The 72,089-nt window shown below is 35.2% G+C and overlaps 2 protein-coding genes across 2 annotated transcripts; both read right to left on the reverse strand.

The window, feature by feature from the left end:
• Nucleotides 1–34,380: 34,380 nt before the first annotated feature.
• LOC131630856 (protein FAR1-RELATED SEQUENCE 9-like) lies at nt 34,381–35,151 on the reverse strand. Its single transcript, XM_058901601.1, has one exon. The coding sequence runs from the start codon at nt 35,149–35,151 to the stop codon at nt 34,381–34,383; it is 771 nt and encodes a 256-aa protein (XP_058757584.1).
• Nucleotides 35,152–35,247: 96 nt separating this feature from the next.
• Nucleotides 35,248–36,381, reverse strand: LOC131630857 (protein FAR1-RELATED SEQUENCE 5-like). The gene has a single exon (XM_058901602.1). It carries the CDS (start codon nt 36,379–36,381, stop codon nt 35,248–35,250), a length of 1,134 nt encoding a protein of 377 aa, XP_058757585.1.
• Nucleotides 36,382–72,089: the final 35,708 nt, after the last annotated feature.

Consider the following 72,089-nt stretch of genomic DNA (forward strand, 5'->3'; position numbering starts at 1 on the left):
ACTCAGTTATCACAACCAGATTTTGATCTGAGGTGGTTCTGTAAAAGAACAAGCTTTGGAAGTATTCCCTGATGTCATATTGGATGTTACGACATCTTATACCAGATTAATAAACCAGTGCAGAAAATAAAGAACAACATACAAACAGTAACGAACACACAGAATTGTTCACCCAGTTCGGTCTAACCAACCTACTCTGGGGGCATACCAAGCCAGGGATGAAGTCCACTATTAGTAGTATCAATTCAGAGCTAAACTCCCAGTTTACAACTCCTCACTTAATCACTACCCGATGACCCTTCTACCTAGGTTCTCCCTAGATATGGAATATCTCCATTCCACTCCCAATCATAGCAATGATGTCTAGCAGTCAACAACTCAGCCACTGCATCGACGGCCATATTACCAATATTCAAAATACACAAATAAACATAACTTAGAGTTGCTTCAAAGCTTCCTCCAAGAACACAACTCCACTCATTGCTTCACAACTTCTGAGTGAATAAAACAAACCTCTTACCTACAGGCTTCGAGGCACAAATCAGTGACCTTCCCACAAACCGGGTGGTTCACTTACACGGCTAACCCTAAAAACTACATCTTGTCAATACTCGGCTAGCTTACAAAACTAGGTTACAAAGTTTCCTATTTATAACCTATTCCCAACTGGACTTGGGCTTACAATCACAACATTATTTGCTGTTACAAATCACAGAAAACTTTCTGCTAAAAACAAGGTCTTCAATCATAAGTTTCCTAATTTATCTTCATAATTAGAAACTGCATAATTCTCGAATATTCTAATCTTGATTCTCTTGACCTTTAAACCTGCGCCACATAGGATGGCATAATATTCCATAGAATATTATGCATCTTTTGAGTACTTACTGAATCTTTATATTCCAGCTCAGCAGGCGCGTGACAGCTAAATATAATAGTGACTGCTGTCAAATACTGATGTCACAGAGCATGTCGTGACATTCCATAGAACATCTTGATGTTGTACCTGTTCTGCATAAATCACAGCAAACAATATTCTTCACTTCAATTCTCTGCTTCTCACATATCAGGGTGCCAAAAAGATAGCCCATGATTTGTTCTATTACTGATGTACAATCAGCACAATCTTTAGTTTCCCAAAATAAAGACTGAGATAAATAAGGAAACATAATAGAAATAGAATAGAAAATGTAGCAGCTACTGCTGTCAAACACTGATGTCATGACGTCGAGCATGACATCCAACTCACAGCATGTATTAGCTTACACAACCAGAACCTGCATAACCTTTAACACTACACACCACATGTCATGACCTTAGTCAAGACAACAGAATACACATGAATGTTTTACCACAAAATGCAGCCAATCAAAACATCTACAAACTGCATGCGAGTTGGTGCGAGGTCAGCATTATATTGATATTGCTTGTAGAAAGCAGCCATGTCTTCCCATGTGCGAATGTTACCACTCTCCAGCTGGTAGTACCATTCCAGTTGAGTCCCAGACAAACTCTCTTGAAAGAAATGAATCCATAGTCTTTTGTCTTCAGTATGAGGTTGGATCTTCCTCACATACGATCTCAGATGCATCTTGGGGCAAGAGACTCCATCATACTTAGCAAAAGTTGGCGTCGTGAATTTTGGAGGGATAATGACTCCAGGGATGAGCCCTAGTTCCTCAAAATCCAGCCCAGGTACCTTCTGAATTTCCATATTTCTCAACCGTTCCCCTAGCAGTCTGTACTTCTCATTAGGATAGTCTTCGTCATGATAATAGTTCTCTTCATCATCATCTTGATTAGCAGAACCTATGTTACTTCCAGCATTGGTCTTGACACTAGCATCATCATCTTCTTCTTCCTCATCTTTGGGAATTTCAGCTTCTTCCGCCTTTTTGGGAGGGCCTTTGAATCTTCTTCCTAGGTTGAGAACCCCTTTAGGTTTCTTAGCTTTCTTCTTCTTCTTCTTGGACAAATTCAGAATCAAAGCTTGGAACTCAGCATTCTGAGCCTGGAGATTTTTGACAGATTGTTCAAGATCCATTTTCTCACTGAAATAAACAGCCAAAAGATGAGGTATTTGCTTTATAAAACCTGTGATGTAATGTTTATGAATGGTATGATTATGCGTATGCAATGTTTTCAAGGAATTAAAGGATTTTTAACACATATTAAAATAAAAGCAAAATATTAATTCTCTTGTAAAAATTTAATGTTATGAAACTAATAGTTACATCAAAAGGTGCTGAAAATATATAAAATAAAATATAACATGAAAATAATAGAAATTAGTCTTCGAGTCGGCGCTTTCTCTTTAAACTTCTGATCTCCTCTTTGTGAGCTTTAATCATCTCGTTTCTTTCTTGGATGAGTCTATCAATCTCTTGTTCCCATGATTGTATTTGATCTGGAGAGAAGAAATCCTCAATCTTCCATTTACGGGAGAAATAGTCAAGCATACTATCACGCTCTTTAGCATCAGCTGCCATTACTGCTTTTTCTGCTTCAACCTCAAGTAAGCGTCTTTCGAGATCAGCTTTTTCTTGTCTTAAGCAAGCAACAGTGGAAGCCAGGTCTTCGTCTGGAGCGGGTACATAAGGCTCCACTTCTACAGGAATGACTGGAGGAGTAATCCTTGGAACTATAGGAGTATCAGATGGATATGGTATGCCATACTCGACCACTCGATCATAAATCCATCTGAAATAAAGATCTGAAGGGGTGTAGTTCCATAATCCCAATTCTCTTGCCCCTACTTTCTTCACCTTGGACCAAGCTCTGATGAACAACTTCTTCTTTCCGGTTGTGTCTGAATCATAATCAAAGTTTTCCGCATTGAGGTATATGGAGCGGGGCTTGTTTTTTAGAGCGAAACCAAATTGATGCCAAACTAAGATGGGATTATAAGTTATTCCTCCTCGAGTACCAAGAAGAGGTATATTTGGAAAATCTCCACAACTATCAAACAAATGGGCTCCTTCAAACTCTTTTGGATTCCAAATAACATCGTCGTAAGAAAGCCTTATGATTCTTTGATCCCAAGTCCAACCTTCTTCATTCTTTATCGTGGAACGGGATAAGTGCGAAATAAACCACTTATGCAATAAAGGTGTGCATCCAAGAATACAACCTTTTCTTTTAGATGATCGATGATGGATGGAATGCAACAAGTCCCCCAATAAGGTAGGAACCGGATTATTGCTGATGAAGATTTTAATGGCAATCACATCCACAATTTTGTCATAACGAGGGAATAAGACTTGCACATAGATCAGGAAAGCGAGGACTTTTTCAAGAGCATCCATACTTGCGGCATTAATCAAGATTTCAGCTTGACTATACAAGAAGTCAATAGGAAAACCAGTATATTCTCCTTTATTCACCCAAACCTTTTTAATTTCTGATCGAGGAAAATGCAATGCAGCAGCAACATATTCCAACTTAGGAATAAATTAGCCATGATATGTATGAATGATGCATGGATGCATGAGGCACAAAAACAGATAAGTCCACACAAATCACACAATTTCCTTAGGCTTGGCTTGCATGGAGTTTGACCAGGTGAGATATCATTCCCAAAGGAACTTCTATGGATAAAGAGATTTCAGCAACGGGTTCTACCGAGTTACCCAGAATTGTCAGCCCCTCTAAAGCACCCTCGAACATGGTACATGCATACCACACAATGATACTTTAAGAGAAAACCTATCTGAGTTGTAGTATCGGGTCGCGACCATAACTTGACATGCATCAAGAATAGCCCTCCCACTACGTTCCTAAAAGTCAGGATGGATTAAAGGTGACTAAAGGTCCTTGAGCTCCGACGCACCCAAAGATACATGCGTAAACCTCTCTCATGCAAAAGAGGTACACAATAACCGGTGGTGGTCTAACTCAAGCGCGAACTTCATTTTGACCAATCCCAAGCATGCACAAGGGGGGTCTCATGACTATGCCGCTCCTATCTTAAGTGTACTTGAATCCGGGTGTAGGATTCGTCCTTCATTTAATTCCCAAAACAGCCCTGAAAAATAAAGCAAGCAAAACAAATAATAGAAAACATTTAAGTGAATCCTAAGCTTTTAAGGTAACCCCTCTTTTATTCGAAAAAATCCCCAGCAGAGTCGCCAGTTCTGTAATACGGTGAACTGACTTTATTTGAAATGTACGGTAAGCAAGAGTCGCCACCGACTTTTATTTTATCCAAATTATAGAAAGGCTAAAAGAACATAAAAAACCCTTTTTAAAAGAAACCTGAGTTTGGGGGGTAATTTATACAAAGGGAAGGTGTAAGGAACCCTCTGTATCCATGGTTTTCCATGGGCTCTTAATTGCTTTTCTCTTTGTAACCAAAAGTTTAGAAATGTGTAGAAGAAGAAATAAGGACTTTAGCTCGTAAATGAGCGTAGCCTTTTTGAAGTTTTTTGAGAAAAGGGTAGAAAAAGAATTTAAACCAGAGCAAGCAATTAAGGGAAAATTACCTTGACATTGTAAAAGAGTTCTTTTAGCCTTTCAGGGCTATCCATACCATAATAAGGTAGGAAGTCCTTTTATTTGGAGGTTGTAGGGTCGTCATAGTTATCGTTCGCCATAAGACTGCCTCTGCCATGAAGAGGGCAGGTAGTCTAAGGGAAGGATAAGAATAGTCATTATTAGGCAACCAAGAGGACACCTCAGCAATAATCGAAAGGGACTATCACATCATCATAGGCAACCTCGAGGGACGAGATCATATAACCGAACCGAAGGCAGCATCATTGAGACTTATGATCTTTAGTGATGAACTTGGGGGCAACATTTGTTGAGGCGTCCTCGTATCCGAGGGACTTGACTATTCTGCACTGAAAAGGCAACAAGACAACAGGCAACACGAGGGGTTACCATAAAAGGTGTGTGGGTGCACAATCACGTGATTCAATTCAAATAATTATCTTGTAAATTAGTTATTCTAAATTCAGTTCAGAGTTGCACTCCCTAGAATTACTAACCACGCAGTTATAATAGCAGTTTAAGTGCCTTCAAGGCCAAACAATACAACCAGGAGCAGTTACAAAATAAGCCACGGGGAAGGGGAAAAAGCAATAAAATAAACCCCAACAGAGCAATAGGTTTAACACAAGTAATAATTAAAGAAGAAATTAAAAAGGAACGAGTTTTAGGGTTACCGAAGGTTCGAACTTTAATGGTTGGTTAACCCTGAAAATTGGCAAAGGAAGAATAAACAAAAGGGTGAGTGCATTACCAATTCATTGGCGATTGAAGCTAACCCTATTTTAATCAAAAGAGGCAAAATAAAATGATATCAAATAAATAATAAAATTGGAAACTTAGCTTTTTGATCTGATATGGCGCGTAGTCGGAAGAACCCTGATGGTAACCCTGAAAAATTGCACAAAAAAAGGAAATTTTTTAGTGTAGGAATGATCTGATGACAAACCTCGTAAACCCTGATTCGGGCACAAGTTAACTATGGATAATAAAATAAATAAAAACCAAATTAATTAATTATTGGTTATCAACTTAATTAATTAAATCGGCAAAAATAAAATTTCGATTAAATTACTTAACCCTAATATGTATTTTAATCAATAATAAATAAAAAAAATATTGGTAATCAATTAAACAATTAAACAATTAAATTAATTTAAACATTTAATAAAAGTTATTATCAATAATTAATATTAAATAAGTTATTTTTATTTTTAATGTTTTTTATGAAAAAAAAAAATTTAGAACAATTTTTGTTAAAAAGGGATATTTAAAATAATTTAAAAAAACAATATATAAACAATATAAATAAATAAAGAAAATAGATTATATAATTAAAAGTAAAAAAAATTTTGGAAAATCTTAGCTGTGATCCAATGTGGCATGGCGCTGAGTTCCACCATACACTTGCATCCTGACGTGCGTTTGATGAGATTGGAGGAGGATCCAATGGCTGATGAAGGAAAGATGCACGATACGCCTAAGGATGAGTCGCACCGGATCCATTGGTCCTTCAAGAAAACACACGCGCCAAATTTCTTTTGAAACTGGCCAATGGGATGATGACAACGCATCATCTTCTTCAACAAATTTTTGCAGCATTCCTTTTACAGCGCTTTTTCATGGAAGGCTGTAAAAGACCTTGACCTATTACACCTGCAAAAACGTAGAACCTCCAAAACAACACAAAAATTTGGCGCGACCTCATCAGGAGGATCGTCCAACATCCCTGATCATGAATATGGCATCGATTTGTTCTAATTTTGGCTTAAACAGAAAGCCCTAATTCAAAGCTCAAAACCCTATTAATGGAGAATCCTCAAATCTGCATCTAAAACTCAATTGAAATATCCAGAAAGCTTCGTGACATCAACACAAACACAAATATGTAATCAATTCACATGTAGAATGCGTGTATGCATGAAATCAAGATCAATAAAAACCAGACCATTCCTGAACATATACTTGCGTTTATGTGCAGTCTGATTTGAAGATAATGATCGAGTCACCTCCAAGAAAGGCCTAGGGATCGATTGGAATACTTACAACGCCTTGAATCTGCCTCAAACTCTAAAACACTTTTGCAATTTTGCTTGATTTTTTGAACTCGGGTTAGGGTTCTTTTCTGCAGAATTTTTGTAACCCTTGCATGTGGACTTGTTGTGTACTTATAGGAGAAGGATTAGGGTTAACAAAATTAGAATGAATCTTGATGAATCAAAGTTTAAGAATCTTGGAAAATTTGATTTGTGAAAGCTTCTAAAATTGGCCAATCTTGATCCAATCTCCTCTCAATCTTTCCAAAACCAATTGTCACGAAATTTGCACTTAATATTGGATATTTGGATGATTATATTTGATTGGAATCAAAGCAAATAAGATCTCTTATTAATTTTACTATTTTATATAATTAATTTATGATTTAAAATGATTAAAAACCATAAAATAATTAATAAAACAATAAAAATAAAAAGGCTCTTGTTTTGGGGAGTGCATGGGCTTAGAATAATGATAGGATAAAAAGAATGTAAGCCCATTTGGAAATATTTGGATTTTTGGGCTTTTTCTCTTCATGCATGCCCTTGAAAATAGGTGAACTTGTGCACCTTTCCATTTCCTCATATTTCAACATTTTTTCAAATTCTTGGACTTTTTAGAAACCTTGAGGAGTCCTCTAACCAATTTCTTTGGTCCCATGTCAAAATAATTTTCCATGCTCCTTGTATGCTCTTTTGAAAAAGATGACTTTTGGTTGACTTTCAAAAGGACCTATAATGTTTTGAGTCATATCTCTCAAATGAAGCATTTTTGGACTTGGTTTGTGAGAGAAAAAATTGTATAGAATTCAATTTCCTTCAAATTGAGCTTTGGATGGAAAATTTCTGATGTTCCATGTAAGAGTTATGGCTGGTCAAAGTTTAGTTGACTTTCTCCTATGAAAACCCTAATTTAGAAACTCTTGAATTTGTTGATTTCTGATCTTTCCTTGATGAACCATGATCAATCCTTGATCAAATGGTGAATGATACTTCAAATTAAGGTTGTTGACCAAAAATCAGGAATTTTGACTGTACTTTGACCACAGTTGACTTTTAGGTCAAACTAGTCGACTGTTGACTTTCTGAGCAATTGAGTGGTCAATCCTTGGAATTGAAACCTGAATCTTGTCATGGAGATATTTTGAAACATCATAATCCATATGAAATGCATTGGAGCCTTTGATTCATTGATTTTCTTCAGAGGAAATCAAAACCCTAATTCCTTGAGCCATTGTTTAGGAGAGAATGTCTTTGAGTCTTGAACTTTGGTATGAGCTTAAAAGAGAAATGGGATGGGCAAATTTTGGGGTATGACAGGAGAGATGAAGTAATGTATTACATAAGAATACCTGAAGAGGTTCCTAAATTGGGTATATCAATGAGCGATGTAAAGAAGATTAGGCTTTAAACAAAGCTCGGGAAGAAATGTCTTAGAGAAGACTAACTAAAAAGCTCCCTAAAAGGGCAAGAGATGTCTTAGGAAGGATTGGATAAATGTTTTAAGGGAGATTACCTAGAAAGGTTGAGATACGTCTTAAACAAGACTCACCTAGAAAAGCTCATAGAAAGGATATGTTATGTCTTAAACAAGACTAACCTAGAAAGGTCCCTAGAAAGGGTAGGAATTGTATTAGAGAAGACTACCTAGAAAGGATATGAAACGTCTTAGAAAAGACTACCTAGAAAGGTTCCTAGAAAGGATACGAAATGTCTTAGAGAAGACTACCTAGAAAGGTTCCTAGAAAGGATATGAAACGTCTTAGAAAAGACTACCTAGAAAGGTTCCTAGAAAGGATGAGAAGTTCTTTGATTGTTTCTGAATTATCTTTGAAGAAAGACCCGGAATGGAGCATCAAAATTGTATTTGTCTTGAATGAGTGTTAAGATTGAATCGTTGATACGATCGTATTTGCACCCTACTTGGATGATGATATTCATTTGATCGTAGAATGACCTGAAAAGGCACATTAATTTTATGCAATGTCATGATGTATGTGTTATGTAATGAGATTCTCAAAATAAATGAGAATCGTGTATGTTATGTATGTATGATGAACAATGTATGCATGAGCTAGTTGGATGATGTATGAGCACCACTATGTGGTTGAAGCGCATTAGTAATTCCGTATAGCCATCTCTGATTAGGGAAAATAAATCCCTATTTGCTGCCGGGGATGATATTAATTAGCGTGAAGGTTTGAAGGAGATCACTGCCGAGGGACTAACACGATGAATAAATGTAGCTATCAATAGCGAGGGCTCGCGGTTTGTTGTGTAGAAGATAATCAACTTTCTATAGTGCTAGCAAGCTTTTGCAGTTTGTAAATAACCCACTTACTATAGTTCTAGTAAGTCTTCGCAGTTTGTGTAACCCACTTACTATAGTTCTAGTAAGTCTTCGCAGTTGGTGTAACCCACTTACTATAGTTCTAGTAAGTCTTCGTATTTATCTTGGATGAGAGAGGGATCACTTGTTATGGTTCTAACAAGTTTACCCGCGTAAAGGAGTCACTTGCTATGGTTCTAGCAAGCTTACCTGCATAGAAGGAATTACCTGCAATGGTTCTACAAGCGTACCTGCATAAAAGGAATCGTTTGCTATAGTTCTAGCAAACTTACTTGCATAAAAGGAATTACCTGCCATGGTTCTGACAAGCTTACCTGCACCAAAGGGATCACTTGTCATGGCTCTGACAAGCTTACCTGCACCCAAGGAATTACCTGCCATGGTTCTGACAAGCGTACCTGTATAAAAGGAATCATTTGCTATGGTTCTAGCAAACTTACCTGCATAAAAGGAATTACCTGCCATGTTTCTGACAAGCTTACCTGCACCAAAGGGATCACTTGTCATGGTTCTGACAAGCTTACCTGCACCCAAGGAATTACCTGCCATGGTTCTTACAAGCTTACCTGCATCAAAGGGATCACTTGTCATGGTTCTAACAAGCTTACCTGCACCCAAGGAATTACCTGTCATGGTTTTGACAAGCGTACCTGCACCAAAGGGTTCACTTGTCATGGTTCTGACAAGCTTACCTGCACCCAAGGAATTACCTGCCATGGTTCTGACAAGCTTATCTGTATAAAAGGAATTACCTGCCATGGTTCTGACAAGGGTACCTACATAAAAGGGATTACCTGCTATAGTTCTAGCTAGCTTACCTGCATAAAAGATTTACTTGCTATAGTGCTAGCAAGATCACCTGTGTAAGAGATTGTTTTGTAAATGCATATGAACTATGTATATGCATGTGATCCTATTGTTTGCACAATGCGAATGTATGAACCGTTTGTTTGTGTAATGTAAATGCGTATGTATGCTGATGCTAATGCATATGTATATATGGTGATCCCCAGATTTTATCCCCCTTATAACCCATTGAATTTGTTTAAACCATGCAATGACTATGCTTATGCCAACTAGTAACACTTATGCGTAGAATGCTTTCGAGCGGAACTTCAGGTTTCAGTCTCCTTCTAGACCATTAGGTCCTGAACCAATCCCCTGGTACTCTTTGTGTTTTATTAATTGTCTAGATGTTTCGATGTATGAGATGTAATGTATTAACCAATGTATGTAATGCATGACTTATGTGTATTTGCATGATGCTCCAACAATAGGTTGTTGATAACCAAAATGCATATAGCTCGCTAATGTTGTAAGGTTGTTTGATAGGGTGTGATTCTAGCCTGATTTCCCAAAGCCTGTTTTGAACTTGAAGATCGTAGTTACGAGAAAGATTTGCTGGGGGCTGTAAAGTGTGAGGATGCCTTTTCCTTTTGCTGTGCGTCTTGCCCTGTTTTGGCTTTTTGTACTACTCCACGCCTTTGACTTTCGAAATTCCCCACGCCTTTAACCTTTTGAAATTCCTCACACCTTTAACCTTTTGAGGTTCTCCACACCTTTAACCTTTTGAATCGTTTACCCTATGAATTTGATATCCACTGCCCCAACATATAGTTTCGTGGAAAAAGATGCCCCTGATCTCCAAGCCATGAAGGAAGTACCTTGAGAAATAACCCTGTCTTACAAATGTGATATATATGCTTCAACGTTTAGATTGAAGGGCATGCCCTCGATCTCCAGGATATGGAGGGCTATCCATAGTGTTCTATCCATTTGGTTTAAATTTCTCCCATGTTTGACATGCCCCTGATTGTTATTGCTTCGAGATGTGACCCCAGTCGATTGAACCTTTGGATGAATGCCCCTAGTTAATAGGATCTTTGATTGTATGCCCCTGTAATCCTTGAAATTTTGTCCCTGTTTAGGAGAACCCTCTGGACGTGGTTCCCTCATTCAAGAGTCTTTATTAGAAATGATCGCCTTTGATTAAACCAATTTCGAGATTTCCTTGATGCTAAGTGTATATTCGTAGATGACGCCATGCCCTTTGAGAAGTAACTCCAATGCGATGCGCATGCAAGTTTTGAAATCGAAATCCATTATGAATTAGAACTGGATGATCGGAGATGAATGTTTGAAGAATCGTAGTGGTTAGGAACAGTTTTAACAATCCTAGGATTCAGTTATAACAAAATCCTGCTCAATATGCTTTCGTAGTTAACCTTACCTCAATTAGGACTTTTGAATGTTGTAACTTGGCCTGGTTCATGGTTTTAAGAAACAATGGATATAAGGCTCAAAATTTATTTAACCCACCCCGTTCTCCTTGATTTTCTCCCTTCCTAAAGTTCGTTTAATCCAATGAATGTGTTTCATTTGCAAGAGAATGGTTTCAGTTCCGATGATGAGCGGAAGCATTAGTGAAGATCCAAGCACCGATGAAAAACGTTGTAGAGATCCCAGCATTGATGGGAAGCTTCGATGGTTTAGCAGTCACAAGATTATCCTTTGTATTTTGCTTTTGTTTTTCTATCCCTTATTATTGCATGAGCCAATTCCTTTGAATTTGATCCACCGGGATGCCCTAATTTTTGCCTAAGTCATTTTTTGTTTTTCTTTTATGGAATTTTCCATTTTGACTTAGCGGGCGCTTTCCTCCTCTTTTTTTTGAATGCTCCTTTTGAAATATTGATCCTTGGATTTTGAATATTGTGATTGCCATGTTGACTTTGAGTTGTAAGCTTCGACTTTGATACGTCCTTGATGATGTATTGAGGAAGAAGATGCTGTGAATGTTATCTTCATTGCTTCCTCAATATTTGAGGAATGCGAGGAAGAAGATATGCTTGAACCTTTGCTTTGCTTGACTGATTCTCTTGACCACAAAATACGCCATTGAATTAATCGAAATCTACCCTGCCCCTGGTTGAAATCAAGGTTTATTTGAAAAATAGAAACAAACTCCAACACCTGGCTCAAGGGGGTTGACTACGGATTATCTCCTTATTTCTCCATTGTTTAGGATTTGAAACAATGCCTTACATCGTCGACTCGGTCTTACCTTGAAAGCATATGTTTAGCGAGATTTTAGTTATTTGTATTCGTCATTCTCCTTTAAGTTTGTTAGTAATCGGAAATCGAAATTGAAATGGAAAAGAAGGGTGTGAGTGGAAAGTCGTATTAGTGATAGAATGAAGCGAATGAATTGACTCCAAAACCTGCATGGTTACCCCATTAGAATTGCTAATCAGAAGGTACAACTTTTATCCTAGGTAACACTTAGCGATCGTAGAGATTTGAAATTCTGAGCTAATAAAACCTATTGATCCTAGGGGCAATCTCCTTTGTAAATCCAATGACTTTGTTTTACTTCTTAGTTCTGTGACTTGTAGAAGTAAAGGGTAACCTTGAACTCTCCTTGGGCATGTCAAACCTATCGAGAATAAATTGTTTGCGGTGGGTTTTCGTCGTCCGGAACTTCATGAATTCTCTTTGACTGAACCTCTTTCACTTTTTCTAAGGGTAGTATCACACCGTTTGCAACCTTCAGCGTTTGTAAATTGATCTAGAAAACCTATGACCCTTTTGCCCCTTGGTGGGGAGTTAACATATGTCGCCTTCCCTCCATCGTAATTATCCATGTTTGTTCAGGATATTGCCCCAGTTGAACTGACCCTTGCCCCCTAACTTATCGTAGAGCGTCCTTGTAAGTTTTGCTATGTTCTAAGATGAACCCCTTTATGACTAGATACCTCTTGAGTGTATCTATGGGGGAACTTCTTTGTTGAACTAATCCTTGCTCGATGATAACCTTTGTTGTAGTTACAATCCTGTTACGAAAGGCATGGATATGCGGCGGGCATGGTGAAAGGCATCTTTTTTTCTTTGTAAGACCAAGATCATTCCCAATAATTTATCCTCCTTTCTCCATAGTTTGTGATCCTTTTAATTTTCTTCGTGAGTCTCGGGAGATCGGCTAGCATGGTAAATATGGATACGGGCGAAGGTAGAAATGCAAATGTAAATGTATGAATGCATGAAAATGCGAATGTATGCGTATGCAAAAGACTCCCTTTCTTGTGTACATCATGACTCCTTATATGTAATGCAATGCAGACGTGCGACAGATATAACCCTAAGGATAGCCTATGCGAATTTAGAGGTGGCATTAGACCCTAGTGAAATCCTTGCAAGCTAGATGTTATGACGCGCCAATGGAAATCCCTTGGATTAGGGAGTACGCAGTAGGTAGCAGCTGGTGACCGTTCAAGACAGTCACCAAATCTCATGGCCATCGAAAGGCCGTTCGACATGTACTAACGAAGTTGTCCCTCGTGGGAAGGTTCTCTATGCGGAACACAACCTATCTAAGGACGATGCCAGACAAAGTGAAATCCCTACAGGCTAGGGATGAAATATGTATAAATGGAAATCCAAACCCTACAAGTTAGGGGGTGTGCAGGAGCAAGCATGGGGTGACCGTTCAAGGCAATCATTAGATCTCATGGCCATCGAGAGGCCAATTGACGTATGCTAACGAAGATGTACTTCGTGCGAAGAATGCAATCTTAGAAGTAGAATCCCTACTGGCTAGGGAGTGCGTAGATGTAGGCACAAGGTGACTGTTCAAGACAGCCACTAGGTCTCATGACCATCGAGAGGCCAATTGACGTGCATAAATGGAGATGTCCTTCGTGGGAAAGACATGGTCTTGGAAATAGCATCCCTAAGGGCTAGGGAACGCGTAGGAAGACATGTATGAATAAAACAAGATATTCGTAGTATATAAATTGAAAACATAAAATAAGCACTTAACCCTAAGTTCATAGGTTCGGCGTGACGACTTAGGGATTCTACCCTTCCCATTGGTATGATCTAACAAGGGTCTCATGGGGCCGTTCGTAGCCTCCGAGACTTTTTGTCTCTTTGGATTTTAGAACAACTCATTTGCCCATGAAGTTCGAGTTTTAGGGGTAGGTTCTCAGAGAGATCAGCCAAATACCCAGTCCTTCCCTCAACAAAGTCAAGTCTCGTTTTGGACATTTCTGAATATTCAACCCACTCTGAGTGGAATTATCAATAAGACTCGTAGGCGATGCAAGTCTCCCCTGGTCTTAAGGATAATTCCCACACTTAGGTTTTAACAGCAATTTATATATACCCAAAAAATGCAGTAAAAACAAATATGCAATTAAACAAATGAATATTTATTTAAATTACTGTAAATAAATAAATAAATAAATAAAATTAAATATTTAATAAAAACCTAAATCTAACCCCAAAAATCCTAACCCTGAAATTTTAGCCAAACCCTAATAATAAACTGTACCCTAAACCTTAAACCAAACCTAGGAGCATAATAATTCACCATTTTAAGTTATCCCCAGCAGAGTCGCCAACCGTAGCAACCTGCCCTAAAAAATTAGAATTTAGAATCGCCACCTATTCTACCAGGGCGAATAGGAAACCCTACGAAGTTTTAGAGAATTCTGGGTAAGTTATTATATTCAGGTCAAGGGAAGGTGTTAGGCACCCTTAACCCTTTCCTAAGGTTTACATTTAAGGTTTGTAAGAGTATTATGTTAAGGTTTGTGGTTTATGGCTAATGACAGAAAGTGAATAGGGTTAAAAGTGAGATTTAAACCTAATTGAGGTTTTGGGGAAGGGGACTCGCCTTGGTTATCCAAGTGCCTACGTACCTCCTTATGGAGGATCAGAGTCTACGTAGTTCGGGACAGGGTTGTACGCCTTAGATTTAGATATGAATGTGTTGAAGGTATTTTGAATTACCTTATCGCAGTTTTGAAAATCGCAGTTTTGAAATTCGTAGTTTGAAGAAGAAATTGTGTTTTGATGTGGCGTACAACCCTAATCATGATATATTTCATTAATCGCGATGATCAATGGGTTTGATCAACATAATTAACAATTTGAATAAAGAATTGCTAATTATTCTAATCGATTGATTCGATTATCACCATTAGCAAATAAATATGTTTTAAAGATTATTGTTTTGAGATTAATTATTTTATTATTAACCATCGCAACCAATTAGTTTGATTAAGAGGATTAATAAGTTAATGAAGGATTGTTAATTATCCTAATCGATCGATTCAATTATAACCATTAACCAGTTGATTGTATTTTAAATGGATTATTAATATGAAAGAAATTAATTATCGTTAATTATCGTAATCAATAGGTTTGATTAAAACGAATATCGAATTAATGAGGAATTACTAATCATCGTAACCAATTGAATCGGTTAAAAACCCTTAGTAAATAAACCTATTTAGATATATTATTTAATTAATTAAATAATTGATTATTAACCATCGCGACCGATTAACTCGATCAAAACGATTAATAAATAAATCTTAATATTAATTATATCTAAATTAAATTAAACTATTTTAATTTCCACCTAAACTACTTACTAAATAATTTATTCTAATTATACCAATTTATTAGTAAAACCTAAATTATATAAATAAATAACTAAAGAATTAAAAAAACCTGGGCGCTGATTTGGTGTGGTAGGCTTATGAAGGAGTACCATAGAGCTGCGTTCTTGTGAGCGTTAGATCTGGGCTTGATGAAATCTGAGGGCTGCTGGTTGAGGGTGTACGATGAGCTTGCATACATGAGGCGCATGGAATCTGCATGAACAATTTGCTAAAAATAATGTTTTGGGACGGGAATTGAACCCACTTCCTCAGAGTCAAACGTCACCTTTGCCACTCCAACCAAACACGCTTCTTGTTTAACAAATGACTCGGTTAATAAAAAACGATAGAAAAGTTCAAACAAAAACCATTCGCGCCAAACACTGGTCGTCTTCCTCCTTTGGATCAGCACACTTGCTACGAATCAGACGCGATTTATCTATGAACTTTCTTGTAGCTATAACCGAGAGTTCATATATCGGGATGCTTGATGGTTCAGGCTTCAATGATGGTCGTGATAGCTTCAGAAAGGCCCCAGGAGTGTGATTTGATCTTCAAATTGACCTGAAAACTACTATAATCCCAAAACTGAAGTTGGTTTGTTCTTGAGTTTTTTTTAAGTTGGTTAGGGTTCATCCCAGTTAGAATTTCGTCCCCTGGTAATTAGGATTCTTTGTCCATATATAGTAGATGAATTTTAGGTCATAACTTGAATCAAATCCCCTTGAATCAAGATATTGAAATTTGATTGAAAATCAATCTTGAAACTTCCTAAAATTGGCCTAAATCTAATCTCCTCTTACCAATCCTATTTTCCACGAAATTGCATCAAATATATGGCATGATTAATGATTGAATCTAATTAGAATACTTTCTTCAATCAAATCTTGGTTTACCATCTTAATTATTTGACTTATATTATATTTTAAATGAATAAAATTCACTATAAAATCAAATAATCATCATAAATTCGTGGCCTTGGATATGGACCTCATTGGTGACTTGTGGAGCAAGATTGGATCATGAAAACTTAGGCCCATTTGCAAGAAAACTCAATTTGGACCATATTTACTTCACATTTCCCACTCAAATTTGTTCAACTTTAACGAGGCATATCTCCCTCAATTTTTAAGATATGGAAGACTTCTAGGACTTTTTGGAAACCTCAAGATGTCTTTTATAAGCCACTTTGGAACCTTTTTTCTATTTGAATATTTATCTTGATGATATTGCTCCTGACAAAAAATAGCTTTTTCCGATCTTCTAGAAGGATCTGCAATGTTTTAACTTATATCTCTTATGCCGAAGCATTTCTTGACCTTGGGCCCAACATCAAAGTTGTAGAGAAAGAAATTTCCTTGAGATTAGGCTTTGGTTGGAGAATTTCTGATAGAGCATGTGGAAGATATAACCAGTCAAAGTTCAGTTGACTTTTGGTTTAAAACGCTAATTTAGAAACTTGGATTTTTGAGGATTTCTGAGCTTTCCTTGATGAATGATGATCAACCTTTGATCAAATGATTAATGTGACTTCATATTCTTGATGTTGACCAAAAATTAGGAGTTTTGACTTTTGTTTGACCATGGTTGACCTTTAGGTCGAACTAGTCGACTATTGACCATTTGAGGTGTTTTGTGAATCAAAGCTTGAAATATAGTGGGCAATTTTGGGGTATGACAACTGGTATCTGCATAGCTTGTTGAGTAGAAGGCTCGGCTCCCAAAGCTTTCTCAAATGGGGGACTGTAATTGTATGGCAAACCAAATTCTGGCCAAGAGGAAGGTGGCCTCTGAACAGGAATGGGATCCTCAATATCTTCGGTGACTTTTGCAATGACAGTCCTTTGAGGTTCAGCTCCCCTTGCTATTAACACTTGCAGCATCTCAGTAAGTTGGGTGATGCTTCCTTTCAAATCTTCAATTTCCATCCTTACTTCCATGTTGTGTTGCTCTTGTTCTGCCATTTTTCTTTTGATGTTGGCTCTAGTCTCGTATTTGTGTGGAGGAACCAGCTTGACAGTAGACAGGTAACTTTTCTGGAGATGGAGACAAACGGGGATAAGTTTCATGGATAACTTGGATGTATGTATGCAAATGATGCAATTGTTGTATATATATATATATATATTGAGTTTCAAAGAACTTAAGATATCAATTTGCAAACATTCAAGCATTGGATTAAAGCATTGATCAAGTTATCATCAAAATCAATCATCCATTTTGGTGGATTAGAGTTTTCACCCCATCAACACCCAAGATCCATTGAGTTTGATGAAACTTACGATGTTTACAAAAAAGACCTCTGAGTTCATTGGAAATCAAAGGAAAAGATTTTTATGAATGTATGAATGCATGAATGTATGTATGCATGGATATATGAATGCCACATATACAGACATGGTAACACAAACATGGTGCACATATGATAGGTTCAAAAGTTCAACGTCATGAGCATGAGGTTAAAGAACCAAACATGGGATAGTACTAGGGGTTAATCACCTACATAACATGTTCTACTGATACGTCAGAGTCCACACTCTTCTTTCGGATATTACCGGCTTGCACAACTGAACTTGTGAGCCAATAATATTCTCAAGAAAAACTCGTCTGCGTGTGACTCTCCGCATGACAACTAATCCAAGTCTACACCTGAATAGTTTCTGCATCACAACCTAATAAGTCCAATATGGGATAATGGGTTCTAAGGCCAACTCAGCTTCTACAGTTCAATGAAAGCAATAATGTTTTTGCAACTGACTTGCTAAACATATACTACCAGTAAGGAACCTCCACTGAGCGGAAGGATTCTCATGACAGCTTGTTAAGGACTTAACTCCTTGTATGCCATACATGACTTTACCCCCACCTAATTCTTATGTGTACTTAATTTGGGTTAGGATTTGTCCATAATGTATCTCAAGTGACGGAACCACACATATATCCAGAATAAAAAAAAAAACAAAATAAACAAGTATAAGCAAATATTAAAGTGATCTAAAACTCTAAGGTAACCCCTCTTTTTAAAAAATATTTTTTTAATTTTCCAGCAGAGTCGCCAGTTCTGTAACTCGGTTTTTCGAACTGACTCCTTCTTTTTTTTTTATTTCCGCAAATACTAAATAATGTTTGTTTGCGGATTTTTTGCAAGAGTCGCCACCGACTTTTATTTTATCCAATATTTAGGAAAGTTATAAAAGAACTGGAATTTTACCTGTTGTAATGATGATAGCTCACAAGCCAAGAGAACTCAGAGATGGCAGTCACTTCTTCCTTTTAATAGTCACAACATTTTGTTGCTCAAGGATTTATTTACTTCTCTCTTTTTTTCTTTTTTTTGATATCCCTAAATTTTGCCTGAACTGTTTATTTTTGAACTCACAGTCCGCGGGATGCCTTAATTTTGCCTAAGTCATTTTTTGATTTTGACTTAGCAGGCTTTTTTTTATTTTCTTTTTTGATACTTTTTTTTTAAAGATAGTGACTATCCTGTTTAATGATTATAATGACCCATCATTGGCTTTTGATTGGCATCTCCAACACTTCTTTGATGTATGCGGAGGAAAGCTTGTGATTGAAACACTTGTTGGAAGGAGTATTGAATGATTCTCGTGAAAGTGAATGCACATCCAAATTAACTGAGAACTACCCTACCCCAAGTTAAAATGTGGTTTATTGTACAGAAATAAACACCAACTTCTAGGCTCAAAGGGGGTGAACGAGGGATTATCATCCTTATATCTCCAGTCTTTAGGAATTGAAGGAATGCCTGTACATCGTCAATAAAGTTTTGTTTGAAAACATACTGATGCAACTTGGATACTCGTTTTTCGTCATCCTCCTTCCAATACTTGCTTAAACAGAAAACTGATAAAGAAAGTGAAGTGGAAAGAAACAAATATATATATTTTTTGATTTTTTAGAATGTGAATATGTGTAAGTGATACGAAAAAGCAAGAGAACATGTAATGATTGATTTAAAACAAAATGCAATGCTCATTTGATTAAAATTACGATTAAAGATGACAAAGTTCAGATGCAATACAACACTAAACAAAGCAAGGAAATTATGACAGGGCAAAGGCCTAGCATCTATCAGCAAACAGGATGAGCCTTCCGTCTGATATCTTGGCTTTAGGAGCATCCTCTGTGTCTTGGCACTCACGTGGGTAGAGGATTTTTTATCACATTCGGACCAACATTCCTAAAGGAGAGCATCTTGCTTTCGATCAGGTCTTGAACTTTATCTTTCAGAACCCAACAGTCTTCAATGGAATGACCAGCTACTCCATTATGGAAAGCACACGTGGAATCTGGGTTATGATGTTTAGAGAATGGGGGAGTTGCAGGCTTAGTCGGCATTGGAACTATGAGTTTCTTTTGGATTAATGCAGGCCACAATTCAGTGTAAGTCATCGGAATTGGATCGATGCGGCGAGGCTCTTTCTTCTGAGGCCTATTCTGATTCTGCTGCCCATTCTGATTCCGTTGAGAATTCTGAGGAGCAATTGGTGAAGCATTTTGTTGACTTTCAAAATGACCTGTAATGTTTTGGCTCATATCTCCAAAATGGTGAATCTGATGATCATGGGACCAATTGCATTTGGTAGATAATTGAATTTCCCTTAAAATGAGGTTTGGTTGGAATTTTTCTGATAAATCAGGAGAGAGTTATGGCTGGTCAAAGTTCAGTTGACTTTTAGGTCAAAAACCCTAATTTTGCAATTTTGAGTTTTGTTGATTTCTGAACTTTTCTTGATGAATTATGATCAATCCTTGATCAAATGATGAATATTGTAACACCCCAAATCTACCTGATAAATTATACAGAAAATCAGAGTATAAATTCCAAACAAGTTCATTTGAGGTATCACATATTCGTCATTTTCAAAAACAGTTACAGCTTATTTGTCTTCACATAGATACATAGCACAGAAATTTAAAACGATAATCAAATCATTACTAAAAATCACTTTGTTTAAATTCAATAATTAACTCGCAGCGGAATCAACAAACCTAATAAATATTCAGTTCAAGTCGTAGCATCATTGCACGGTAACTTTAAGTTACAATTTAAACCAAAACCATATAAAAATTCAGCAAAAGAAATAATAATTAAAATAATCGTTTTATTCCCCCGAGTGCTACGTATCAGAGCAAGACACCAACTCGACTAACAACAACTAAAGACTTCATAAAATCACTTCAAAACTTCCACCGCTATCTTGAGTACTTGTCCATTTCCCACGGTAAGGACATCATTCAGAAGGGGTGAGATATCGAAAAATATAAACAAAATTATGATAATTAATATGTTAGAATTAAATCATACAAAATTATCACTTTACAACTTTCAGACGACAACTATAACAACAATTTAAAATTGTAACAGTTATAATAACAAACCAACAACATAATAATAATAGTTATAACAACTATTTTTCATCTTCCAGACGGTACCTATCACAACAAGTCATTAGCATAACAACTTATAATTACAACTTCACATTATCACAATTCACTTTACATCGTCATATTCAACAACAACTCAAGTCACATCACGTCACAATTAAATCACACTCATGCCACATATAATGAGACTCTACAATTGCACATGCATGTGGTACCCAGGGCTTTAGCCCCCATTGCCAATTGTCAGTTAACAGAGGCATCAAGGCATAAGCCTTTGTCACTAATTTGCCAATCCAGGCCGTCACCAAAAATGCATATGTATATGAATGCAACAAACACACACAACAAACAACATCATCGTCACAAAGGCATAAGCCTATATCGTCGATATACCAATAAATAGAGGTATACATCGTCAATGAAACATCTTGCAACTTCGCATAAAACAACAACAATTATCACCACGACAACAACGAATTTCATCGAATCAATACGACAGAATCACAACAAATAGTCCATGGAAAAATTCTTACACCTTAATCCCACATACAATCATCATATTCCTGGTTATATAATTCGAACCCCACCCTTACCTTGGTAAATATGGACTCTTTCATCATAGCTCTAAGTTTTTCTCCAAAAGAAATCCTTTCTAACATCAATTGGAGACACACCTAAACACCAGTTCGAGAATCAGCTTATCAGACAAACTTAAAACCCCTCAAAATCAAAATCGCTCCGGTCAGAACTTACCTCTATGAGTCTGGAACATTGTGTCCAAGTACCATAACGATCCAACGGTTGGATTGAGAGATATGCCCGATTTGCCAAGGTGACTCTATGCTGAAACTTGCTGCAAAAATTAAGGCTTCCTCCATAATTTTCTTCTTCTCTCAATTGCTCCTCCCTTCTTTCTCTTCTCTTTTCTATTTTTCCTTTCTTCCCAAAAATAAGTTATAAGACTCCAACTCTAAAACCCTAATTTTCTCCTCTTACTATCTCTTTTCTCTTAATGGGCTTAACCCATAATCCATCTATTAAGTTTTTACTACTAAGGCTCAATTAACTATATCTCTCATACAACTTAATTAACCCAAATAACACAAACACACATACAATTAAATATTTCAAATTATTATTATATCACATAATAACTAAATAAATAAATAATTATTAAAAATACCAAATAGTATAATTACTAATATAATTAATAAAAATATTAATAAAATCGGGATGTTACAACTCTCCCCCACTTAGAATATTTTCGTCCTCGAAAATCTACACGACATCACCATATTTAACACATCCTTCACATCCAATCCTTCGATCAAACGACAACCCGATCACGGTTTAAATCTAGTACTTATACCATCAATCTTCTAATACGATTGCAACATAATCCTTACTAACTTGCCAACCATTTTAGCAATATCTCGAAATAGCTTACAACGTAGCAATAGCTACCACTTGCTTACATCTGGTTATACAATCTCACTTCATCATCCTCAGCAACCTATTCCACACCAAACGCATACGCAATTCTTATTTCCATATTCAGGTGTCCTTCGCTACCGAAGCACCAACAACTTACAACCGAATCATAACCGAGGAGTACAACTTCTCCCTCACTTAGTTCCAAACCAACTCCTGCAACAAGCAATCAAAAACAACAAGTACCGACAGTGTTGAATACACTTGTCGCGTACTAAGGGATAAACAACAATTAGACAACTCTGGCCGGACGGACCGACCTGCTCTGATACCACTAATGTAACACCCCAAATCTACCCGATAAATTATACGGAAAATCAGAGTATAAATTCCAAACAAGTTCATTTGAGGTATCACATATTCGTCATTTCAAAAATAGTTACGGCTTATTTGCCTTCACATAGATACATAGCACAAAAATTTAAAATGATAATCAAATCATTACTAAAAATCACTTTGTTTAAATTCAATAATTAACTCGCAGCGGAATCAACAAACGTCATAAATAATTAATTCAAGTCGTAGCATCATTGCACGGTAACTTTAAGTTACAATTTAAACCAAAACCATATAAAAATTCAGCAAAAGAAATAATAATTAAAACAATTGTTTTATCCCCCCGAGTTCTACGTATCAGAGCAAGACACCAACTCGACTAACAACAACTAAAGACTTCATAAAATCGCTTCAAAACTTCCACTGCTATCTTGAGTACCTGTCCATTTCCTACGGTAAGGGAAACATCATTCAGAAGGGGTGAGATATCGAAAAATATAAACAAAAGCATGATAATTAATATGTTAGAATTAAATCATACAAAATCATCACTTTACAACTTTCAGACGACAACTATAACAACAATTTAAGAATGTACAGTTATAATAACAAAAGATATAAGGCTCAAAATTTTTTGTAACCCACCCCATCTTCATGATGATCTCCAGTCCTAAACTCAGTTAACTCAAACTATGCATTCAGGTTCCAAGAGACTTCCGGAATTTTACATGTTGTAATGATGATAGCTCACAAGCCAAGAGAACTCAGAGATGGCAGTCACTTCTTCCTTTTAAGAGAACTCAGTTGACTTTTTTCAGATGAACTGCAGTTTTGCGATCTTTCAATGAATCAAGGTCTTCTCCTCCGTTGAATGACATGAATAGACTATAATGTTTATTTGAAGGCCTTTGAATCATATTTTGAGTCTTGGAATCATCTCCTGATTAAAAGTCACTCCTCTGGTGAAATTAGGTCAAAACCCTAATTTGGCGCTTCAGGCGATCTTGAGAGTTGTCTGCCTTAAACTGAGCCATCCTTGGACTTGAATATTGATTGAAGGAACCTTTGAATCTTGAGAGAATGTTGAACCTCTTGTGGGCCTCAAAACCCTAATTTCTTCAGCTTTCTCTTGATCATTCTCCTGTTTTTGACACACAAGCAACAGACTTTTTTCTTTTATATTTTTTTGTTAGTAAATAAAATATGCATGATGATAAATGATAATGATAATGATCATAACACTTAGAAAATGATGGGATCTCAGAGGTCAAAAATTGGGGTATGACAATAGGCGTAGTGGCTTTGATCTTGTCCGGATCGGAAGCGTGGCTTGGATTCTAGACATTGAATCGGAAAGCGGTGAAACATTGGGTTCACATGGTACCACATGCATTGAGTCACACTTAGTACATTTGAGTCACATTGTGTGCTATGTGATTGTTTTGTGTTGATGTAATTGCTTTGTGTGTTAATTGATACTTGGTGTATAATTGTATATTCTTAAGAAGAGTGATGAATTGTGAAATGTATGTTTGTTGTATTACATTTCCCATTATCATGTTTTCTATAATAATTTGAATTCTCACCCTTCTGTTTGAATGTTGTCCTTTGTCGGTAACGTGCAGGTTCCGACGAGTAGTAGCTTGTCCGAGGATTTAGCCGAGGAGCTTCTGAGTCGCTGTTTTGATTAGGTAGCGAGTCATATGCTTTGGTCATGTAACACTGGGATAATATTAGTGTGTTGAACTCATGTTTTATTTGGATTCGTACCTTGATACTACCTTATGATTATTGTATGTTGATCATTTGTTGTTGTGCGAGGCCTTGGTGCCGAATATTTTGGATATGTTGTTATGTTTCTATTTTGGATGTTTTGAGACATGATCATGGTATGGGACATGGATCATTTATACAATGCCCGAGTATTCGTTATTTCCGCTGTGTACGCATATTCGTAATGAAATATGTTAATTAAAATATGTTATATTGATGACCAGATGAATTGTATGTTTATGGATGTATGAATGTTGGTTTTTAAAAGCTTTTAGTTTTTGAAAACGTCGTTGTGACGCCCCTTGTTTATATGCATGTTTACTCTGAGTATTTGTTTATTATTATTATTTGGGGTATTAGAAAGGGGTGTTACAATGTGCATGACACTTTTGATCATTTTCTTCTTTGATAATCTTTGTATTCATCAAAACTAGAGATAAGATGTATTCTTCACAATCTCCCCCTTTTGAGGATGACAAACTCTTAAAATTCCTGTTTTGATAAGATTGAAAGGTCTCCCGCTAAGTTGTGTGTCTCCCCCTTAATTGGTGAATTTTGCAATGATAAAGTCAAACTTTTGATGTCATTGTTTTAGTGCTTGTTTTAATCCATACAAGGATTTGACAAACTTGCACACCTTTTGTTCATTATCTAAAAGCACACAATATTTTGGTTGCTCCATGTAAATCTCCTCATCGAGATCTCTATTTATGAATGGTGTTTTGACATCCATTTGATCAAATATAAGGTCAGGCAAGGAATCTAATACAAATAATACTCTAATTGTCTTCACCCTTGCTACTAGTGTGTCAACACCTTTCTTTTGTCTAAAACTCTTGGCTACTAATCTAGCCTTGTTAGTGTTTAGCGTACCATTATTATGACACTTCCTTCTAAACACCCACTTGCATCCAATGGGTCTTGATTCTTTAGGTAGATCGACGAGTTCCCAAGTATGGTTTGATATTATTAAATCCATACGGAAACAAAATAAAATAAAATATAATTCAACACAGAAAAAAACCTTTGGCAAAACATATTCTGATAAGAATTTGTTATAGATATTATTTTGAAAACCATTATAATACAAATAAAATATATATTACACATGCCAATATATATATATATATATATATATATATATATATATATATATATATATATATATATATATATATATATATATATATATATATATATATATATATAAAGGATATTCTTACTAAGGGCCGACCCAAACAATTAAGAGGTCATGTTCTAATTTTTTAAATAGGCCTCTAATAAAATAAAATATAAATATAAAATATATACTAATTTTTCTCTTTAAAAAAATATATAAATTTTTTATTATAGTTGATATAGTGAGAAGTTAAATTTGTAAAAAAATTTATAAATTCCTATAAATATTACTATATTAAATTAGGTTAAGTTAAATTATTCAAATAAAATTTAAATATCATAGTTTATTTAATTGTAATAACTAAATCAAAATTAGTAATAAATTTACTAATTTTTGTAATATATTATGATAAAATATAATATAATAATAAATTTTTTTAAAAGTAATATATATTTTTGTAAGAAAAAAAGAAATAAAAGAAAACAATAATAAAAAAATACCGTGTATTTAATACTTCATTTTTTGAAGACTTTAAAATAAGAAAGGTTAAAAGACTTTCGCTTTGAAATTAAGTAATAAATATATGCACTAAAAAATATAATAGTTTATATTAACTGTAACACTCAACCGAGAAATCTATAATATATATATATATATATATATATATATATATATATATATATATATATATATATATATATATATATATATATATATATATATATATATATATATATATATATATATATATATATATATATATATATATATATATATATATATATATATATATATATATATATATATATATATATATATATATATATGTGTGTGTGTGTAGAGGAAGAATAATGTTGTCAAACAACGTATAAACTGGCGCATGAAGAACAATAACAATAGTGAACAAGTAATTTAAAGTAATTAAAAACAATGATCGTATATGTTATTATTGTTATTTAAGTTCTTAAACACGAGTTTAGTTTATGATATACACACATATCAATTAATTTAAAACAAATTTTTTATTTTATTTTCAGGAACTTTCCATGTGAACAATAACATTCATATACATATATCTACTATATAATATATGATGCTCATAATTTAATAATATATAGTTATGTTATGTACTGTCAAAACAAAGACGTAACACAGAGGCAATGTATATGGATAAAATGGAACTTCAAAAAAAATTGTTCCGTCATCTGTTACCGGATCTAAGTAAGAAATTATACTAGAGGTTAATTATTTTTTTTCGTACATAGGTAACACAACATTTTATAATGTTGCATTAACATATGTAATTGATTTCATCTAACTTAAATTAATATTAAATCAAATAATCATTATAAAAATTATAATATCGAAAATCACTAAAAATCATAATACCGATAATCATCCTTTAACATCAATTGTTAGTAATTTCATTTAAAATTTCGATATCATAATTTTTATGGCACTTTAATTTCTAATAAGAACAACAATAAAAACATACCTGAATTCATATTAACGATTTTGTCGTCGTGTTTTTAATTTGGATTTTCTCTAATCTCCTTGGTGCATGTTTAAAACTGAAGCCTCAGTAGCCATTATTAGAACTACTATAAGATTGTTAGAAAATTGAATTTAAATCAAATGGATCGAGGCTAGAATCGTGAGCAGAATCACTTTTCTTATAGTATTTCAAGCACTCTCAAATTTTCTTAGAGTTTCTACGCAAGATTAACACCCAGGACAATTCAGCCTTCTCAAATTTGCACAAGACGAATGAAAACTTGAATATAGCGAAGAGTGTCTGGAATTTTTGGTGAAGAGGATGTACATTTTTTATTGTGAATTTATGAATCCGGAATGAGATTTTTATAGGTCACTTTAGTATTGTTTCACAAGGTAGCGACCATTGGTAAAACAATTCCTTTTTCCAAAAGTTACAATGCTTGGCCTAGTGCAATATTTACCCAAAGTTGCATGTTTTCATTCTGCAACACTTCATGAAGTGTTGCCACCTTTCAAATTTAAAATTCAAACTCACTAGCATATTTTTCTTGTAATTTTGGAACACACTCATATTGTTAATAATTTACAACATAATTATTCAGTAATCAAAAGTATAGAAACCAAGTAAACTAACAAAATTTTAATGAGGTAGATCGAGTGTTTTTATTTACCACAGGTGTTTTGCTGTGAATTAGGAAATTATGAATGAAATTGGGAGTAAAATTTACTTACAAAACATAGTTTGAAACAAATTAGGAATGAAATTGAATTAAGGAAAATTTGTAAATTAAAACTCCGTACCTTTGATTCACAACTTGTTTTGAAAGATTTCAAAATGGGGAAAATGCAGGAAATTGAAACAACGGAGAAGAAGGCGGCGAAGGTTTAACATTGTCATAGAAAAACCAAAAAAGGAGGAAATATAGGGAGTGGGAAAGAAAGCAGAAATATTAAACATAAATGAGATATGGAAGAGATAGCTAGGGTTTAGGGTCTTGAAAAATTATCATGAAGTTCCTAATGTGCTGGATGATTGAAGAGAAAAAGAAGAGGAATGTGAAACTAAGAAGAAGAATAATTTATATAATAAGCTATGCAAAATGATAGGGTTTAGGGTGGATGATGTTGGCTTCCCAAATATTTGCATAAAAAAGAACGAAATTGAAAATAATTTAATTGGAAACTGAAATGACGCATCCTTAGATTATCCTTTTCTAGAAAAGCCATAAATATTTGGTAAGCATGTAAAGAGTTATACGGTAAAAATGATAATAATTTAATAGGAATGATTAAGGAAGCAAAATGGCAATTAAGGGTATGAATAATATTGCTTAATTAGTTTTAATTAGGGATTTGAGGTAATTTTGTTAGTAGTTTTTTCCTTATATTCATAGTAGAAGCTCGACAAAAATCTATATCACATTTTTTTTTAGTTTTTTTTTTCCATTTAGGTATTGTGAACACATTATATGGACCGAGTCCTGACAAAGTACTAAAGACAAAACTTATGAGAAAAGGCATCTTATCTCACATTTATGCTCCTATGGTAAGTTATTTCCTCAAATTTTGTTTTTAGTTTCTATCTAAGCAATTTATGATATTTTCTAATAGTTCTTAGAGAACATCCTAACTCAAAATATTGAATTTATAGGTCATTTATCAAAGTTTGAGAGATTTTGGTGTTTTTATCTCTATGATTTGTGAAAGTCGCGGAGACAACAATGTCTAAAAGATGACGACAAAAACAACAACTATGCCTTATCCTACTAAGTGGGGTCGAATACATGTATCAACTTTCTCCATAATATTCTATCAAGGACCATGCTTCTATCCAAATCATGAATCTCGAGATCTTTCTCAATAACTTCTCTGATAGTCTTTCTTAGGTCTTCCTCTCCATCTAATTGTTTGTCTTCTCTCCATCTAGTCTACCCTTCTTACTACAGAATCCACCGGTCTTCTCCTTACATGACCAAACCACCTAAGTCTATTTTCCACCATCTTCTCCACTTTAGATGATACCCTGAAAATCTCTCTAATATTTTCATTTCTAATTGTATCCTGTCGAGTCCTATTATACATCAATTGCAACATCCTCATCTCTGGTACACTTACTTTATTCTCGTGTTGATTCTTAACTGCCCAACATTTTTTCCGTACAAAAACGTTGGTCTTACCACAATACGATAAACCTTTCTCTTCACCTTGAATGGTACCTTTGCATCACATAAAACATTTGATGCCCTTCCCCATTTTGACCACCCAGCTTGAATTCGATGGTTTACATCCATTTTGATTTCTCCATCATTTTGTATTACGGACCCAAGATATTTAAACTGTGTGACTTGAGGGATACTATGGTCCCCAACTTTCAACTATAGGTTAGAAACACTTCTTATTTTTTAAACTTACATTCCATATACTATGTCTTACTTCTGCTTAGGCGAAAACCATGTGTTTTCAAAGCTCGTCTCTAAGTTTCCAACCTCTCATTTAAATCCTCCTTTGACTCTCCAAGAAATACTATATCATCTGCAAAAAGCATGCATCTCAATGCTAGCTTTTGGATATATTCCGCGATTACATCCAAAATTAAGGTAAAAAGGCATGGGCTTAAGGTTGAACCTTGATGTAAACCAATTGTAATGGGAAAATCTCCAATCTCCTACCATGTGTCTGTTCACTAGTAAATACCCCTTCATATAGATATTTTGGATAAATCGAATATACACAATCCTAATCTCTTTCTTCTCTAGGGCTTTCCACTAAATCTCTCTAGGCACTTTATTGTATGCCTTCTCCAAGTCAATAAAAATTAAGTGCAAGTTTTATTGATCCATCTGATACTTCTCCTCACGCTATAATAGATGAATTAATTATCAAAGTTGAAGAATAAGATAGTCGTTAGGATCCCAGTTTTGTTCTTGTTTTTTATAGCTCTGCCCTTTGTGGGTTTTTGTAATCACACCTTTGGGGATTTTGTAACCACTCCCTCTTGGTCTATATTATCAATTTATTTTTTTATGTTTTACTTTTAGATCCTTGTTGATTTATGTTGGCCTTAAGGTGCTCATTATGAAATCCATTGGGACGACGAGGATCTTTCACCTATGGCATGTCCATATATTACCTTATAGGTAACAAGGATCCTTCACCGAAGGTACACCATTCAATTGCTTTGTGAGAGACAAGGATTCTTCAATAATCTCTTGATCTCGCAGTTGATAGTCATATGTTATGACCATGAGATCATCGTTAAGAGGATGAATTCTGGTGACATCCTTGTTGGAGAATGTTATCTTCCAAACTTGTTTGTGGTGACACTATTCTTCCATAGTAGCTTGCATTTCTACTATAATCTACTGATCATTATCGGAACTGCTATCGGTTGATATGGTGCCTCGTGTTTATACTATCTTGAGGATGACAGTGAGGCGATTTTGATGTGAATATAGGTATGGCCTAGGTAAGTTTTACCAGAGCCCTACGGTGAGCGCCGATTTTACTTGCTAATAGTATAATAGTTCAGAGAGAGAGAGAGAGAGAGAGACTACTCACGTTGGGGTTGTAAGAGACTCTGTGTATTTATATTTAAAATTTATGGATTACCATTTACTTTAAAGGTTAAGGAATTTATAAATATTCCATGGGCCTAAATAGGAAGCGGTTTCCCTTATTCCATATAAGGAATGTAGGAGAAAAGGGAGACTAGATCCTCCACAAATCGTGGAAGAGACACATTTTCCCTTTGATTGATGCTTCTTAACCTTTACTACCTGAATACCTCGTGGGTCACGCGTACTAAGAAAAGTAGGCTTTAAATACCCGTTAAGGCGGATAAGCCCACTGTGGGTGGCTAAGCCCACTTTGGGAGACTAAGCTCGCTTTGGGCGACTAAGTCAGTTTGGGTGTTCGGCCAAACTTCCTACACTTAGTTTTCTTTTTCCATGAGCTGTTTTGTCATGGACCATTGCTTTTCAGACCTAATATAATTATCTCACTCCATTTCATTTTTCTCTTAATAGTAGATATTGATAAACTTTTCTTTTTGATGGTTTCTTGTATGATGATTTTTATGATTAACTTTGCCTTATTCAATTGTCATCATCAGAATCTCTGAAAATTTTAACCTGCACAACACATAGAACCACTCGAATTTCATGTTGTTGTTTGAAACAACCAACACTTCATCATTTTGATCTTATTTATAAAATTAGCCCTATATTCATGGATGATAATTAATCTTACTAGAGAGAAGAGAACTCTTAGCTTATGTGCGTTAGAATTTTTTTGAAATCCTTTCATGAGGGAAGAAATTTGTCTATAATAAAAGATACTTGAAATTACTCATCTAAAACCGTACCTTTAGTCAAGGACAGATCTATACATTGAATTAGGGGGGCATGTGCCCCCATTGATATTCTACTCTTACATACTATATACCAATATATGATACTAATAAATACAAGTGAGTTATTATGTCATTATCTCCGTTAAATTCTCCAAAGTAAAATGTATTACTATATGTAACATCTATCTATTGATAATATATAACACATAGTTAAGTATATCATATCCCGTCTAGAATTCCTAATTATAAATATCTGTTGAAACTCTTATGTTATATCAATATTTTAATAGATTATATCTATTTATGCATATTTTATATATTTTAAATTATAATATTTTCAATCAATAAAAATGTTTCCGTAGTCTTTGATTTAATTAAATTAATTAATGATAAATACTTATAACTTTTATTTAGATTTGAAACTGTACTCTCATAATTATGTATATTTTTTATAGGTATTGTTACTTTGTTTATAAAATATAAAAAATTCTAGTAGTAATATTTATTTTTTATAGTAATACATACTTTACATATAAAAGTAATAAATTATATTTTGAATATATTTAATTAGTATGTATATTATTAATGTAATTATATTTATATTTAAGTATCTCACAAATATAAATTTTATGAAAATATTTTATGAGTAATATAGACATAAAAATGAAAGATAATTTACTACATGCACAATTGATTTTTATGCGTCCATAATATATATAGCCCCTACATCTTAAATTTTTTAGATCCATCTCTCTCTTTAATGATGATTTTACAAGTTTTTTTTTTATTTCATGGGATTGAACCTCCACAAATTTGGCACCACTAATATGGTATTTCAGGAGGAGGTTCCCAACATCTATTTGGGCGCCAACTTCCTCACTAACCACATCTTTTTCAAAGCATCCAATATTTTTTTGGCATAATAATAATAATAATAACAATAATAATAATAATAATAATAATAATAATAATAATAATAATAATAATAATAATAATAATAATAATAATAATAATCATTTAAATCTTTATCAAATCCAATAAGGACATAATTTCTAAAATATGCTAGCCTCTGTTCCAATAACAATATATTGTTATCTTACTACATTGCATGATATTTTCTAAAACACCCTCAAGTACGATAGAAAGACCACTCTAAAAATATGTTAGTGAGACCATTCAAACCTCCGAATTGAAATTCTTTAAAGATAATATTTCCAAAAGCGATAAAAGAAAATGAGGGAAGAAGCTCATAAGTAACTCAAGGAAAAAAAGGTGAAGACAAAAACACTAGATTGTCTTAAGTTGTGTATATAGAAATACGAGTGAAACTCTATAATTGTCGGGGAACAAAGTCTATTAATTACCTATGAATGTCTAGTTCAATATAAAAATCTTTATTTGACTTGCCTATAGTCATAAAAAAAAGTTAACTCCTCACAATAAAATATAACTAAATCCAATAAGTAGAGCACATATATATGCTTGATTATCCTATATCAATAATTTCACTTTCAGTTAGTTAAAATAAGGACAAAACTTAGGTGCTGTAGCTAATATGCTTGTGGTGCTGTTACTCAATCAAATTATAACACGTGGGAAAACTAATACACGTCATACTTCTAGTTTTTAACGTTGTTAACATGTTGCAGTCCTATCCATCGCTTCGGGATAATTACGGAATGAATAGTAATTAATTTCTGAGCCGAAAAGATACGTAACACAAATTTCTTTCTTTTATCAACTCACAAGAAAACTTTCATATTCACCGACAGATTCACTTGTTACACCTTTAATGTTCTTCAACAATAAAGCAACTCTTGCTTTACTTAACATCAAACTCTTTAAAACATGTCAATATGAAAACAACTTTTTACCATCATTTATACCAACGTAACATGTTTCATTATTGCCTTAAGAATTTGTGAATGCCCCCACTGTTTTCAAATGCTTCCATTGTTAACTTTTTGCCATTCATCCATGGTTAATTGCTAAATAATTATTGAGCGATTACAAACTGTTTATTTTTTCAAAAGTGGTGAATGTTGACTTTGTGTTACTTTATTAATAATTAATTAACATAAGTTACATATCCTATCACATAAACTTATAAAAATCTGGTTTATTATGCTTCTGTTTCCAATACCCCTTTAAATAACCTTCAACATATCAGGTATTTTTTAAGTAAAACTTCTAAAGCCAATATGAATATTCAATATAAAAAAAGTATCTTTATAATATAATTAATGGTGAGATAAGATGTCATCAACAAGTTTGACATGATAATGGCTTTTACAAGGCTTTTAGAAAAGCAATTAAGCTCAAGATGCAAAAGTAGTCCTCAGTCAAGATTTCTTAGTTTACAATAGGACCAAAAAAGAATTTATATGCTTGCCTACTTCTATCCATCAAATTAAACTATTATATCAATCTTGCTGACACCCAAAGAAAAATACTAGACTCTAAGTTGAGTTCCAACCTGCAGAAAGAAAAATGCAAAATCAATCCAAGTTTTGATGTTCATAAAACAAATCAAAATTAATTCATGTGATATCAAATCAATTAAGTCGTTAAATTAGCAATTGCTTTAGTTGAACTTGAAACTTTGAAGATGAAGTCTTAGGCTCTAAGCTTGTTATGTCTGGAAACAAGGTCCTATATACACTCAACTTCGTGAATGACACAAATAAAAAGACCAAATTATTAATTTTGTTTTTTATTTTCTTTTCCTTAGTCATACATTAAATTTGTAGAAGAAGACACAAGTTTTAATGGCAATCAAAGTAAACAATGTAACATAACTTCTAAACAGAAAAGAAGACCATAATAAAACTATAAAAAACTGTATACTGAAATGCAAAAATTAAAGGCATACTTTAAGTGAAAAAAATGTAAAATAATGAAATTGTGTAGTGATAATACTAACCACTGCTCTATTAGTCCCAAATGTTAATGGTTCCTGATATCCATGTAAATCTAACACAAACTGTTCCTAATTTTCAGTAATCATTTAGAAAATTAAATACATAACAGATTGAAAAACAACATTTATAAACACAAACAGAAAACTCAATAAATGGTATACCTGTATAACGGGGAACTAGCATGATGAGTTAGAAATTTTTTCTTATGAAACTTTAATTTTAAGTTCCTTTGGCTCTTCTAGATTTTTTCTCCAAACAACTTTTAGGTCCACCTTTAAGACGAGATACACCGTCTTTCTTTTTTATACCCTTGATTTGAGATGCATCTCCATTTTTATTTGAAATAATGGATGTGTCATCTTGTCTATATTCAGTAGTTTGACAATCACTTGGTGGGAATGTTCTTTTATTTATGATACTATCAACTCCAATGGCTACTACCATCAATTTTTTTGAAAGATATGTTGAAGCGTCTACACATTCAACAGCCTTACTTGATATTTCTACTGCAACACGACACAAATCCTTAAAGCGATTTGAGACATCTAACCTTGGGTCTTCTTTGATGATTTGTCCTTTACTGTTTATCACGCATCCACTTCGAGCATCCCTAGTCCACCTCTTAAGAATGTATTTTGGAGGAATAACAATTATATTCAAATGATTAAGTACTTGAAGAGCATGACAACAAAGGATACCAATAAATTGAAAAAGTTGACAACTACACTCAATACTTTGATCTTCAGAACTAAAGGTAACCTTATGTTCTCTCATGTCTCCAAACAAACTCACCTCATATTCATATAAGTGCAACTTTTGTGTGCATTTGTTTACAACAAGATTACAAGGTTTTTCATATTCCCCACAAACTAGACGGAAAATTGTTGGTGTGTAGACATCTCTTGCATTTTTCAATAACATGATATTCATACTTAGTGGTGGCGTCTTCTGACTCATTTCATAGTTAGACTCTATTTCTTTATATCGCATGTCTTCTAGCAACCTATCAAAGTTCCTGAAAAATTCTAATATATTGAAGGTGGGCTTCATGTAAAGCCTTAAACGACCATTAAAACTCCCGCTTAATTATGTTGTTGTAGCACCAGCAGAAAAACCATGTCTTCCATATACTAAAGCCCATTTTTCTTTCTTCTTGAAGAAATCTTGCATCCATTTATTTTGATGAAGGTTGTGTCTTTCAAGTAATGACTCCCAAGCATTAAGAAAGTCATTCTCATATTGACATTCATAAATACAACTTCGCAACTCTTTAGCAAAAGAATTTGATCTTTTGAAGGCATGATTAACATTTTTTAGTGCATTTTGTAATAAATTCCACACACATAAACGATGATATGATTCCGGAAAAACCTCTGAAATTGCCTTACCCATTGCAGGATCTTGATATGTGAAAATAGTCTTCGGTTTTTTACCACAAACAGTCTTAAGAAAAGTTCTAAACAACCACCCACATGATTCAGCTGTTTCATCGTACAACAACGCAACACCAAATAAGACACTTTCTCGATGATGATTAAATCCAACGAAGGGAGAAAATGGTCGTAAATTTCGATTAGTGCGATAAGTAGTATCAAAACACACTACATCTCCAAAATGAGCATAATCCGCAACCATTTTAGCATCCGCCCAAAAAATATTTGTTATTTGGTTATCAATATCAAGTTGAATCTCATAAAAAAATGATGAATTCTCTGTTTTCTTTGATTTAAAATAATGAAGCATAGTGTATGCCTCACCTTCTTCCATTTCCTTCATCCTCTTAGAACTCAAATGATTGCTAATATCTTTAGCAGTGCAACCAACATTCTCTCTTCCTCCAACTTGGCGACTTAGAAATTCAAAAATTAACTTCTGACGAATACCAGATCGACTTGCCATTTCAACCTCTGTGGCTTGAGCAACTGAAATCCTCCTTTGAGATGGTAATTTATGTTTACTTTTAGGAGTTGCAAGCTCGTGATTATGATCTCTCACAAAAGATGTAACAACATATTCTCCGCTTGATACTCGACTAATGACCAAGTGAGAAAAACAACCAGTTCGAACTTCTTTTCGAGTCATTTTTCCTTCATAATCTTTGATTTTCTTGAATCCTTCTTTAAAACAAACAAATTTTCTAGATATCACTATCTCTTTATCTGATTTGCTAGTATTTCTCCAATCTTTTCTAATGCTAAAACCAACAAATCCAGCATACATATTATAAAATCTATATGCATGATCTTCAGACTCAAACCTCATCCCAACATATGGAATTATATCTTCCTGAGTCACTTCATGCTCAACATTATCCTTCCATTTAACTATGAATGATAATTTCACAGAGGAAAAAAACTTATCATTAAAATACTATATTTACAATACCTTCATCAATCATAAAAATCGAAAAATATTTACCGGTAGAATCCAAGGTTGCAGGAGCGTTATTATTATCTGTTGATCCATTGATATTATTGCTTTCAAATACTCCGCATTGTTGATAGGGGGAATTAGTGACCCATTTTCTTTAGTTATGTTGGACAAATCCCTGAAATAGTTGAACCCAAGGTGTCTATAATCACGTAATCAAATGCACGCTAAACTAGGAGGCAAAACTTATTAATTTGTAATTATTATTTCCCCATGAAAATGCTATTGAATAACAGCAAAATGTGATGAAAAATGCAAAATGTGATAACTACATGAAGCCCTTTATCTCCAATACAACAACAACCTTTCAATCTTTTTTACATTACAAGAATATGATGAACAAGACTATTATTTTCCCATGAAAATCTGCTATTGAGTAACAACAAAATATAATGAAAAACTTCATATAGTCAGTCAAACCATTTCAATTACCACAAAACACTTAACGTTTACGAACCAACATATCCTTCAATTTGAATAAAAGAAATAATGGACTTCCAAACTGAATAAGGGGGACTAACTTTCTTCATTTTCTTTAAAATTAAGAACATAAACAAAAATCAACAGATTTATCATTCTTTTTTATTCACCTTTCAATTTACTATAATTTTTTGATCTATCTACACAAACAAACAAAAAACTACAACTAAAATAGTAAAGTATGGAGAGAAAAGTTTCAAGACCTGTTGATGGTGCTCTCCCTAAATTCTTTTTCTGAGATATTCCTTCTTGAGAAACCAATCTTCCCCAAATTCAGTGTAGATTTGATTATCAAACTTTCTTTTGATGATACAAGAGCTTGTATCATTACCAATTTAGCAAGTTAAGAAAGAGTAAAATTTTATCCAAAGATTTCTTTTGCTTTACCCAAAAATTTCTTGTGTTTCAATGGAACTTTTTAGTCACAGTGATAAGAGTGAGAAGTGATAAAAAGTTAGGTTATTGCTCTTGTTATTTTTTACTTTGTAATTATAACGGAAAGTTAAAGAGCATCGTAGCACGTTAACAGCTATGAGTGTAAGAAGTATGACGTGTACTAGTTTTTCCACGCGTTATAATTTGATTGAGTAACAACACCACAAGCATATTAGCTACAACACCTAAGTTTTGTCCTTAAAATAATACTAATAACCTAATTTTCAAGTAATAATTCAAGTAATTAAGATTTAAGAGACTTACACAATCAACTACCTAACTAAGAATATAACATGCTTATTAATACCCTTAATTACCCTTCTTTAATTTTAACTTTTCACTAAAAAATGTCCATAATGGTAATTTGCTAATTCAAATTTTATTTACACCAATCAGATTTCACCATTCTTCCAAGTGACACACTTTTTCCGTTTAGGGTTCTTTTCTAATACCATCGTGTTTTTGGGACATTTCTTAAACCCGGGTAACAACCCCCCCTCTCTCTCTCTCACTAATTTTGTACAATATCATCTCTCTCCAACATCTTCTCTTTTACCTCTCTTCTTTTTTAGACCTGACTCTTCCCTCCTCTTTCTTCTTCTTCCTTTCATCAATCTCCACCGATTAAGCTTAATCTCCGCCGATGAGTTCATTTCCTCCTTTTTACAACCTTTTCATTTTCTCCATAAGAACCTAATCAACCCTTCTCTTCTAATTTTTCAATCCTCGTCATCGACCTAGCCAAATAACCCTTTAATCTCGGACAAAAACTATGGGAAAGAAGCGAAATTCCATCGCCACAAGTTCCGTTTAGTTCTCTTTATGTTGTTGTTTCTGTTTTAAATGTATTTAACTGTCATATTCTTCCTTAATTTTTGTCAACAAATGACATTGCAACAATGTCGACACGTAGATTATTAGCATATTCTTTTTAACTTTCTCCGTTTTGCCATGTTTGTGGGTTTAGAACATTGATAGTTACTTTAATTTGTTTGTGTTTTTCATATCTTCTCGTTGTTTGTGTTTGTCACTGTTTTCCATTGAAACCTTATATCCGTTGACTGTGTACATATTTTCGGTAATTTGATTTAAACCGTTTTGATTTGTTGAAAGGTTTAGAGTTTACCCCTTATTTTGCATATTTGTTATCAAGTTACTGTTAAAATGGAAGAAAAGATGACTCTTATTATGGTTGGTTAGCACTAACGTTTGAATAATTTTAGTTTTGAGGAATGAGTAGGTTTCTATGGGAGTTTCTTCAAGTTATAGATATTCAAAGATTCAATCTTTGGCAGTTTTCTATGTTTCTTAGAAAAATTGTTGGTGGGTTTGTGACATTTTGACGATTAAGTTCTTGGGTTGATAACAAATGGTCTATTGATTATAATTGGGAGAAAAAGTTGAGTTTTTTTGTCTGAAAGAGATAGAAAGTTGATTTAAGTTTCTGGGTATGTTTTTGTTTCATATTGATAATTTATAATTACATGATTCAATAATTTTGAATCTCTCTTATCATGGTTGTGGTAACAACTCCTGTGCTAGCAACAATACAAAGAGCAGGTTCTATGAGTTCAGTTCGCGAAGTCGGGGGAAAATTTGAAGAGGGACCTAGTACTATTGTGGCTGATGAGGCAATCTATGTTGTTGTATCAAAGGATTTAAAAGAGAGTAGGGTGAATCTGATATGGAAAATTCATAACTCTGGTGGAAAGAGGATTTGTATCCTCTTTGTTCATCATTCCAAGACTAAAATTTTCTATAACATAAAATAATTTCTCTTCTGTGAATCCAGTCATCATAAGCACTAACTATGCACAATAAAACAAAAGTGAAATCCACTAAATATAGTACATACCGTGTTTGACGATCCTAGATCAATTTCTAATTTTAATTAATTTAAAATACAAATCATGTAATTTATAATTATAAGTAATTGAGACTTAAATTACTTACCAATTAAATTTAGGCTTTGGATTTGCTAACTTTACTATTGGGTACCTTTGGTACCTTTAGGGTGTGTTTGTTTCATGGATAGAAAATATATTCCCGGGAATATGACATGGGATACAATAATCCCATGTTTGTTTCAAGTTTTTTAAAATTGTTTCCAGGTACTTTTTATTCCCAGGAATTATTTTACACATGACGTTTCTTATACTTATTCTCATGTATAAAGGATGGGAATCCAACATTCCTATGAGAATAAAATTAAATAACTACAACTTCTCACTAGTATTTACATTGATATTTATTTTTAATTTTTATAATTTTAAAATTAAATAAAATATGTAAAGTTCCTAGGAAATATTATTTTTAGCGAAACACATAGATAGGAATATTATTTCTAGGAATAAGAACCCTGGGAATATGATTCCAAGGAATGTTATTTCATAACTTGAAACAAACACACCCTTAGTATAAGTTAGAGCATAAATGCATGATTAAAAAATATTTAATTAAAAGAAAGTGAATAGTTAAGTAACATGTATTAATAGGCACAAAGTATAAAATTTCAAAGTCAGCCAATCCTTTCCCTTAAATTTATCAATGTTTCAGATAATTTGAACATTATAAAATGAATAATTGTATAAACAAGGAATGAAGAAATTTTTGGATCTGGGAGGGAACAAATAGGCATCTGTCTGATGGGATTCCACCGAACTATAATTTTAGTTTTCAATTTCGTTGTTTTAATCACTTTAAATTTTAATATATTTCTATTTTGTAGGTTTTTTAATAAATATTCCTCAGACTGTTGGAACGGGCCAAACCAAGCTGAAATCATCCTAACCTAACAAATTTTATAAATATTAAAATATGTTTTGTCATTAGGTTTCCAAAATTTTAAGAATCTAAGGCATAATTTAGCATTAGGGAACGAAAAAACGATGGCTACCATTATGGATCCATTTCTAATCTTGTAAGTTTGATCTCTTGATTTTCAATTGTAATATCCATGAATACCTCAAGGATGAATAACTATTTCTCTTAAATTATGTTCCCCTTAGATGATTTTACCTTTACAATTTGAATCAATATGATATTTCGTGATTGTCTCTATAATGAGCTACAATTACAAAATTAGATAAGTTTATTTAAGTTTAATGTTTTCTTTCATCTACAAAATTTGGAGGATTGATTTAAATGACAATGAGACTTAATTGGAGTTTGTAGCTCCAACTAGTGAAAGTATGAGATTGTGATGATTTATAGAGCCTATGAAGGAATAGTCTCAACAATTAATCTAGTTTCACGTGTTGTAAAACCTTGTCATTTGCAACTTTAATTCCCATGACATAGGGGTTCCTCGGATGAAGCAGGTTACTTGGTGAACATTTTTTGGGTAACCGTGTTTTGTAAAATAGTCTTCTTATTTACACTCAATAAAACATTCGTTTACTGTGATTTTACTGTCTCAAAACCTCTGGGGGTATCTTCATACAAAGCAAATTACTTGGTCATCATTTCATTGATTAACCGTGTTTTTGTAAAAGGCCATACTAAAAATTGAGTCACTATATGTTTATTCTAGGGTTTATCACGATAAGGGGAGATGATTCAAGTGGAGAAATTAAGTGTCTTTATCATTATCTTATTTGACCATTAGATCAACTTTTTAGTCTTACAATTAGTCACTACCGTTCTATGCACCCCCTCGTTATTGATACAATACACATTAAAATCACAAGTACATTCGCCTTGTACTTGTACGAAGTTAATTCAATCTTGAGATATGATAATTTACTTACCACCTTATGGTTTTTGTTTGAACAACTACTCGATCACAACTTCATCAAGGCAACAGAAGGAGTTTGTACTTTATACTAATATGTCATTTTGTTGATAATTTTATATTTTCTATTTTATTTTTCACTTTTTATTTTATTCTACTTGATACTAATATGGGTATTTTTTCTTGTTTAGTTTATATATAATGCACGATCAGAAGATTTGCAGTTTGATCCTGAAATTGAAAGAACCACAAGAGAAATCTAATAAGCTACTCATGAAGACTGGCAGTGAATGGAGAATATGATTGAACTATCTTCTTATACTTGCTCTTGGAGATTTCAAATGACAAACATCCAAATAAGAAGGGGCTTTCGGATTCCAAAAGAAAAATCTATGATGTTTTGATTCAGAAAATAATATGCTTTTAGGATCAAGAGACAACTTGATACCACTGAGAGTATTTGCTTGTTTAGTTTATGCGTAGTGCACGATCGAAAGATTTTCACTTTGATCTAGAAAATTAAAAGAGCTGCAAGAGAAATCTGATAAGCTACTCATGAAGCTAAGCAACAAGTGAAAAATATAATTGAACCAATTGTCTATACTTACTTTCGGAGATTTTGGATGATAGACAGCCGAAGAAGAAGTGGCTTATGAATTCCAACACAAAAATTCATGTTATTTCGGTATAACAAATATTATGCATTCAAGATTAAGAGACAACCCATTGGATATAAGTTCTCTGATATACCATTATAAGCACTTGGAAAGATTTAGACAAACATGTAAGTGAAGGCCAAAAGAGACTTGGTTTGTTTGCCTTACGCTTACATGACAAGGTAAAAACTAAATATAAAAACTATAGAGTGGGACGATAACTGCCTGAGTGAGATTGAAAATTTGTATCTTGAGAGGTTATACTCAATAAACAAGTGTGTGGAAAAGTTGGTTGACATTACAGGGTTTGAGTAATGAGAGGCTGAATCTCTCTATGGCACAAAAGAAAGGTACATGTTAATGATTAAACATTGTCCTTCACATAACATTGATGATTTGGCGCAAGTATAATACTTTACAAAAACGTTTCATGGAGACACAATACTACTCTTAGATGCTTCAATTGGAGGCACCATGCTGACTAAATTTGTTGCAGACGTTAAGAAATTGATCAAGAACATGTTCTAGAATGAATATCATGCACTGTCTGATAAATATTAGAAGAAAAGGAAATGGATCAGTGGAAACTCAACATGACTTGCTAGTGAGTCACAACAAGTGAAAGTACAATTGTCGAGAGTCAGACTCAACATGTTCATTATGCAAATAATATGGTGAAGGTAATGAAAATTGCCAATGCAACTCGAGAGGGTACATAAAAAAAAGAAGCAAATTTTACGGGGAATTTTCAAAGGAATAGCGCATTCTCAAGCCCTTATACACAAGTCTAGAGGAATAATCCAAATTTTAAATGGAGGGATAATCATGTTCAAGTGCAACATCATCAAAATGAAAATGAGAACCAGAATCCGAGACCATAATAACAACAACATTCAAATCAACATCATTAATAGTCAAATAGTCAACAATAACATAGTTAGATAAATTCACAACCATCTCACAAAGACAACAACAAAGATATACCATAATGACAACCAACAACAACATCGACAGATAAATTCAAGCTAGATATCATACCCCAAAATTTGCCCATTACATTTTCATACTCAAGCTCATTTGAATATCAAAGTCTCAATACTCGACTGAGTATACACTCTCCTAAACAACAGCCTTCCAACTAGGGTTTTGCCTTTCTCAAAGAAAAGTCAGGTTCTTATCCCTCCAATGGAATCCATGGCCTCTCATATGATTCAAATGATCCTTATACCAAGTTTCAAGCTCTGATTCAAAAGATTGCTCACCCAATATCCCAAACAATCAATAATCGACTAGTTGACCTAAAAGTCAAACTATGGTCAAACCACAGTCAAAACTTATGATTTTTTGACATTATGAAGTATCATTCATCATTTGATCAAGGATTGATCATGATGCATCAAGGAAAGCTCAGAAATCATCAAAGTACAAGTTACTAAATTAGGTTTTTAAACGGAAAGTCAACCCATCTTTGACTGGCCATAACTCTCTCATACTTTATTAGAAATTCCTCAATTAAAGCTTATTTTGAAGGAAATTGAGTTCTCTACAACTTTGTCTCTCACAAGCCAAGGCCAGAAATGCACCATTTGGGAGATATGAGCCAATACATTACAGGTCCTCCAAAAAGTCAATGGAAACTCCTTTTGGATCAAAGCTCATAACTTGTGCATGGAATATTTAATTGAGATGAAACCAAAAGCATCATTTAGAGGACACTATAAGCTTTCTAAAAAGCTCAAGAACACTTCCATACAATAAAAAATGAAGGAGTTATGGCTTGCACAAGTTGGGCGAAATTCAAGAACATGAAACCCTAATTGGACAATTTTGAGTTTCTTGATTAATGGGCCTAAGTGCTGGACTTCAAACATGATCTTGACCTAAATGAGTACCTATAAACCCGTTCCCACATTTTTATAATTTTTACTTATATTTATTTGGATTTTATTTAATTAAAAAGCAAATAAATTAAATAAAAATATAAAATTATGGAATCAATTCATATGGCTTTGTTGTTAATCATTGGAGAGGCCCAAATAACCACCATTAAAGGTCCAAAAACATGTAGCCCTTGCCATGAGAGATATTATACAATTTTAGAAAGAAATACATGGTTTTCCTTAAAATTTTCTTTCTCTTCATAACCTAAAGTCCAAACCCACATGCTTGACCTAATGCCTCCAATATATATATATATACACCAGTCCTAATGAGAGGGTGACGAAAAATCTGGTGAAGAGCATAAGGGTTTAGAGCTCCCAAAATTCTCAAAAAACTCACAAACTAGGGCAAGAATTTACTCTCAAGGCAGCCACTTTTAATCGATATCATTCGTTCCAATCTCCTCCTGAGAGGTCAAAGAGTAAGTGGTGGTCGTGAGGTATGATTAAAACAACCTGAAATGCATGCCCCATGATTCTTCATGTTCATGCATGTATGATCTTCGTTTTCTCATATTTGCTTCGATTTAATAGAAACTAACAGTGCTAATAGCTTCCTATGATCCATTAGAATAGCTTTGAACAATCGCAGCAGGTTTTTCATGGTTGGAAATTGATTCACCATTGTTAGGGCATACCTTTTGGAAGCTTCGAAACCGGTGATACAACGACCGTCACCTCAAACTAATAGTCCCAATGGATTCACAGCCCTCGAATTAGGGGGATAGGACTCTTTGTTCGCGTTTGTATTTGATATCTTGCAGGTTCAAGATCGTGATAAGGGAAAGCTTCGGATTCATACAATTCCGCGGGTAAATGTGTTGCAGAAGGCGCAACAAAATCCGCAGGTAGGGAACGATGAAGAAGACGATGCTGACCAGGCAGGGGAACGCGTTGTGATTGGTTCGTAGACGACGCTCTTTTATCTCACCACGGGTGGCACAAACTGGCTGGACAGTCAACGAATCTCCCCTCTCTCTCCACTTCTAATTCGTTAGTCAACACACGCAGGGGCCCACTCTTACTCCAATATTTGACTTTCTTTGAATATTCCACGCGGCAGGCCTTACGAAGCTCACAGTAGACCAACGCCTCTAATCTAGCGTATGTTCAACAAGCGAGATCCAAAGGCCACTGTGATGCAGGTCCATCATGCACCCTCAAAGATGCACCACACATAATCCAGAGCTAAGTTCTCTTTATTTTATTTTTTTATTTATTGTATTTTATTTATTTTTAGTTCTAATTTATTAATTACTTTTCTTTTTCTTTTCTTTTATTTATTTAACTTATTTTATTAAAACATTTTACTTTATTTTATATAACAATTTATTTTTTAACCGAAAACCCGATTTTTCTTATAACATTAAAAATAATTGTTTTTTTAGTTTTCTTAAGCTGATAATTATTTTAGGGTAGTAATTTAATCTTAGGCTAATTAAATTTATTTAATGCCTTAAACCCTGATTCTATCATGATCACTAATCAATGTTGTTGGTAGGTGTTATCCACTAACGCATTTTTAATCCTTATAAACCTTTTGGGTCACAATAAGTTTTCTTAAATAACCCTTTTAGGTTCAGGATCAGGGTTTGTAAACTTTTTAGGGTTTGTAGATCTTTTATCAATTAGGGTTTAGATCAACTAATACACTAACCTTTCTTTTCTTCATTCTTAATTTTTTCAGGGTTAATCAAAGGTTCTTCAGCCACGCGCCATCAATCAAAAGCTAAGTTTCTGACTGTCTCTTTGTTTAATTATCATTTTAATTGTTTATTTTGCCTTTTGCCCAAAATAGGGTTTATTTCAAATAGTCAATGAATTCCTCATACACTCACCCCTATTATTTTCCGTTTAATTCTCAGATTTTCAGAGTCAATAGAGGGTTCGAGGAAGATCAAGGCATTCAAAGATAATTAAATTAATTATTTATCCCTCTTATTTTCTGCTTTTTATTTCCCCTTCCCCGCAGGTGTTTATTGTAATAGCGTAGGAAATTTTATTTCTGCCTTTATTTTAATTGCTTGGTTAGTAATTTAGGGAGTGATAACCATGAATTGAACCTAGATCACTAATTTACAAGATAAATGTCATCGAAGTTAACCACATGATTGTGCACCCACACACATTTAGGGTAACCCCTCTTGTTGCCTGTTGCCTTATATTGTTGCCTTGTTGCCTTAATTTTGTTGCCTTAAAATAGTCAAGTCCCTCGATTCCGAGGATACCTAAAGCAATGTTGCCTGTCCTTCAAAGTTATTGAAACTCCCTCGAGGTTGCCTTATAAAGAATAATTGTCCCAATTGCTAAGGTATCCTCGCATGATGCCTAAAAGAATAATGACTATTATATCCTTCCCTTAGACTACCTGCCCTCTTTATGGTAGGGACAGTCTTATGGCGAACGATAATTTTCGATGGCCCTTCCACATCCAATTGAAAGACTTCCTGCCCTCTCATGGTATGGATAGACCCTTTCGCCTGAAAAGCTAAAAGAACGAATTTTAAAACTTAGGGTAGTTGCTATTAATTGCTTGCTCTTATTTCAAATTCAAATCAAAATATTTTCCCACTTCTTTTCAAAATCAAATTAAAAAAGACTACGCTTATTTACAAGCTAAAGTTCTTCTTCAAAGTTTCTACTACTCACACCCCACTTTTCAAACAATTCAAACATTTTGAAAACAAAGTGAGCTAAGCAATTAAGAGCCCATGGATAACCATGGATGCAAAGGGAGCTTTACACCTTCCCTTTGTATAACTTACCCCCCGAACTCAAAATCTTTTAAAAGGTATTTTTTTGTTCTTTTTGCCTTTCTTATTGGATAAAATAAAAGTCGATGGCGACTCTTGCTATCCGCAACATTTCGAATAAAGTCAGTTCACCGTATTACAGAGCTGGCGACTCTGCTTAGGATCACTTTAAATTTGTTTGATTTGATTGCTTTATCTTTAAAGGCTGTTTTGGGTATTCTGCTGTGTGAAAGATCCTACACCCGGATCTAGTGCACCTTAGGTATGTGGCATTGGACCAAGGAGGCTGTACGACATGTATCGTCATGGTTGAACTGGTGGCCACCGTTAGTGCGACGCTTTGGTTTGTCCTGATGGCCCTTGAATATGATCGAGGAGACATTTGGCTTCCGCGTGGTGTCATAAGCACTAATTCGCCCTTAGAACCTTAGTTGAACTTGACTTTGGCCTAAAGGAAGTAGCGAGATGGCTGGCTTTGGATTCCTGACTGAAGCCGGTTGATACTCGATGCTACACTCATTGAGATTGGACTCTAGGGATGCTTTCGGCTGGCCGATCGAGCGCCATGTTGAGACAATGCCCGCGAGAAAGATCAGGGATATGAGCACCATAGAACCCGTTTACTATTCTAGGACAGGTTGAACCAACTAAACGTCAGTGGGAAGGGTACTTACCTACGAACTTCAAGCAAGCCTCTAAACCTAAGGGCACTTGTGTGACTTGTTTGTGTTTGCTACTAACCTTTGTTTCCTTGCAGGTTTTGTTAAAGCACGTATTTACCCTTACTATCTCACGCTGTGCATAATAAACTGCATTCGCATAACATCATGACATCATGACATCATAAGCATAACATGATTTAACTAACCCTGTCAAGGATCTTAGGGATTTAGGGCGCATAATTTCAGGTACTCCTATCAAGGACTAACTTCCTAATCAAGGGGCAAGAGGATTTATTTTCCTCTAGCCACATACCTTCCAATTCAAAGGCTTAGCGCCTACCAAGGGGCAAGAGGATTTATTTTCCTCTAGCCATGTACCTTCAAATTCAGAGATATCCCAAATCAGAGGCGATGACCCACTCGATATGGTGAGCTTGATTCTCAAAGAAGGATGTTCCAAGACGAAAGTCAGAGTTCTTCAGACAAGGCTGTGACCAATTTAATTTCTTTATGTCGTGAACTAAATTTCCTAAAGAACCTTGAAAGCATTGCATTTGCATTCATAACATCGCATAACAAGTTTCTCACAACAGATATCTCATCCTCTCTTGCTGTTTACTTCAGCACAGATAGATTTCGAGCAATCAGTCAAACACCTTCAGGCTCAGAACATCCAATCCAAAACTTTGATTCTGAACTTAGCCAAGGGGCAAGAAGAATTGAAGGCACTCCTATTCCTGGGTACAATTACAATGCGAGATGTGCTTATTGTTCGAACAATCTTGGTCATGACACTAAGGATTATGGACCATTGAAGCATAAGATTCAAGGCTTAATCGATGACAAGATCATTGATTTCATTTCACCTGAGGAACCTCATATAGCTGATGTTGTGCACAACTAGAAAGGCCGTAATGAACGCAACCAATCTGTTGGGCAGTTCTGATCTCTACACCATATCACAACAACGACGTAAGCCATATGCACCTAAGCGTCAATTCACCAAAAATTAATATGACATTGGCTCAAGCATTACAACATCTGTTGAAGATCGAATTGATTACTCTGAGGGACCCTCCTAAGAATCCTAACACTTCCACTCCTGTCTATAAACTCAATGTGAAGTGCGCGTACCATTCCAACAGTCCTGGACATTACACAAACAATTTCCGGACATTGAAGAATAAGAATCAAGATCTGATCGATGACGGGGAACTCAAATTCAACCCTCCTGAAAACTCCTATGGTGATCACCGCTACTATGCCTAGTCATGACAAGACTGATTGACGTCTAGACGGATGAACTTTTGGATCATTAGATCTACTTTCATTTGCAAGTTTCTTTTCTATTTGTTTAAACATTTGACTCATGATAGACATTATCTGTTTTAATAATCATCATCAGTGCATTGCATATGTTTGTCTTGAATAAATTATTTCGCTATCACTCATTTTAAATTATGTCTTTACCTTGCATATGTTTTGTGATATTCAACTCCTGCTAAGCCGTAAGCCTTTAAAGGGAGGATGACGAAAATGATAACGCAACCTCATACTATATGCTTTTGAACAGACTATGCTGACGATGTACAGGCATTGTTTCAATTCCTAAACAGTGGAGATATAAGGATGTTAATCCCTCGTCAACCCCTTTGAGCCTAAGGAGTAGAAGTTTTCTTTCCTGCACAATCTAAAACCCTTAATCATAACCTGGGGCAGGGTAGTTACTCAGTTAACTCAATTATCTTAGCTGCTGTCTACACGAATAATGATGGGTTCCCTCAACCATTAAGTCAGGCAGTCAATATCCACCAAAAAGAAAAAACTGTTAAGTCAAAACCTATGAAGGAGACTTATCAAAAAAAGAAACATCCCGCCGACTGTAACCTTAAAATAAACAGATCAGGCAAAAGTTAGGGATAACAAAATCAATGTCAAAAAAGAGGTCACTACAAATCCTCGAAAAAAAAAAAGAAAAAAGAATTACAAAAAAAAGGAGGACTGCCTGTCCAAATAAACTTCCGGTGCTGAAACCATCATCAAACATCAATGTTACAACTTCAAGTTTTGCTAAAGGCTTAAACACAGAATTAACTGAGCATAGGATCGAAGAACATCGCAAAGATTGGGATGGGTACAAATAAATTTTGAGCCGTTATCCTTTGTTTCTTAAACCGTGAACCAAGCCACGTTACAACCCTTGAAAGTCCTAACTGAAGCATGGTTAGTTCGAAAGCATACTGTCACCAAAAGGGTATCCTGACTCCTTAAGATTTGCCATAAATGCTGAGATGATATCCTGTTTTTTACAAACATCACGTTTTTACAAATATCACGCTTTTACATCTCCTGTTTTAATGTTTTTCAAAACTCAAGACAGACATATGCATTACATCTCATGAATTCATTGTTAAACATATTTTGCTACATAATTTCAAATGTTAGCATCAGAAAGAATCTGCACAGGGTACGACTAATGACTAAAAGTCATCCCGACAGACGAAACTATTTCAGCAGCAACTTCCCTTATAATTGACTCAGTTGAGTAGAAGGCAATGAATACAAGGGGCATGACATGCTTTGTCCAATCAATCTGGGGCAATCTAGTCAAGATTCCAAGAATCTCTCAAATGCCAAACAGTCAAAGGCATGCATCCCAAGTGGGTTTCAAAATATTTCCCGATCAATCTGGGGCAATCAAGTCAAGATTCCGAGAATCTCTCAAGGATGCCAAAACAATCAAGGGCATGCATCCAAGTAGATCTGAAGCTACTTCCCAATCAACATGGGACATTGTCTTGGGCCTATGATTACTAGGGGCATGTCACCCATAGTGCACATCTCATAAAGTCCTCGCGAGGCGAATCTTTCCAAGAGTCCCTACTAGCAGGGGCAAATCTATGCAAGTCCAGTTTGACATCTTGATCAATACCCAGTGGTATGTCCTAATCAATATAAGTCCAGGAATGGCAAGAGCTATAAATCACTGGGGGCAATATTCAAAGCATTCATGCCTTCCTATAAAGCCGGTTACACAAGATCATATCCCCACAGAGTAATCATTAAGAAGATACCTTCAAATGTTCTCGTCTCAACAAAGACTTAATTCCTCATCGGAGTTTACATCTTCGACATCATCGGTTTCCCGACACTTTTTCTCTTCTCCAAACAGGGTTATTCATCTCTCTTATCCCTGGTCAGGGTACATCAAGATCAATCATTCAAATGGTTCTCATCCCCAAGCAGAAATCATAAATCCCCAGCTGAGCATCTTTAAAACAAAATCAGACAACAAAACCACAATGACACAGAGATTTATTTTCTCAAAATACTCCAAACAGCATCAGTCATACATCATATACATATTCATACATCGCATACATTACTTCATGATAAACATATGGGTTTCTCATTTATTTTGAGAGACTCGTCATATAATACATGCATCATGACTTTGCATAAAGACTAACTGTACCTTTTTCAGAATACAGGTACAAACAGATAAACAAAATCTCCAATCTTCAAAGATCTAATTTAGTTACTACAAACGGTACTGACACGGTCAACTCTCAAAGATCTAATTCTATCATCACGAACAGTGTAGACACAATCATCTTCAAAGATCTAATTCAGTTACTACGAACGGTACTGACACGGTCAACTCTCAAGGATCTAATTCCATCATCACGAACGGTGTGGACACGATCAACCTTCCAAAGTCTAATTTAGTTACTACGAACGGTGCTGACACGACAAAAGATCTAATTCTATCATCACGAACGGTGTAGACACTGTCATATCTCTGATCTAATTCAGTTACTACGAACGGTACTGACATGGTCAATTCTCAGAGATCTAATTCTATCATCACGAACGGTGTAGACACGATCATCTCTCCAAGATCTAATTCAGTTACTACGAACAGTGCTGACACGATCAACATTCAAAGATCTAATTCTATCATCACGAACGGTGTAGACACGATCATCCTTCAAACATCTAATTCAGTTACTACGAACGGTGCTGGCACGATCAAACCACAAACGATCATCTTTCCAAGATCTAATTCAGTTACTACGAACGGTGCTGACACGAGCAATCTCCAACAAATACTCCCCAATACAAAGAATCCAGACTAACGTACGACTCATTCTAGGATACGACCTGACGTACGGTGTATTCTGACAACTATCAACACAAAGGATTCGGTCTAACGCACGACCTATCCTTCAGCCTAACGCATGGCCTTCCAGACGTCTACCGATGAAATTGGATCCGGTCTAACGCACGACCCGTCCTTCAGCCTAACGCACGGTTTTCCAGACATCTACCGATGCAAATTGGATCCGGTCTAACGGACGACCCATCTTTCAGCCCAACGCACGGCTTTCCAGACATCTACCGATGCAAATGGGATTCAGTCTAACGCACGACATATTCTAACTCTCAAGTCTATCAAGCTGGATGGCATCTTTGAGCCCATCTCAATCAGATCTCTCAACATCTGGATGGCATCTTTAAGCCCATCTCCTTCAAAAATACCCTATCTCGGCAAGGGCAAATTTCTTGGTATTCTAGTGTTCAATCCTCTTCCACCTTCAGATTCCGATAGGCACACAAGCCAATCTACATCCTCAGGTTTAAGAAGATTGAACAGGGGCAGCTGTCATACCCCAAAATTTGCCCATTAAATTTTCATACTCAAGCTCATTTGAATATCAAAGTCTAAATACTCGACTGAGTATACACTCTCCTAAACAACAACCTTCCAACTAGGGTTTTGCCTTTCTCAAAGAAAAGTCAGGTTCTGATGCCTCCAATGGACTCCATGGCCTCTCATATGATTCAAATGATCCTCATACCAAGTTTCAAGCTCTGATTCAAAAGATTGCTCACCCAATGGCCCAAACGATCAATAATCGACTAGTTGACCTAAAAGTCAAACTATGATCAAACCACAGTCAAAACTTCTGATTTTTTGACATTATGAAGTATCATTCATCATTTGATCAAGGATTGATCATGATGCATCAAGGAAAGCTCAGAAATCATCAAAAGTACAAGTTACTAAATTAGGTTTTTGAACTGAAAGTCAACCCATCTTTGACTGGCCATAACTCTCTCATACTTTATCATAAATTCCTCAATCAAAGCTCATTTTGAAGGAAATTGAGTTCCCTACAACTTTGTCTCTCACAAGCCAAGGCCAGAAATGCACCATTTGGGAGATATGAGCCAATACATTACAGGTCCTTCAAAAAGTCAATGAAAACACCTTTTGGATCAAAGCTCATAACTTGAGCATGGAATATTTAATTGAGATGAAACCAAAAGCATCATTTAGAGGACACCATAAGCTTTCAAAAAAGCTCAAGAACACTTCCATACAATAAAAAATGAAGGAGTTATGGCTTGCACAAGTTGGGCGAAATTCAAGAAGAACATGAAACCCTAATTGGACAATTTTGAGTTTCTTGATTAATGGGCCTAAGTGCTGGACTTCAAACATGATCTTGACCTAAATGAGGACCTATAAACCCATTCCCATATTTTTATAATTTTTACTTATATTTATTTGGATTTTATTTAATTAAAAAGCAAATAAATTAAATAAAAATATAAAATTATGGAATCAATTCATATGGCTTTGTTGTTAATCATTGGAGAGGCCCAAATAACCACCATTAAAGGTCCAAAAACGTGCAGCCCTTGCCATGAGAGATATTATACAATTTTAGAAAGAAATACATGGTTTTTCTTAAAATTTTATTTCTCTTCATAACCTAAAGTCCAAACCCACAAGCTTGGCCTAATGTCTCCAATATATATACACTAATCCTAATGAGAGGGGGACGAAAAATCTGGTGAAGAGCATAAGGGTTCAGAGCTCCCAAAATTCTCAAAAAACTCACAAATTAGGGCAAGAATTTACTCTCAAGACAGCCACTTTTAATCGATATCAGTCGTTCCAATCTCCTCCTGAGAGGTCAAAGAGTAAGTGGTGGTCGTGAGGTATGATTAAAACAACCTGAAACGCATGCCCCATGATTCTTCATGTTCATGCATGTATGATCTCCGTTTTCTCATATTTGCTTCGATTTAATAGAAACTAACAGTGCTAATAGCTTCCTATGATCCATTAGAATAGCTTTGAACAATCGCAGCAGGTTTTTCATGGATGGAAATTGATTCACCATTGTAAGGGCATACCTTTTGGAAGCTTCGAAACTGGTGATACAGCGACCGTCTCCTCAAACTAATAGTCCCAATGGATCCACATCCCTCGAATTAGGGGGATAGGACTCTTTGTTCGCATTTGTATTTGATATCTTGCAGGTTCAAGATCGTGATAAGGGAAAGCTTCGGATTCATACAATTCCGCAGGTAAATGCGTTGCAGAAGGCGCAACAAAATCCGCAGGTGGGGAACGATGAAGAAGACGATGCTGACCAGGCAGGGGAACACGTTGTGATTGGTTCGTAGACGGAGTTCTTTTCTCTCACCATGCGTGGCACAAACTGGATGGACAGTCAACGAATCTCCCCTCTCTCTCCACTTCTAATTCGTTAGTCAACACACGCAGGGGCCCACTCTGACTCCAATATTTGACTTTCTTTGAATATTCCACGCGGCATGCCTAACGAAGCTCACAGTAGACCAGCGCCTCTAATCTAACGGATGTTCAACAAGCGAGATCCAAAAGCCACTGTAATGCAGGTCCATCATGCACCCTCAAAGATGCACCACACAGAATCCAGAGCTAAGTTCTCTTTATTTTATTTTTTTATTTATTGTATTTTATTTATTTTTAGTTCTAATTTATTAATTACTTTTCTTTTTCTTTTCTTTTATTTATTTAACTTATTTTATTAAAACATTTTACTTTATTTTATATAACAATTTATTTTTTAACCGAAAACCCGATTTTTCTTATAACATTAAAAATAATTGTTTTTTTTTAGTTTTCTTAAGCTGATAATTATTTTAGGGTAGTAATTTAATCTTAGTCTAATTAAATTTATTTTATGCCTTAAACCCTGATTCTATCATGATCACTAATCACTGTTGTTGGTAGGTGTTATCCACTAACGCATTTTTAAGCCTTATAAACCTTTTGGGTCACAATAAGTTTTCTTAAATAACCCTTTTAGGTTCAGGATTAGGGTTTGTAAACTTTTTAGGGTTTGTAGATCTTTTATCAATTAGGGTTTAGATCAACTAATACACTAACCTTTCTTTTCTTCATTCTTAATTTTTTAAGGGTTAATCAAAGGTTCTTCAGCCACGCGCCATCAATCAAAAGCTAAGTTTCTGACTCTCTCTTTGTTTAATTATCATTTTAAATGTTTATTTTGCCTTTTGCCCAAAATAGGGTTTATTTCAAATAGTCAATGAATTCCTCATACACTCACCCCTATTATTTTCCGTTTAATTCTCAGATTTTCAGAGTCAATAGAGGGTTCGAGGAAGATCAAGGCATTCAAAGATAATTAAATTAATTATTTATCCCTCTTATTTTCTGCTTTTTATTTCCCCTTTCCCCGCAGGTGTTTATTGTAATAGCGTAGGAAATTTTATTTCTGCCTTTATTTTAATTGCGTGGTTAGTAATTTAGGGAGTGATAACCATGAATTGAACCTAGATCACTAATTTACAAGATAAATGTCATCGAAGTTAACCACATGATTGTGCACCCACACACCTTTAGGGTAACCCCTCTTGTTGCCTGTTGCCTTATATTGTTGCCTTGTTGCCTTATATTGTTGCCTTGTTGCCTTAATTTTGTTGCCTTAAAATAGTTAAGTCCCTCGATTCCGAGGATACCTAAAGCAATGTTGCCTGTCCTTCAAATTTATTGAAACTCCCTCGAGGTTGCCTTATAAAGAATAATTGTCCCAATTGCTAAGGTATCCTCGCATGATGCCTAAAAGAATAATGACTATTATATCTTTCCCTTAGACTACCTGCCCTCTTTTTGGTAGGGACAGTCTTATGGTGAACGATAATTTTCGATGGCCCTTCCACATCCAATTGAAAGACTTCCTGCCCTCTCATGGTATGGATAGACCCTTTCGCCTGAAAAGCTAAAAGAACGAATTTTAAAACTTAGGGTAGTTGCTATTAATTGCTTGCTCTTATTTCAAATTTAAATTCAAATCAAAATATTTCCCCACTTCTTTTCAAAATCAAATTCAAAAAGACTACGCTTACTTACAAGCTAAAGTTCTTCTTCAAAGTTTCTACTACTCACACCCCACTTTTCAAACAATTCAAACATTTTGAAAACAAAGTGAGCTAAGAAATTAAGATCCCATGGATAACCATGGATGCAAAGGGTGATTTACACCTTCCCTTTGTATAACTTACCCCCCTAACTCAAAATCTTTTAAAAGGTCTTTTTCTGTTCTTTTAGCCTTTCTTATTGGATAAAATAAAAGTCGGTGGCGACTCTTGCTATCCGCAACATTTCGAATAAAGTCAGTTCACCGTATTACACTAGAAAATATTCTTAATTGGAGGGTACTTATGATCAATTCTTGAAAATATTGATAGATAATTTTAAAATTTTAGAACTCGATCAAGTAACGAAAACACTAAATCATCAATCACTAACTTAGAGATACAAATTAGGCAACTCTCAAAATAGTTGGCAGCTACGTCTACCAAAATTATGAAGGAAATAAAGTTGACAATTCCAAGAATAATGAAAGATGTTATGAGTGTTAGAAGGAATATGTTCGTTATGATTTTAAAACCTAAGCATTATATAAGAACATCACCTGAAAAGAATTAAATGGAGAATGATTATGAAGAGAGAAAGAAAAAATGAGACGAGATGAAAATGTTAAAGTATAGGGGAAGAGAATTGAGAAAAAAGTACTTGGGAGAGAAAAATAAAAGGAAAGAGATTGTAGCCCATAAGCCATTATCATACCCACATCTTCAAAAGAATAATCCTTAAGAAGGACAATATAGGAATTTTGCACATTTTTCAGTAGTTTACATGTGCTCATATCGTTCTTAAAAGCAGTTCAACAAATTATTGCATATGCACAAATATTGAAAGAAATCCTAACAAAGAAGAGGCAGTTCTTGGACAACGAAATAGTAAAACTGTTGGAAGGATGTAGTGCAATCATTCAACAGAAGCTTCCACAAAAACAAAGAGATCCAAGGAGTTTCAACTTATCTTGCACCATATGCCAAATAAACATTCCATATGCATTATGAAATTTAAGGGTAAACATCAGTTTGATATCGCTCTCTAGGAAGAGAAATTAGGAGGAAAAAAAAGGTCCACAAATATGACACGATTGTTAGACGATAGGGGTGGTCTAGAGGGGGGTGAATAGACCACCTTTTTCAACTTTAAGAAAATTTTAGCGTTTGAAAACGTGATTCCCTAGAATCAAACTTATCGTCTTGAACGATCAAGTTATCGGGGACCGGATATGTGCAATTAACAACCGAATGAAAATGGTGAATTGGAATTACTTGCTTCAACGGGATTATCAATTTAGTTAATATACACACTATATGAAACTTACTCACAATAAGCTGTTTCACAAAAATTGACCAAAAATTGAATATGGAATTTTATCAAACACTTGGTGAGCGCTTTTCACCAAGCTTCAATTTTTGCTCAACTATGGATTTTGCCGAAAACAAATATTGAAAAGATAAAGCTAAAGACGATAAAGAACACGATATTTGTTTAGGTAGTTCCTCTATCTTCCTCGCAGGAGTACGTCTGCCCCTAACTTCAATTGAAATTAGTAAATTTTTATTTGATTGCAAAATGTTTAATAAGGAAAGAGTTTACCAATCACCAACTACACACATGAAGTAAAATTGAATACAAATATTTCCTCCCCTTGATTCAAGTATAACCAAGTCAATGTCAATGATCTCTACTGATCACGACCCCGATCCTTCCTTTTCAATCCTTCGGTTGTAGCAAATTTGATGAGCGAATCAACGATCCCTCAATTCCTTATGCTCGGCTAAATTGAATCCAAAGAGAAGCGATCATTAAAAACCTTCAACTCAAAACCTTGATGTAGAAGGAAAAACCCTAGGATTTTATACAAGAAACACCCTCAAAATTCTCCATTCGAACAAGACTTTAGTCCACCGTCGAACCTTATCAACGCACGTTCCTTACTATGATCAAAAAAGATTATTATACGTGATTTTCGATCAATAAGAGAAAGGTTGAAGATGAGGAGAAGCTTGAGTATATCTTTCACGTTTCTTGTTATTTTTGCTTGAAAATGATCAAAGAAAATATATACCACACCCTTTTCATTAGCCACTTAGAATCATCAAAAACCAGTAATTTTAGCGATAGGTCGACCTGTCCATCTTTGAAGGTCGCCCTATTTCAATTCTGCCCTTGTTTTGTACACAAAAGTGATACATGCGTCGACCTATGAGGTCGGCGTGCGCATTCCCGAGGCTTCCTCAATTGTCTATGCGTTGACCTATAGGGTCGGCGTGCGCATTCCCGAGGCTTCCTCAATTATCCTTGCGCCGACCTGAACAGGGCTATGCATCGACGCATTCTGCCCCAACATAGAATTCAGATTAAGTCTACCAATAGGTCGACCCGTAGCATCAATGAGTCGACCTATTGATTGATTTTTGCCAAAAATACCTTTTCTTATGGCATCCATTCGTTTCCTTTGTTTTCACATTCATTTGGTCAAAGTCACAATGTTTTCACATCATGAAAATACACATTACCCTCACATACTCCCCCTTTTTGATGATGGCAAAACTTGTCGAGTGCACTAAGCAAATTCTTCTTCACACACCCATAACTCATTGAAACAGAAGAAGGGAGAAGGACTTTCTCCCCCTGTCTCGATGCCTCTTCACTTTTGCTTGCTCCCCCTATCTTGGTGCACATATTTGCTGCAATGTCTGGGCTTATCCAATACCTTCTCCCCCCTTTGACAACATCAAAAAGAAATAAGCATTGTATACATATATGGTGGGTATTATATCATTCGATGTTGATCACAAACAAACCCTTTTGCACTCATGGTCAATTAGCAATCATTCACATAAAACGATACTAAAGACAATATAAAAAGGCAACAATAACATAAATACCAAACAAAACCGTGAGCACATAGCTCAATGTTTCAATCTTACACAAACACGTAGTAGAGGTAAGAGTTGTTCAGACAATAAAATAAAATAAAGCACACAAAAGATATAAATTGTTCATGGATTATGCTAATGATTCATGCATGAAAAAGACTCTAGGCATCATCATTATCATCTCTCTCTTGAGAAGGTGGTGGTGGTTGAGTAACATGATCTTGAGGAAACGAATAGTGTTGCATGAAGGCATTTGTGAAGGAGGTGTACCTTTGCTCTTGAATGGTTGAATATGCTGTAAATTGTTCACCTTGCTCAGTGACACGGGTGGCCAAGGTAGTAAGGCGCTCATTCATGAGGTTCTGATTCTCAATTTGTTGAAGGCACATAGCCTCAAGCAAATTTGCAACGCTTGAGCTTTCTTCGCCAGCACCCACATCTTCATCTTCATCTTCACCCATAGGCTCTTCGCCTTCTTCAATATCCATATCAGCATCGTCATCACTGTTTCCTTGGTTATTGTCCGCATTGTTTCCCCTTAACACAGTTCGGTAGGTTTCTGTGTTATGATTGTAGAAGAATCCCATCATGTTCAGAGTTTTCTGGTTGAACTCTTGGTCAATTGGAATAGTCACCATGGGAAGATGATCAATCCCAATGTTTCCCTTGTTCAGCACCAATTGGATGAAAGAGGCATAGCAAAGTGCGGTGCCTCTACCGGATTCTTTCAACTCGAACATCCTCTTTGCAAAGAAATGAGGCCAATTCACTCGAATCCTGCTCTTGATCAGCCAAACCAAATATACCTCTTGTTGATCAACACGAGAGTATCCACCCTGGTTAGGTCGGATAATTCGTGCCACGATCCATTGTAAAATTCGATCAACTATTTTCAACATTCCTGTAGTGGCAGTTCTTGGAAACAAATTACTCCGAACAATATCATCAACATAGGGGCGCCTTAATATATTGTTCAAAGCAACATTGTAATCAAATTGCACCAACACATTTGTATCATTCACATTTACCGCATCATTACTAAGCAGAAATAAGCCGACATGCTTCCAGGTATTGTCAGTAATAACATACGTAGTACTGCCCATCTGAAAATTGAACGAACTTCCACTGAAGGTTCCTTGCATCCCATTATAAAAAATCCTAACCAAATCTTCATTATAGTCATGACTCAACTCCAGAAACGTACTCAATTTTTGATTAACCAACAAATCATTAATCTCTTGCAGATGTAATCTACGTAGAGTACCACTATACAACATAAATTGCTTAATTATCTTCCTCTTGCTAAACTTATAAGAGTAAGATTCAACCAGTTCATCGGGTACAAGAGAAAAAGCAGTTACCGGTTCAGATTGTTGAGAAGAGGAGTCTCCCTTGTGAAGCCTCTTCCTTGAAGACTTGTGTGACGCCATGGATGAAAGATTGAGAGGATTTTGAGAGAAATTGCAGTTGGGAATTTTAGGGTTTTGATGGAGTAGGTCGACGGCGCAAGAGAAAGAAGAGGAAATGATTTGAGCCTTTCAGCTTTTTAATTTAACCTATTTTGGAAAAACTGCGACCGATGCGTCGACCTATGCAGGTCTTGCATCGATGCATTAGCATTAAAAAGTTAAAAAATTACTTTTAATAGGTTGACTCATAGATAGAGTAGGTCGACCTAGTCTTGGCATTTTTCCAAAATTTGTTAAACTTAAAATATGTATGCATGAGATTTCGAAAATATGCACAACACATACACAACCATGAACAAGTAGCAAGTTTACCATATTGATGCATTATTTAAGAAGATTTTAAGATTGAAACGATATTACCTTTACACATGGGAGATAGAGAATTTGCCCTCACATATCTTGAATACAAACTTCAACACATTTATGAGAGCATAGATAATAATAATAAATAGAGCATATGCAATGACTCATAGTTGCAACCTATCCGATATATCAAGAACACCAAGTTCCCTACGAATGTGAAAGAAAGGCTCGGTAGCTAGTGGTTTTGTAAAAATATCGGCAAGTTGATTTTTGCTTTCAACATGCTCAAACACTACATCACCTTTCTCCACATGATCTCTAAGAAAATGGTGTCGAATTTTTATGTGTTAAGTGTTAGGAGTGAATTAGTAGTGTTTTCATTTGTCAAATTAACTACCTTTTGAGCTGAAAGTGAACATATCTTGTGCTTTTTAAGGATTTTATGGTTAGACTTGAACTTTAGAGGTTCGATGCTAAGTGTAGAACAACTTGCGCCACTTTGGGTGTTATTTGTGCAGATATTGAAGTTTAGAAGTAAAAACGAAGAAACACGCGGGTGTTGAGCTTCTAGAGAGGAAGAATCACAAAGAAGGAAGGTAAAACAAAGGCCGAGCCGCGCCAATAAGGAGCAAGACGCGCCATCGCTTCTAACTTGGGTTCGCGCCGCGCCAATACGTGCCGAAGCGCGATGTCTGCGTTACAAGGATAAATTGTTATAAATAGAAGCCCTAATTTTCATAAGAGGAGATCCTTGTTGAACGAATTTCAGAGAGCAATCCTATTCTAGTGCAGAAAACAACATCCGACGGAGAATTCAACATCAATTGAAGATATTCCCTTGATGAAGATGAATCCTTCCATGAAATCTTGTGTGTTCTTCATTGCTATGGAGAGCTAAACCCCATTGTGTTGAGTTTAAGGTAGTAGTTAACCTATGAAGATACAATTACTTTGATTAATTCCTGTGAACAATTGTTTAAGCTTTATTATCAATGAAAAACCTTGCTTTTATTTTATATCATTGTTGAACTATCAATCGAGAGATATGGTTTATACTTTTGCCCTAGGTTTTTACATTGACTTGTTGATTAATACTCAGCGATGAGATTTTGAAGAAGTTTTCATAAATCATCGTGGTTAATTCCCTTTATCTTTATAGTTATTTTGAGAGATCGAATATCATACTGGTAGAGGTGGTTCTAGATTGATCATTAGACATAATATCAGTTTTGAGGATGAATGGAGATAATAACTTAAATAATGTTCACTCGTGGATTAATTGATTATTGTATATGAATAGGTTGATGAACCCTAGAACTCAACATATTCATTCACCATTGTTATTTGTTTTAAGCTTTTTATCATTCAATTATTATTCGGTTATATGCAGTTTAAGAACAAAAAATCAAAACCAATACTTTTCCCTAACTCATTATAATTCGACTATAGAGCGGCAGCAATATTACTCAGTCTCTGTGGATATGATATATTAGAAAATATTTACCCAAAATACTTTCAACATTTAGTGCGAGAGTGTAAGACCGGATTTTTGGTTAAATTTATAGCACTTGTGCTATCACAAAAGATGGGAATATGATCAAGCTTGACATTGAAGTCAAGTAATTGTTGCTTGAGCCATAAGATTTGAGCACAACAATTATCGACCGCCACATATTCCGCCTCGACGGTTGACAAAGCAACGGAAACTTGTTTCTTGCTATGCCAACTCACTAAGGAGTTTGAGAAGAAATTACACGTACCACTAGTGCTTTTCCTATCCAATTTGCAACCTGAAAAGTCGGAGTTGGAGTACCCAACCAAAGAGAAATCACTACCTTTGGAGAACCATAAGCCATACTTAGTTGTACCAACAAGATACCTAAGTATGCGCTTAACGGCTTTTAAGTGAGACTCCTTAGGACATGATTGGTATCTTGCACACATGCATATACTAAACATAATATCGGGACGAGAAGCGGTAAGGTAAAGTAGGGAACCGATCATACCTCTATACCTTTTTACATCAACCGACTTACCATGTTCATCCCGGTCAAGATTGACCGCGGTAGACATTGGGGTGTCAATGGCCTTTGATTTTGCCATGTCAAAACGTTTGATAAGCTCTTGACAATACTTAGTTTGACTCACAATTGTGCCTTCCTTTAGTTGCTTTATTTTGAGTCCAAGAAAGTAGTTTAATTCACCCATCATGCTCATCTCAAATTCTCCCTACATAATCTTAGAAAACTCCTTGACAAGAGTCATGTTAGTAGACCCAAAAATAATATCATCAACATAAACTTGAACTAATATAGAATGTTTTTCATGTCTTTTAATGAATAGAGTAGTATCTACATTCCCTCTTGAGAAACCTTGATTGATCAAAAAATTACTAAGCCGCTCGTACCAAGCTCTTGGAGCTTGTTTAAGACCGTACAAGGCACGCTTAAGTTTATAAACATGATCAGGATAATCAACGTTTTCAAAACTAGGAGGTTGAGATACATAGACTTCCTCATTAATATGACCATTTAGAAAAGCACTCTTAACGTCCATTTGATATAGCTTAAAGTTTTGTGAGCATGCAAATGCAATTAACAAACGTATGGCTTCGAGTCGGGCGACCGGAGCTTAAGTCTCCTCATAATCGATCCCTTCCTCTTGGATATACCCTTGAGCAACAAGACAGGCCTTGTTGCGAGTAATAATCCCGTTTTCGTCTAGTTTGTTCCTAAACACCCATTTAGTGCCAATTACTCGATGTTCTCGCGGAGGAGGGACAAGGCCCCAAACCTCATTTCTCTTAAATTGGTTCAGCTCTTCTTGCATAGCTAAATACCAATGCTCATCGACTAATGCATCTTTAGAGTTTTTAAGCTCAATCTGAGAGACGAAAGAATAATAATAACAAAAGTTACTTATCCTTGACCGTGTTGTTACCCCTTTTGATATGTCTCCTAGAATATTCTCCATAGGATGGTCCATAGAAGATTTCCATTCAAGGGGAAGATCACTTTTGTCACTTGGTTGATCTTCTACTTTCTCTTCAGGTGCTTGATCCACTTCCTCTTCAATATTCTTGGGTGAGAGGCAATCCTTATCTTTATCAAGCTTAGCATCCGGATCCTTAAGTATACTCTCAGTTGAGATACCTGCACCATTAAGAACACTACCTTTTCCGACTATTTTCGGACAAGACTCATTAAAAGAAACATGTACGGACTCTTCAACAATATGTAACTTTTGTTGTATACTCTATAAGCTTTACTGGATTGAGCGTATCCTAGAAAGATACCTTCATCCGCTTTTGCATCAAATTTGCCAAGGTTTTCCTTTCCATTATTTAACACAAAGCATTTACATCCAAATACGTGAAAGTGGGATATGTTTGGCTTTCTTCCTTTTAAGAGTTCATACGGTGTTTTATTTAGAATAGGTCGTATTAGGATCCTATTTAAAACATAGCAATCCGTATTTATGGCATCAGCCCAAAAGTATTTTGGAAGCCCGTGTTCATTAATCGTAGTTCTTCCAAGTTCTTCCAAACCACGGTTTTTACGTTCCACTACTCTATTTTGTTATGGAGTCCGTGGTACGGAGAAGTTATGATTAATGCCATGATTTCCACAAAACTCTTCAAAAAGATGATTTTCAAACTCACCCCCATGATCACTTCGGATGGTTACAATGCTAGTGTTCAATTTATTTTGAAACATTTTGGTAAATTTTTCAAATGCGGAGAAAGTGTCACTTTTGCTTGCCAAGAAGATCGTCCAACAATACCTAGAGAAGTCATCTACTATGACAAACCCATAATAATTCCCACCTAGACTTTTTATTCTAGATGGTCCAAAAAGGTCCATATGAATAAGTTCAAGAGGTCTCGTTGTGGATACAATGTTTTTAGATTTAAACGAGATCCTTGTTTGCTTCCCCATTTGACACGCATCACATAGGTGATCTTTGGAGAACTTAATTTTGGGTAGGCCAACTACTAGGTCTTTTGAAACGATTTTATTAAGCAAGTCAAAGTTAATATGAGCCAGACGTCTATGCCAAAGCCATGAGTCTTCACTCATAGTGGCTAGACATTTGGCCTCAGTCATTGATACCTCATTTAGGTCAAGCATGTATACATTATTTTCCCTCAGGCCTTTGAACACATCATCTTTCTTATCATTGTTTCTAATTGTGCAACGTTCTTTTTAAAACGATACCGAGTATCCTTTGTCGCACAATTGACTGATGCTAATAAGATTGTGTTTAAGGACCTCAACTAGAAGGACGTCTGAGATAGTAGTAGAAGAGGGATTACCTACACTACCTTTGCCGATTATAGAACCCCTGTTGTTATCACCATAGATCACAAATCCTTTCTTCTTAGCCACAAATTCATAGAATAAAGATAAGTCATCCGTCATATGTCTTGAGCATCCGCTATCTAGAAACCATCTTCTCTTGGATGGCTCAAGACATTCCACCTACAAATTTAAATAAGGGGAATAGGTACCCAATTTTCATTGGCTCCTTGTGTGTGAGTGAAACAAAGGTCGCTCTTGGGAATCCATTTGAAAATGCTTTTGGGAACCAAAAATCTCCTAAAGCGACATTTCCAAATGGTATGACCCCTTTTGCAACAATATAGACATGTTGAGTTTGGATGGTCATTACATTTACTCGATTGGTCTTTTATCACATAAGTATATCGATCAATGGCATATGTAATCTTGGGTAGTGAAGCCTTGTCTAATTTGGCTTTGATAGTTTTAACTTCTTTTTGCCAAATGTGACAAGTTTCACATCCTCCCCATCTAAACCAAGGACTCTTGTCATCTTCGCCTTTGTCTTTGATACTTTCAATCATAGATTCCTTGAGAGTTTCTACTTCCTTTTTGGAATCAGAAACTTTCTTCTCAAGGTATTTGAAAATCTTTTTATTTGAAGCTAAGCGCTGAAAGGCTTCCTCAGCTTCATGATGTAAAGTATCAAAGGCATGTTTTAATTCAAAATAAGACATAAAATCAACATTATTATATTTCTCATGACTTACAATCTTTTTCTTCTTTTGATGTACCAGGAGACATAGGTTGACCGTTTCCTTTTCATCACTCGAGCTTTCTTTGCTAGATGAGTCACTATCACTCTCCCAAGCGATATAAGCTCTTCTTCCTTTTGTTTGCTTCTTTTGAGGTTTGCCCTTTGCCTTATCTTTCTTAAGCGAGGGGAAATCCGGCTTGTAATGACTCGGCTTACCACAATAGTAACAAGATCCTTTAGGTTTAGTTTTCTTACTCTCATCTTGCTTGTTAGGCTTTGCTTGACGTCTATAGTTGACAAGATTGTCATCCGAGTGTTTGATTTCATTCTTTCGAAGATACTTATTATACCTTCTCATGAACAAACCCATATCTTTATCCGGACTATCATCTTCGTCACTAGATTCACTATCACACGTATCTTTGGTGGATGACTTTGAACTTGAAGCCTTTAAAGCAATAGACATCTTTTCGGTGTCCTTTGACTTCTCTTTCTTTTCTTTCTTTTCGTGCTTATTTAGGTTCATGATATCTTGCTCATGTTCTTCAAGCTTTCCAAATAGATCCGTGAGATCCAATGTAGTAAGATTGTTGGCGTCTTTGATTGCCGTGACTTTAGGTTGCCATTCCCTACTAAGACATCTCAAAACTTTATTAGTAGCAACAGCATTGGGAGTAATGTGTCCTAAAGTGTGTAAGCGATTGATAATATGAGAAAATCTCTTTTGCATTTCAGCAATGGTTTCACTTGCTTCATGTGAAAGAGATCAAACTCTTGCGTCAAAGTATTGATTCTAGCTAGCTTAACATCATTTGTTCCTTCATGGGCGACTTGTAATGCATCCCACATTGCCTTAGCAGTTTGGCAATGTGATACGCGAAAGTACTCATCAACCCCTAAGGAAGCTATAATCATGTTTCTAGCTTTCCAATCATACGCATAATTCTATTCATCTTTTTCATCCCATTGTGCTTCAGGTTTAGGTCTGGTAACACCAGCATCGTTGATTATGGTGATAGCCATAGGACCATTGACGATAACTTCCCAGATTTTTCTATCAACGGATATGTGCAATTAACAACCGGATGAAAATGGTGAATTGGAATTACTTGCTTCAACGGAATTATCAATTTAGTTAATATACACACTATATGAAACTTACTCACAATAAGCTGTTTCACAAAAATTTACCAAAAATTGAATATGGAATTTTATCAAACACTTGGTGAGCGCTTTTCACCAAGCTTCAATTTTTTCTCAACTATGGATTTTGCCGAAAACAAATATTGAAAAGATAAATCTAAAGATGATAAAGAACACAATATTTTTTTAGGCAGTTCCTCTATCGTCCTCGCAGGAGTACGTTTGCCCCTAATTTCAATTGAAATTAGGAAAGTTTTATTTGATTGCGAAATGTTTAACAAGGAAAGAGTTTACCAATCACCAACTACACACATGCAGTAAAATTGAATACAAATCTTTCCTCCCCTTGCTTCAAGTAGAACCAAGTCAATGTCAATGATCTCTACCGATCACGACCCCGATCCTTCCTTTTCAATCCTCTGGTTGTAGCAAATTTGATGAGCGAATCAACGATCCCTCAATTCCTTATGCTCGGCTGAATTGAATCCAAAGCGAAGTGATCGTCAAAAACCTTCAACTCAAAACCTTGATGTAGAAGGAAAAAACCTAAGATTGTATACAAGAAACACCATCAAAATTCTCCACTCGAACAAGACTTTAGTCCATCGTCGAACCTTATCAACGCACGTTCCTTACTACGATCGGAAAAGATTATTATGTGTGATTTTTGATCAATAAGCAAAAGGTTGAAGATGAGGAGAAGCTTGAGTATATCTTTCACGTTTCTTGTTATTTTTGCTTGAAAATGATCAAAGACAATATATACCACACCCTTTTCATTAGCCACTTAGAATCAGCAAAAACCAGTAATTTTAGCGATAGGTCGACCTGTCCATCTATGATGGTCGACCTATTTCAATTCTGCACTTATTTTGTACACAAATGTGATACATGCGTCAACCTATGAGGTATACGTGCGCATTCCCGAGGCTTCCTCCATTGTATATGCGTCGACCTATAGGGTCGGCGTCGCATTCCCGAGGCTTCCTCAATTATCCATGCGTCGACCTGAATAGGGTTATGTGTCGACGCATTCTGCCCCAACATAGAATTCAGATTAAGTCTACCAATAGGTCGACCTGTAGCATCAATAAGTCGACCTTGAACTATGATGGTGGATGAAAGATCTGTGGAAGCTCAAAGCCACGAAATTCAGAAAATTGCTCATGAAATCATTACAGAAGGTATGTCCCTACATGAACAATTTCAAATTGCTGTTATTATTGACAAAATGCCCCCTAGTTGGAAAGTTTCAAATATGTGCTTCGCCACAAAACAAAAGATTTTTCAATTGAAAGTCTAATCACTCGCCTCCGAATTGAAGAGGAAGTGAGGATACAAGATTTGAAAGATGAAGTCTTAGTTGTCTCAAACAACAAAAAGAAATTTGGTGCAGTTCTAAAGCCTACGGGCAAACCATTAAAGAATCAGAATCGCAATGCTGTCAACCGAATTAAGAATGGGAATCCCTCTAGGGCCCCATCAGCTCTGATCGCTAGGCAACAACCACAACCTCAAAGAAATGACGCTCCGACATTCATTTGTTATTGTGGAAAGTCGGGTCATACGACTAAGAGATGTAAGAACATGCCTAAACCTACTACTTGCTCTAATGCACAGGTTAACCTGACTGATAAGCAATTCATTTCTATGATCACTGAAATCAACATGGTTGGTGGAAGTGATGGCTGGTGGATAGACAATGGTTCCTCTTGTCATGTAAGTTATGATCATACTAAGTTCAAGACATACATGAATGCTGAAGATAAGAAAGTGTAGTTGGGATATGCTCACACCACTAATGTTGCTTGAATCAGAGATATTGAGCTGAAACTCACCTCAGGAAAGAATTTGATCTTGAAGGACGTCATGCACGTTCCTGAAATTAGGAAGAATATTGTCTTTGGTTTTCTCTTAAATAAGGCAGGTTTAGTCAGACTATAGGGGCATATTTTTACACCACCACTAAGAATGGTATTTTTGTTGGGAAAGGGTGCGCTACTGATGGCATGTTTAAGTTGAAAGCTGATTTGAATAAAATTGCTCCTTCTATTTACTCTGTGTGTGATTTTAATATTTGGCATGCTAGACTTTGTCACGTTAATAAGCGAGTTATCTTCAATGCAAGCAACTTAGGCTTAATCCCTAAATTAAATGTCAATGATTCAAATAAATGTGAATATTGTAGTCAAGCTAAAGTAACTAAGACTTCGCATAAATCAATTACTAAAGAATCAGATCCCCTAGATCTTATACACTAAGATATATGTGAATTAGATGGAACTTTAATTAGAAATAGTTAACGTTATTTTATCACTTTTATTGATGATTGTTATGATTATACTTATGTATACTTAATGAAGAATAAAAGTGAAGCACTTGACATGTTCAAGATGTATGTAACTGAAATTGAGAATCAATTTAGTAAGCAGATTAAGAGACTTCGTAGTGATAGGGGAAGTGAATATGAGTCTGGGTTATTTAATGATTTTTATAAACAACATGGAATTGTACATGAAACGACTACTCCACATTCTCCTGAAATGAATGGTAAAGCAAAAAGAAAGAATAGAACTCTTACTGAACTTGTTGTTACAATTATGATGAATTCTGGTGTTGCACCTCGCTAGTGGGGGGAAATTTTATTGACTGTTTGTTATGTCCTAAATAGAGTTTCCAATTCAAAGATTAGTATCTCTCCTTATGGGATATTAAAGAAAAGATAACCATACTTGTCTTATTTGAGAACTTGGGGATGTATGGCTTATGTCAAAATTATGGATCCGAAACGAGTTAAACTCGTTAGTAGAGCATATGAATGTGTATTCATTAGTGTCATACCCCAAAATTTGCCTCCCACACTTCACTCACAATAAGTCAATGCTCAAGGGTTGCATTAAGGAGTTCTCTCACACAAGGTTCCTTTGAAACTAGGGTTTAGGTACTCTCCTAAGGTAATGGGATAAGTGAAGCCCCAATGAAGTCCCCCCATGGTTCATTATGCTCTAAGGTGCTTACATAACAAAGTTTAAGATTCAATTCCAAAGCTTTTGCTCACTCAATGGTCCAGATGATCCATAGTCAACTGGTTTGACCTAAAAGCTAACCACAGTCAAAGCACAATCTAAAGCTCTCAATTTTGGGTCAACATCAAGTGAATTAAAGTATATCCATCATTTGATCAAATATTGATCATGATTCCATTAATAGAAACTCAGAAATGAACAAGTGCAAAAAGGTTCAAATTAGGGTTTCTTTAGGAGAAAGTCAACGCAACTTTGACTGGGCATAACTTTCACATGGAACATCAAAAATTCCCCACTCAAAGCCTATTTTGAAGGAAATTGGATTCCCTACAACTTTGTTTCTCACAAGCCAAGGCTAGAAATGCTTCATTTGAGAGGTATAATGCAAAAGATTACAGGTCCTTTTCAAGCATCCTTCAAAAGCAGTTTTTGTCAAAGAGGATATGGTCAAGATAAAAGCTCCAAATGAAAGATATGTTCCAAAGTGGCTTATAGAGGACCTCTTGAGGTTTCCAAAAAGTCTTAGAACTCCCTCATAGCTAAAAAATTGAGTGAGATATGCTTGATCAAAGTTGAGCAATTTTTGGAGGCAAAATGTGAAATAAGAAGGTTCAAATTGGAAGATTTTGCAAATGGGCCTATGGTATTATGATTGAATCTTGATCCACAAGTCATTAGTGTTATCCAAACCATGTGCCACGAATTTTAGATGTTTTCTTGATTTTATATGATTTTTTATTTCATTTAAAATCATTTAAAAATAACTTAATTGCAAGAAAATCAAATGTTATATTAGAGGATTCATATTGGCCTATTCCAATATGCATTTATTGCATATTTCCAACAGAAATTCGTGCTAGCAAGATTAGAAAAGAGGGAATCAAATTTTGGCCAAAATAGAAAGATTATATTCAAAAATAAAATCAATTTTCACAAACTTGGTAAGATTGGATTCAAGGACCTTGGGCTTTGTTTCTTTGACCTAACCTTGTTCCTCTATAAGTATGCAACACAGAGCAATGGATTAGGGGTTCGAAAATCTGGAGAGAGGAGCATATTCAAGAGCAAAAAGTCTTCAAAAAAAATTCAAGATCGGTTTTGAATATTGAAGGCGTTTCAAAGGATTCTGAGGATTGATACACGTCCATTGGTGTTTGCTGAAGCTGTTTGGATACTCACACGACATCAACAACCCCAGAATAATCTCCTATAAGCCGAGGTAGGTCTTTCTGAACTTTGGCTCGATTTGCATATTTGAAGCATCCACATGTTAAATTGTTGATGTATTGCGATTTATATGATGCTTGTGATTGTTTCTGGATGATTAAATTGAAGTTTGCGTGGTCTAGTTGCGTGTTGCCATTAACGACCGAACAAGGTTTTCTAGGGTTGAAATTAGGGGTTTACGTTCTAGGTGAAATTAGGGCAAATAAAGGGCATAATCTGAACCAGGGATCTTGGACGAAGAGAGGGGAAGGGTCGCGAAACATTTATATTGCATATGCATGATTCTTGTGTTGCAGGGTCAAAAGGCCACGAGCGTGTTGGTAGCTAATTCGTAGCTAAAAATTCAGAGATTTGGCATGACCTGTTGGAGAAGACGATGGCGTGGCGTTACGCTAGTGGCTGGTTTGAATTTCGCGCGCAAATCAATCCAGGTATCATTGCTTTGTATATCATGTTATGTGAGCATCCATCTAACACGAATGTCCATTAGTTGGGGTGGTGAGCGCGCGTTGTGGTTACCCAAGGGTCCAGGGTTCGATCCCTGACCCTTGCTTTTATTTTTCTGAAAGTTTTAACTTTTGATTCTATGCCTACGTCATCATGGGGCGCACCATATACCTTTAAGATCTGACCTGTTGTTTCTCCACCCAACCAGATCTAACGCCCCAGATTTAATACCCATACTATATACCCTAATAGCAGTTACACAGGATCATAATCTCTAATAACTTTAAATAATTTTAATTATTTATTTTGTTTTAATCAAAAATACCTTTTTAATATAATTAATTATATAATAATTATTTTTTATAAATAAAATAAGTATGTAATATTTATATTAAAAATTCTAATTTGTTGTTCGTGCCGATTAAATCAATTAATCGCTATGGTCAATAATGATTTTAATTAAAATACTATTTAATTAAAATATAACTAATTGTTGTTTAGTTAAAAGGTTTCAACCATCCTCATTGGTTGCGATGATTAACTTATTAATTTCCCCACTTCAAATTCCTTATTCTTTTTAATCGAATTAATCGATTACGAGGGATAATGATATAACCTAAACTATAAAATTATAAAAAATACTATAATTCATTATTAGTGATAATCGAATCAATCGATTAAAATTGGTAATGATACAATTTCAAATCTTTTAACTATGGTGATCGAATCTATTGATCATTGCGGTTAATAGTACAAAATTAAATCAGGGTTGTACGCCCAAACCTTAAAATACTTCACAAACCTCAATATCAAACCACGGATTATCATAACTGCGATAGGCCATTCAAAAAGCCTCTAAAAACCATCTCAAATCAAAATTCAACTCTAAGGGCGTACAACCCTCCCCGAACTACGTAGACTCTAATCCTCCCTAAGGAGGTACGTAGGCACTTGGCAACAAGGCGAGTCCCCTTCCTCTAATTTCTAATCATGTCAATATAATTAAACCTGTCTGTTACCTTTCTTTATAAACTTTGCCATAAACCCTTATCTTTCCTATGTTAGCCTTTAGGAAAGG

The sequence above is a fragment of the Vicia villosa genome, unplaced genomic scaffold (assembly GCF_029867415.1).
Source record: "Vicia villosa cultivar HV-30 ecotype Madison, WI unplaced genomic scaffold, Vvil1.0 ctg.000745F_1_1, whole genome shotgun sequence".
NCBI lineage: Eukaryota > Viridiplantae > Streptophyta > Magnoliopsida > Fabales > Fabaceae > Vicia > Vicia villosa.

Coding starts and splice junctions, on each gene's coding strand:
- LOC131630856 (XM_058901601.1), bottom strand. CDS start 35,151: ATGCGATATAAAGAAATAGAGTCTAACTATGAAATGAGTCAGAAGACG.
- LOC131630857 (XM_058901602.1), bottom strand. CDS start 36,381: ATGTATGCTGGATTTGTTGGTTTTAGCATTAGAAAAGATTGGAGAAAT.